Consider the following 72,089-nt stretch of genomic DNA (forward strand, 5'->3'; position numbering starts at 1 on the left):
TGAGTGGTCCGACAGGAGTCCTTAGGTTCTCCCGAACCTCCACATCATCAGGTTGCACCACGTGCGAAGGATCAGCTAAGTACTTCCGAAGCTGAGACACGTGAAACACGTCGTGGATGTTGGTCAAGTTCGAAGGCAAGGCAAGCCGGTAGGCAACAGGTCCTTCTCTATCAAGGATCTGGTATAGCCCAATATATCGCGGGCTCAGCTTCCTCACTCCGAGTGACCGTCCAACATCGGTGACAGGTGAAAGTCTCACAAACACGTGCTCACCCTCACTAAACTTCAGTGGACGATGCTTGACATCATAGTAGCTCTTCTGGTGATTCTGTGCCTGCTTCTACTTTTCTTTGATCATCTGGATCTGCTGGGTGGTATCTTGGACAAAGTCCAAGCCAAAAAATCTCCTTGTCTCCAGCCTCAGACCAACAGTTAGGAGTTCTACACCTCCTACCAAAAAGTGCCTCGCAGGGTTCCATGCCCAGGCTAGCAAGGAAAAACACAAAAGAACAAAAACTCAACCGATGCTAGGTACCCATCCCATGCTGAGCCCTGCCCCAAAGTGCAAACTCTCAGCTTGTCCTCCAAGATCTGGATGGTCCGCTCAGTCTGTCCAACATTCTGAGGGTGATAGGTTGTACTCAGTCTCAACTGAGTTCCAAAAGCTCTCCGCAGTGCCTCCCAGAACCGAGATGTGACTTTGGGTCCCTATCGCAGAAGATACCCTCAGGCACCCCGTAAAGCCTCACGATCTCGCGAACACACAGTTAGGCCAACTACTCTGAAGAAAAGCTCACCCTTACCAGAAGAAAGTGGGCAGACTTTGACAATCTGTCCACGATGACCCAAAAGAGTCACAGCCAGCCTGAGTCTTAGGCAAACCCACAACGATGTTCATGGAAATGCTCTCCCATTTCCATTTCGGTATCTAAAGAGGTTGAAGCTTACCAGACGACTTCTGGTGTTCTATCTTCACCTTCTGGCAAAGCAAACACTTGGACACATATACAGCTATGTCCTCTTTCATACCCGGCCACAAGAAATTACGCTTTAAGTCTTGATACATCTACGTCGCACCAGGGTGGACAGTAAACTGGCCCTTATGGGCCTCTGCCATAACCTCTTCGGTCAAAGGACCTCGAGGAACCACAATCCGCTTCTGAAACAATAGAAGTCCATCGTCATTCCAAGGCACACCATCTTGGTTCTTCACGTAGTCTAAGCACTCTCTCTGCACTTGTGCCTCTTGGATCTTCTCCATGAGCTCAATCTTGACTCTCACAGTCTCAATCTCGAGAAATGCATCCTCAAACAAGAAAGTCACCTTCGAATATCGAAAATTCTTATTGACAACAAAATGCCAAACGATTTCCTGGGATCACCAGTCACTTTCTCAATAGAAGTGACTTGACCCCACAAACTCAAAACTACACAACACTCGAGTGAGTTTGGTCCTATTCCATGACTCTAACACCGACTAGTCTTACAATTCGATAAATCATTATTTTCCAAATAATTTCATATTCATTTCACAATGAGAATTCATAATCAAGTTCATTTCAACCCATACATGTTAGTTAACATGCTAATTCACATAGTAACGTACCTTAGTTCACGTACACATGCAAAATTTTAATCTTAATAACATAATAGTTTGAATACTATAAACACAATATACCTCAATCTCCATGGCATCTGCAAAATCGAAACTCAATTACAGGTGAAATGACATTGATACATTACAACAATCTATCGTACCCATTTCATGCTTAACACTATCCATGATGTCAATATGCGAACTACTTAAGAAGCATATCAATAATCAACCTAAAATCCTAGAGTCATGGAGACCACTCAACTCGCAAGCGAATTGTACATGCACTGCCTCGCATATACAAAATTCACGCGTGGCCTTTGCCACAAATTCCAAGTGTTACACACTCAGTTTCTCTGAAAAGAATTTCACATTCTCAAACAGAGCACCATCGCGATTAAGTAATGGCATAAGACATCTTGCCTAAAAAACAACATGACCGGTGCTTCCCATGGAGACACGCTCGGTCGGATGAAGTCTTTCGCTGAAAGACCCTCAGAACGCTACTTCAACTTAGCCAACTCTGGTAGCGACATCCGGTATGGAGCTAATAACAAGCCCCAAACCAGGCAGCGATTCAATAGAGAACTCTATCTCTCTCTGAGGCGAAAACTCTGGAATCTCCTCCAGAAATACTCTGAGGAATTCCCTCACCACAGGAATACCAGTGATATCCTTCTGTGTGCCACTCACCAAACCTCCCAACATGACATAACCAATGTCCCTGCTCACAAGGCTCTCCTAGCCCATAGAAATAAAAGGCGAGGAACTGGATGTGGAATCACACGGAGGCATCACCACTCGCTAGGCACAACAATCAATCAATGCACAGTTTTTGGACAACCAATCCATGCCCAGAATAATCTCCAAGTTGGCCATCGGCAATCCTATCAGATCTACCAAGAACTCATGGACATCCCATTGAAACACGACATCTCAATGTACAGTGGTAGCATCACACTTTTCTCCAGTGGCGGTAGTCACCTGCAACGGTGGAGAAAGCACAGACAATGGGCAACTCAAGCCCCAATGCAATCGGAGTTGCAACAAAAGAATGCGTAGCCCCGGAATCAAAATAATACATCAACAGATGAATCACCAAAAGACACAGTACCTCTGACAAGGTTCGGAGCTCTATCCGACTTCTGGCGATCCAACGTGTACACACGTCCAGTAACATGTGGCACTGCAGGTGCCGAAGTAGATGCCATCGGAACCATATGAAGTGGAACTGCCTGAACTGCAGCAGCCCTCGCTGTTGACGACGGAGAGTCTCTTGAAAAGTGGCCCTCCTTGCCACACAGGAAGCATACCAACTGTCCCGAAGCACAACGTCCCACATGCTCCTTTTCGCACCCCGAACATCTCGGAATGGAAGGAGGCCTAGCAAAGCTTCCCTGCTGTGTAGAAGTCGTCCTCTTGAACTGACCAAGCGCCTGCCTAGTCGCAAACTGTTTTTCTTTTCCTTTCGGACCGAACTTCCTGTCTCGCCAGGAAGTGGAAGTGGAACTACCAGTCCCCTTCGTCTCCTCAATCTTGACCTTCTTAGCCTTACTTGAGTTGCAGAAATCCTCGATGTCCCGGCACTGCTGCACCAGTGTCTCGAAGTCTCTTGAAGCAGAACCAACGAGGTAACCAGCAATATCCTCATTAAGTCCCCTGCGGAACTTAGCAGCCAAGAAGATCGGAGTAGGTCTCTCCATCCGAAAGTGTGCAAACTTCACAAGCTCATTAAACTTGGCCAGGTACTCGTCAACCGACAACGAGCCCTGAACCAACCTGTCGAGCTCCCCCTACTTCCACTTCTCTCGAACTCCCCCTACTTCCTCTCCTGAGCATCATACGGGAAGTACCGACCCAGGAAACAGTCCTCAAAGAATGACCATGTCATCACATGGCCCTGCATCTCAAAAGCATGAGAGGTGTTCGTCCACCACTCATGGGCATCGCCCTCCAACATATAAGTAGCAAACATCAGCTTCTGCGGATCAGTACACTGCATGACCCAGAATATCTTGTCCGGCGCTTGAAGCCATCTCGTCGCAGCAATAGGATCATAAGACTGATCAAAAGAAGGCGGTTTATGCTTGCGAAAAGCATTCAGCCGACGGCCGATCACGTCACGGTCCTCAGCGGGCTCAAAGTAGGGTTCCAACACCCCAGTGACATAAGTAACACTACCAATGTGACTCAGGCTCTCAACCTGAACACTAGGTGGAGGCGGCGACGGCGGCGGCAGTGGAGGTGGTGGCGGAGGGAACTGGCCAACAGCAGGACCAGTCCTCATCTCCTCCAGCATGACTCACATCATGGCCATGCTCGCCAGCCGATTTGCCTCAAGAGCATCCTTCGTGGCCTTCTGGTTCTGTTGCGTATCTAGCAAGTGCACTAGTCGTACAAGTAATAAAATGATAAGTAAAGATCATTCCCACGAGGATTTGTGTCAAGCACTGACTAACCATATGTACTTGAGTTGAATCAAACAAAAGTCCATAAATTGCATAGATTTCTTGTCACCAGAAACTACACTGAATTGAATTAAAACTTGATAAATAAATAAAATGTAAATTATAATGTAAACAAGTAGTCAGATGTCATTTTCCCTCAAACATGAATTTATAGATGAACCAATTTCCATTATGAATTATCTACTATATGATGTTGATCAACCTTTTTCTTATCATCTCAAGATGTAATCCCTTACTACCCTGATAGACACATTAATCAGAAACCCCAATCCCTTGGTGATTCCTTTCTTAATACATGCATTAATTACTAAGGTCTTAAGATCACATCAGAATCCTAGCATCAATCCCTTGACTACTAGAACACTGATGATGAAGTTGTCAAAAATAGAGAAACAATGTAAACATGTCTGTTCTACACTATTCCTCAACATGAAGAATTAATCAAGACAACTTCATACAATCACATAATAGATAAACAAAACATCTAATTAACCATTCATAAATTCAAACTTGAGTTCCATTGAATCAGACTACAAAGGACTCTACTCAGACATAATACAAATAATAACAAGAGAAGAAGAAGAAAGATCAAACTCCATTGTCATGATAGTTGAGTCTTCAATCTTCAAGTACAATTACATGAAAGTATACTAACTATTACAATACTAAGTCCTAAAGAATTTGGAAATTCAGAGAAAATGAGGAGTCAGATCAGATCTATGAAAGACCTGATCTGATCTCCCTTCTCCTAGTGTGATGGGAAAAGTCAGAATGAGATATGATGGATTGGATCTGATGTGTGGAATCTTTCAGAATGTGAAGGCCCCTTGTCCTTTTATAATTTACAAATTACAACTGAAAACTGACATGGGCGCTAAAACTCTCATTTCTGGACGTTTTAGCGCTCAACCTTGACGGATGCCCAACTGCTTTTAACTGTCTTGGGCGCTAAAACGCTCAGTTTTGGGCGTTTTAATGTTCAGGCGCTAAAACGCTCAGTTTTGGGCGTTTTAATGTTCAGCACCAGCATCTTTTGTGCAACAGGGCGCTAAAACTCTCAGTTTTGGGCGTTTTAGCGCCCAACACTTAGAATTTTCCCATTCTTCCGAATCTTCTTCCTTCTCTTTTGCTTCTTGAGCTTCATTTCGCTACAAAAACAATGTAAATTTTCAACATAAGCTTCAGAACTTGTATTTGAGAGATTTCCAGGACATTAACCTCTTTTCCATCCATTTAATCACACAAATTAATATTAATTCATGCTTAAAAACCTGATGAACTAAGGGTTCATCAGGTTCGCTTCTCTGGCAGCGTCCATCATTGCTACGTTGGCCAATCTAGTGGCCTCCTGCATCTCAGCCAATGCAGTAAGGATTGGGTCGGGTTTACCCTCAACGGTCTCGCGGGTTCTCCTGGGTATTACCATGACTCTGTACAAGTTACACAAATCATGAGTTGATCAGGCCCATGCAATGGGATCACAAATGCATTATCATAATAAAACCCAACGGAGCAAACACACAAGACAGACACTACCAAACATCTTAGTTATTGCAATACATACAGGCTTTTCCCTCGAACCATTGCTCTGATACCATAAAATGTAACACCCCGTATATATCCGGTAATGTTATCATATCATCGTATTAAGCTGCGCTTAATTAAAAATGCAGAATATCTTTTCTTTTCATTTATGACGTCATTATCATTACCAACTTGCTTAATTAATCATTTAAATAAAACCATGCCTTTATCTAAATTGCAAAAGACAGCTAATTGAAATACCTCATTAATTAAAATAACAGATATATGTCCCTAGTCACGGAACTACATTACGTAGACCGGACCAACTAGCAGTTTATACAACTCAAGCTAAAAGTACTAACAATATAGTGGCATGGACAACTCCCATGCTCACCCAAATAAGGAAAGAAAGCCTAACATAAGTCTCAACTCAATAATCATAAATGACAGAAAACATAAATAGCATCCAATCCAGTCATGCTAGCATAAATATAACAGCAATAATCATCAACTAAGCTCTGGCATCGTGCCGCCAGAGGCATCAGTCCCCATACTACCTGAACCTGAAATAAGCATTCCCCAAACGTGGGGTGAGATATCTGAACAAGAAATCTCAGTAAGACAAGGGGTGCTCAAGGATCTTCCACCCCAAGCTCACTTACATGTGCAGCATACGTTCTAAAAGCAGTAATTCAATATCAGTTCCAAAATCAGTGCAATGCAACAGATATTCATGTCATGTGTGTTATAACAATTCTACTGATCAGAGAAATGCAGGAATACGTCTATTACCCACATAAATGCCAGCCCATGCTGTACCCGCCCACAGGAATACCTCATGGCATCCTGTTTAGACGAAACACAACATACATATCATATAGCATTTGCACTTAACAGTTCAATGGCATTTTAACAAAACAATACATGAAAACACATCGTGCATATAAATCATCCCCCCATGGAGTATGGTGGAACAGATAATGGCTAAACCGAGGACAAGAAAGCTTACCTTGCAAGCTAGCTATCCCAGCCAAGAGTCCACACCATCTCAAAGTCCAAACACATAAGTATCATAATCTGTTATGGACCAATAATATATCAATAATCATACTCTACAAGCATTCAACAAAAGACAATGCCTTTTCTTACGTTTTACGTCTTAAGGCTTCACACAAGCCACAAACCCTTAATCACTTGATTCTGACTTAGTTCAATTATTACAGAAGTTCAACTTCCACAAACTAGGGTCCACAAACCCCAAACATCAGTTCTGGATGAACAGTAAGCTATTGTTCCTCGCAAATCCAGAATATCCGGATATTTGTCGGGGACATATCCGGATATCAATATCTGGATATCATATCAGGATATCAATATCCGGATATCATATCCGGATATCCATATTCGGATACCAAAAGACCCCATATCCGGATATGGATATCCGGATATCATATCCGGATACCAATATCCGGATATTCATATCCGGATATTTCACGACAGAATGCAGTTCTGCATTTCGTGAAGATATCCTTCAAAGGTTCCATTTTTAACACTTCAAAACGTCAAAGCATGCATTTTAATTCTGTTTTAGGTCCACAAACCAGTGGCTTACTTGTTTAACTCAAGAAACATGCCAAGACATCAACTCTAACTCATTAAAACTCATGATCAAGGTTAGGCAACTTACCCCAAGGCTAAAACAGAGGAAATGAGTGCTCTTGGAGCTCACCAATGGCTCCTCACAGTTCTGACTTTGCCAAAAACGAAAAAGACAACCAAGTTATGCCTTTTCTTCACAAAGAAGGCTTCTTGAAGCTCCAAGAGCCAAGAAGACAACCCACACAACCCAACCCAAGAACTCAGCCCCTCAACACCTCACAAGGCAGCCCTCACAACTCAGAAAAGGCACCCTTAGCACTCTCCCATGCTCACACTCAAGTGTTTACTTGATCAAGAAGAGAAACAATGATCAAAGGTGGTGTCTTTGGTGAGAAAATGGAAAAGAAGAGGAGTAGAAAAGTGGTTGGTCACAAGGCTTCAACAAGGTTCACATAGAAGGCACAAATATGCCCTGGGATCATGTGCCACTAAGTATATATAGCCACTTAGGAAATAAAAACACAGTATTATCTTTAATTGCTATCTTAGCATATTAATCCCAAACTCAGGATTCTTAACCTACTCAATTTTACTAGAATTATCATATTTTTATTTTATTTTTCGCAGAACTTTTCCGGTACGCGCTTTTCATAGCCAGTATCAGTTTCTGGCATCAGTTCTCATTATTTTAACTCGAAACTCGTTTTACAAGTCCTATATATTATTCTAGGAATTATCATGCACTTATTATAATTTTTCGGGATGCTTTTTCGGTACGCATTTATACCATCTAATAGAACCGGTATCTGCACTTTTCGTTAGAAAAGCGACTTTCAGCATTATGAACCACTTTCTACATTTATTTAAGCCTCATGTTATTTATTAGGGTTAATTATGGAATTATTTCCTAAATTCACATAATTAATTAATTAATTTCCTAAATTCACATAATTAATTAATTAATTTCTTTAATTAACGGTGCGGGTTCTTACAACCACAGAATACCCAAAGCTTTCAGAGGAATCAGAATGGTGCCCAAGGAATTAATTTTGAAAGGAGAAATCAAGGGAGAGGCTTGGATTATAAATCCAACAATTACTTGCAACCTCCTCCTCTTCCACATAAAGAGCCATCAGAATTGGAGAAAGCAATGTTGCAGCTTTCCAAGACTACAAATCATCACATGCAAACTACTGATGCCTTCACGAATGAGACAAGAGCCTATCACAAGAACCAAGATACTTCCATCCGGAATTTGGAGACTCGGATAGGTCAGTTGTCTAGACAATTAGCTGAAAGGGCTCAAGGGCAGTTTCCTGGTGATACTATCGTGAATCCTAAGGCAGATTGCAAATCCATTGTAACTAGGAGTGGAATTGTGATTACTCCTCAAGACAAGCCAAAGGTGGCTAAGAAAAAGAAAGTTGATGAACCAGTTATTGAGCCGGAGCACGAAAAAGAGGTGGAAACGCCTGCAAAGCAAGAAAAAGAAGAGGCAAAGGAGAAATCTGTTGAAGCTCCAAAGAAACTAATGGATTATTCTCGTTTTGAGAAACCTCCTTATCCTATGAAGCTCAAGCAACAGGCACAGAAGCAACAATATGTCAGGTTTTTAGATATGTTTAAAAAGTTGCATATTAATATTCCTTTTGCTCAGGCTTTAGATAATATGCCTAACTATGCTAAATTCATGAAAGATTTGTTATCTAGAAAGCATAAGTTGCAGGATTGTGAGACAGTAGCACTTACTGAAGAGTACAGTGCCATTATATAGAAGAAGTTTCCACCAAAGCTTCGAGATCCTGGGAGTTTTAACATCCCAATTACGATAGGCAACACTAATGTTGGTCGGGCACTTTGTGATCTTGGAGCAAGCATCAACTTGATGCCATTGTCAATCTACAAATCACTAGGAATTTTCGAGCTGAAGCCAACCATGGTCTCTTTACAACTTGCTGACTGTTCATTAAGGAGACCTAATGGAGTCATAGAAGATGTCCTTGTCAAAGTTGACAAGTTCATCTTCCTAGCTGATTTCATTGTGTTGGATATGGAGAAGGAGAGTGAGATACCTCTTCTGTTGGGAAGGCCATTCTTGGCCATAGCTCGAGCAATGATTGATGTCGAACAAGGAAAGCTCAAATTAAGGATGAACGATGAGACAATTACTATCAATGTGTTTGATGCTTTGAAGAACTCATCTGATCAGAGTGATTGCTTCAGACTTGATATATTTGAAGAAGTAGTCAAAGAAGATAAGATTGATGATCAAGAGCTTGAAGAAGAGTTGAAGGCTCGAGATGAAGCTACTCCACAAGAAGAGCAAGAATTTATTTTTGAGGTGCTAGAAAAGAAAGAAGATGACTCAGTTACAGTGGCACCAAAGGTAGAATTGAAAGAGTTACCTGAAACTTTGAAATATGCCTTCTTAGGAGATTAAAGACAATATCCTATTATCATCAATAAGGAATTGTCTTCTGATGAAGAGAAAAAGCTGTTGGAAGTACTCAAGCAGCATAAGACAGCTATCGGGTGGTCTATTTCTGATTTGAAGGGCATCAACCTTTCTTTCTGTACTCACAAGATCCTGATGGAAGACAATGTCAAACCAGTGAGGCAGCCTCAAAGGAAACTAAACCCCACAATGAAGGAAGTAGTCCGCAAGGAAGTATTGAAGCTCATGGATGCTGGAATGATTTACCCAATTTCTGACACTGCATGGGTAAGTCCAGTACAGACAGTTCCAAAAAAAGGAGGAGTAACTGTTGTGAAAAATGAGCAGAATGAGTTGATTCCCACCAGAACTATTACTGGCTGGAGGATGTGTGTAGATTACAGAAGACTGAATGATGCCACAAGGAAGGATCATTTTCCCCTTCTATTTATTGATCAAATGTTGGAAAGGTTAGCCGGGCATGCTTTGTATTGCTTCTTGGATGGTTATTCTGGCTATAATCAAATTCCAGTGGCACCGGAAGATCAGGAGAATATGGCTTTCATATGCCCTTTTGGAGTTTTTTCCTACAGAAGAATGACATTCAGCCTCTGCAATGCCCCTGCGACATTTCAAAGGTGTATGCTTTCTATCTTCTCTGATATGGTAGAAAAATGTTTAGAGGTGTTTATGGATGATTTTTCTGTCTTTGGTTCCTGTTTTGATTCATGCTTAGTTAATTTAGCTAAAGTTTTGAAAATATGTTAGGAAACTAATCTAGTTCTAAACTGGGAAAAGTGTCATTTTATGGTACGAAAAGGCATAGTATTAGGCTATAAAATTTCTCAAAAAGGCATTGAAGTTGATAAGGCTAAGCTAATGTTAATTGAAAAACTTCCCCCTTCCGTTAATAATAATGATGTGCGAAGTTTCTTAGGCCATGCAGGTTTTTATCGAAGATTCATCAAGGATTTTTCGAAGATTGCAAAGCCTCTTAGCCAACTGTTGGTGAAGGAAAATGAATTCCTTTTTGATGAAGCTTGCCTCAATGCATTCAATGTGTTGAAGGAAAAGCTTACCACAACGCCTGTTCTGACAGCGCCAGACTGGAGTCTCCCGTTTGAACTCATGTGTGATGCGAGCGCATACGCCATAGGTGCAGTACTTGGTCAGCGTAAGAACAAGTTGTTACATGTTATTTACTACGCTAGTAAGGTTTTTAATGAGGCACAAGTTAATTATGCCACTACTGAAAAAGAAATGCTAGCAGTAGTTTACGCTTTACATAAATTTAGACCTTATCTGATAGGTTCTAAAGTGATTGTATTTACTGACCATTCTTCTCTTAAGTATTTAATGACCAAGCAGGATGCAAAGCCACGTTTGCTGCGTTGGATGCTCCTATTTCAGAAGTTTGATTTGGAAATCAAAGACAAAGCTGGAGTAGAAAACAAAGTGGCGGATCACTTGTCAAGGATTCAAGACAAGGACTTGCAAGAAGGATCTGAAATAGAAGTTAATGAATCCTTTCCTGATGAGCAAGTGATGGCGGTGATCATGCATCCATGGTTTGCAAACTTTGCAAATTAAAAGGTTGCTGGATTGATGCCTAATGATCTTACCTGGCAGCAGAAACAGAAGTTCCTTCATGATACAAGGAGGTACCATTGGGATAACCCTTTCCTTTATTTTCAATATGCTGATGGTGTTATTCGTAGGTGTGCTGCTGAAATTGAAGTACTGGATATTCTGTGGCACTGCCACGCATCTGATTATGGAGGCCATTTTGGAGCTAATCAGACTGCACAGAAGGTACTACAAAGTGGCTATTATTGGCCCACAATTTTCAAGGACGCGCGAGACTTTGTGGAAAAGTGTGACAAGTGCCAGAGGACGGGAAACATATCTCGTAAAGATGAGATGCCCCTCAACTGTATATTAGCGATGGAGTTGTTTGATGTTTGGGGAATTGACTTTATGGGACCATTCCCTAAGTCATATTCGAACCAATACATCTTGGTTGCTGTGGACTATGTGTCCAAGTGGGTAGAAGAGGTTGCTTTGCCTACGAATGATGCAAAGGTGGTAGTTTCTTTCTTTAGAAAGAATATTTTCACCCGCTTTGGAGTTTCTCGTGCTATTATAAGTGATGGTAGCACTCACTTCTGCAATAAGCAGTTTGAAAGCTTGCTTACAAAGTATGGCGTCACTCACAAGGTGGCTACCCCATACCATCCTCAGACCAGTGGACAAGTAGAGATTTCAAATACAGAGCTGAAGAGGATTCTGGAGAAGACTGTGGGCAACTCAAGGAAAGATTGGGCCAAGAAATTGGATGATGCTCTCTGGGCATACAGGTCCGCTTTCAAAACACCAATAGGTATGTCACCATTCCAACTGGTGTATGGTAAGTCTTGTCATCTCCCTGTAGAGTTAGAACATAGAGCTTTGTGGGCTATTAAATTTTTGAATTTTGAACCATCAAAGGCTAATGATAAAATATTACTGCAATTAAATGAGCTTGATGAGTTCAGGTTAACAGCATATGAAAATGCCAAGATTTACAAAGAGAAGACAAAGAAGTGGCATGACAAGAAGATCCAACCAAAAGAGTTTAAGCCAGGACGACGGGTATTACTATACAACTCTCGCCTGAGGTTGTTTCCAGGTAAGCTCAAATCTCGCTGGTCTGGTCCTTTTATTGTTAAGAGAGTATTTCCATATGGTACAGTTGAAATCTCCCCTCTCAATGCTGAAAGACCTATTAAGGTCAATGGGTGTAGATTGAAATTATATCATGGAGAGCAAGTAAATAGGGACACAGATTTTGTCCCTTTGGCCTCACCTGAGGCTTAAATTGTTCTCGTCAGGCTCGAGACGTTAAACAAGCGCTTCTTGGGAGGCAACCCAAGAGTATTTAGTCATTTATTTTTATTTTTATTTTAGATTCATGAGATAAATGATGAAAAGGCATTGTCAAGAGTCCACACTTATCACGCGGATTTGGCGCTAAAGGTGTCAGTATTAAGAGATTCATTCCAGTCATAACCGTAACCTCACGCCAATAGCGTGAAAATGTCTCTAACAGAGCCAAAAATCTATAGAATCTATTGTAAAACCACGCTAATCGCGTGAATTGGGCGCTAATAGTGCCAAATGGTTCCAGTCCACGCCAAAGGCGCGGAAATGACGCCAACAACGTCAAATATTTAGAACTTCCTGCCTTATCACGCCATTAGCGTGGTAATTCACGCGATTGGCGTCGGCGTAGCAGGGATTATTCACGCGAATAGCCTGGAATTGAGGCAATTTGCGTCGTTGCGTCCTTTTCTTTACTGTCATGCCGCACGATTCGCGTGGTATTGGCGCGAATCGCTTCAGCGATTTTGAAGGGTTAAAAAATATTGAATTTTAAAATAACCCTAACTCCCTCACTTTCTCTCACTCTCCTTCAAAACCCAACGCCAATCCTTCGAACCCAGCCATCACCTTCCTCAACCACTCTAAGCCACTGACCAACCTTCACCACATAGCCTTCCACAACTATTGGGCCAAACCATAGCTGATCCATACCTCATCCCCATAATCTCTCTCTCTCCCATCTCCCCTATCTTCCACCGGTAATCTACCACCCACCATAGAGCTCCAAGCTCGGTGCCAAGTACCACCGCGGGCATCACCTCCACAGCCTTCCCCCTGTCCCTTTTCACAAACCACCGCCTTCCTCCTCAACAACAAACAAAACCCAAATCACCGAACACCGCCCAACCCACAACTCACTATCCCCACAACCGACAGCCATAACCACGAGTTTAGCAATTCGTACCTTTCCCTCTCTTCAAAGTGGGTTGTTTTGAGTTTTGTATTTGCATCACAATGGCTGGCGACAAGGTAAGCTTTACTCTTGTTCATTACCACGGCTAATCTGCGTTGTTGGAAATCGTATCTGATGTGTTTAGTGATTCATCATTCTAGGATGCAACTTGTATGACCATGTTTTAACCATGCACATTACATGCTCGATATTTGGTCTATGAGAGTATGCTGATAGATTATCATGATAATTTCCAGATGCTAGTTTCAATGATTAATGAATAAATTGCTATGCTACTAGAATGTGTTGGCTGATTTCGGTTCTGATTTTCTGGTAGTAGAAGGATATATCATTGCATGCTTATGATTATTGAAGTTGATGGGAAAGTATGATGGGTCATATGTTATCTTGTGATACTCCCTGATATAAACAGATGTGTTCATTATTTCCATTGGGGTTAAAGAATTAAATCTGGGAATTATTGACAAGAGGTTTAAATTTCATGCATTATTGAATATTCTATGAGATAAATACATTGGTATGTTTCTGGTTTTCAGGGAAAGCAGACAAAGAAGGGCACAAAGGCCAGAACCAAGGGTGTTGCTACATCTGGTAGCAAGAGGCCCAGAGCCTCATCCAGTTATGATGAAGACTGATTCCTCTCTGCTGAGCACCAACAAAGGTATGAACAGTGGTTCATGCCTAAGAAGGTAATAGCAGAGAGGCAAATTACTTTGGAAACTTTTGAGGAAGATAGTCCTATAATGTTTAGGATCAAGAGGAAGAAGTGGGAAACATTGGCCACATTTTCCACTGCTAGCTCTAGCTCTATTCTGAAGGAATTCTGTGCCAATGTGGATAAGGAGAAAGTTAAAACCATCCGAGTAAGTTGGGTGAGAGGGAAAGAAGTTCCATTTGCAGCTGAAGACATAGAGGCTTTCTTGAAGACCTCTTATGATAGACTAGAAGGGTGCAAGTTCAGCACAACTTACAATCGACTTCAACCCACAACTACAAGGTGCTTGTACAGGGAAGACATGCCAGAGGTGGCGGAAAAAGTGAGAAGAGGGATTACTGGATTGTACACTGCATGGGACACAAAACCAAGATTAGGTCATGTGCCAGAAAAATTGGAAAAGCATGACTTGTCTGGTGAAGCTATGTTTTGGCATCAGTTCATTAACTCCACAATGATAGCATCTACTAATCTCACAGATGTGAATGTGGAGAGAGCCACATGACTGTATGTGCTGATGAGTGACCAGAACCTGGATATATCTCGGATCCTGTCTGATAGGATCCCACATGTCATTACAGATGGTAAAGGTAACCACAGGATCGCTCACTTATCTCTAATAATGCACTTGTGTATTCAAGCAGGAGTTGAGATACCACCAGAAGAGACTCTAGATGTAAAGGTGGCTACTCGCATGACACATGATACATACTCTGATATGCTTGTCGATGCACGCAACAAGGAAATGATTAGAGCTGCAGAGCTGTCACCTCTTTCCATCCTTAGGAAGAGCTCGCGTATGTGGCCTTGTGCACCGTATGGTCCCTGTCCTGAGCATATCCTTCCCTCCGCTTCTTCTTTTGCAGCACCACTGATTCCGCCATCAGCAGCAAATCAGGCCACCACATCCACAGCACCTCAGCGACCAGCACCACCTCAGCATCTTGATGCAGATTCCCCTGTTATTCTCACTATGAAAGGACAAATTCAGAATATACAGGGACAGCTTGACCATTTGAGCATACAGGGTGACTACTGGACACGCATGCTAGAAGGCATTTGTCAAGTCACTGGAGTGGATACATATGTTTTTCAGCCACATTTTCTACCACCACCAGCTCTTGAGGAGCCATTGAGACCACAGTCCCTACTGAGCCAGCAGCAGAGCCCACAGATACACCACAGGCTGCGGGAGGGGATGACATGGATGAGTCGTGGCTAGATGACTGATCATTCTGCTCATCATTTATCTTTAGTTATTTGTTATTTTGGTTATGTTTTTACATTTCTATTTTGTGTTGAGACAATGGAGATGTTATGATGTTTAGTTGTATTTTCAGTTATGTTGAATTGATGCTTTAACCAATGTGAGTGTGTTACCTGCGCATAAATACTTATTCTTCGACTAGTTTAGTTTTATTGCTGGGGACAACAATTTTCTAAATATGGGAATTGGGCGCACCACATGCGGTACAGAGGAACCAGACAGAAAAGACCTCTAACAGAAAAAAAAATTCTGACTCAGGGGAGATATCTGAACCTTTTGTCTCATTTTCTGTTGATATTTTTGTTTTAATAGAAGAAATTCTCTGAGCAACATACCCGGGTATGTGTTAGCTACTCATGCAATTAGATGATTAAATCTTAGAGAATATATAAGATACTGCGTGGGAAATCATAATGGATAAATGTTATGAGTAATGCATTGAAGTATAAGAGTTGTTATTGCTCGTTTGATTGAATTCTTTGTTGAGAGTTACAGTTGATATGTGATAATAAGTGGAATTTAGATTCTAGTTTGATTGCACAGCCGTGAGGTTTGAGCCTATACAGTAATTTTTCTTTTTTGAGTAACTTCACTGTGATAATACTCTAGAACTTGATCTATTTCTCTGTAATGCATGCATGATCCAAAATGATAAAGGCAATTTTTCTTGTTAACTACTTGGCCAAATAGCTGATCTTAAAATTTTTCCATTGTTAGCCACTTTGAGCTTTAGCCTTTCTCTTGTTGAATTTCACCATAAACACTGAACTTATCTCCCTGTCAGTATATCCTGAATGAGATTGAAACACTAATTATAGAAATTTAAGGAAAAAGTTCACAGAAGTTAAAGTGATGGTGAAAGCAAAAAGCTGAGACCAAAGAGAAAAAGAACAAAATGAAAAGTTGCATAGCAACGAAAAAGCATGAAAAGGGTCAAGAAGAAGAAAACGAAAAAGTATGAATAGAAAGGAAAAGACTAAGTGAAATTGTGTCTGAGTGTGAACAACTGAAAATAAATAGTTGTGTTTCAATCTCATATACATTAAAAATTAGCCACTTTCCCAGATATTCCTACCCTAGCCTAAGCCAAGTTACAACCTTGCAAAGACCTTTGGATCTAATTGTGCATGTTTTACATGTTCCTCGTCTTTAAGAACTTGAGAATAAGATCAAGCTTATGGTAGTCTTATTGCACTGATGGATTGAGAGTCTAAACCCAATACACAAGAGTGTTAAGTGTAGTGATTATCTTGGTAAGGGGTGATTGAGCTAGATTCTAATTTCTTATACAAAAAGTGATTCTTGAAATTCTCAACTTTGAATTCACTCATGAATAGCATTATAACTCTGAATCTCTTCCATGTAGAAAATTGCATTAGTGAGATAAATTCTTCTCACAAAGCTTATCATTGCAACCTAATGTTTGATCTTATTTATTGTTGGGGACAATAATATCTAAATCTGGGAATTGTTTGATGTGCCTTCGGCATATAGATATTTCAGAGTAAAAAGAATAAGGATTTGACAGTAATTTAGTAATAAAAGTTATTATTTTGAGGAATTATCGATAATCCATCTTCAGGCACACTTGCACTGTGATTCTATATTTATGTAGGGAGAAACAACATGATCACTGTCACTTCACGCTAGTAGAGTGGATCTCTCGCTAATAGCGTGAATTTCACGCTAACAACGTGATTCTCATGCTAATCGCGTCAAGTGGAAGGAAGAAAGCCAAACTATTGCAAGCTGAAGCTAATAGCGTGGTGTTCACGCTAGTCGCGCCAAGAATATGGTTCTCCACTGCTTGCCCGCGTGAATCGCGCGGATTTGGCGCTGATCGCGCAGGCGTTGTGATTTCAGTTTCTTGATTTACAGATTTGGATAGAAACAGAAAGAAAATCAGATCTTTTAAGAAGATTGTGACCTGATTGAGCAATGGGATATAAAAAAAGGGTCAAAAACCCTAAGAAGACGAACTTTTTGGCACAGAGAGAATTACGAAGGCAAAACTCGGAGTAAGCTTTTGGATTGGAGATTCAAGCTTTCTTCTTCCCCAAATTTTCTAGTTATTATTTTTATTCGTGAATTCTTTTTCATTCATAGAATTGTCAGACATGAATATGTGTGGCTAGTCTTTTATTATTGTGGTAAGGGTCACAACCCTTGATGTGAACCCCTTGTAGTTTGATTAATTTTATATTTAACTATTCCAATTGCATTTATTTTACCTTATTCTTCATCTTATAATTCTTCTAGAACCGATCACTCTATTGGGATTGCGAGGGTTAGGGTTTTCAATAGGGATATTGAGATTCTAGTTCCTGACAAATGATAAAATAACAATTCATGTATACACTAGGGATAGGCTACATGAATTGGAAACGTGAAAGATTCACTGATTTAAAAGGTTTAACTTGAAAAGAAATTTCTAAGGGATTAGGATTCTAATAGGGTTAATAAAGTTAAGGTCACTAAGGAATTAGGGCTTAACTAATCAATTGACATATGGTGAATTGTTTGATCAATTGCATAATTGAATGTAAATGTTAATTCAAGTTGCAAGGTAAGGATCATAAAGGTGTTGACGTCTTTTACCGCAATATTCTTTTAAATATTTTCTCAATCTTAATCTGTTGTTCTCAAGGTTTTAAAAACATCTTTGAATTTTTCACAAGTTCTTGAATTGTTTTCAAATTTCACAACCACAATTATTCTCAAACCAATTTCATTAATCCAATAAGAGAGGAATAGTTATAATAATTTTGGTGCCTCAATCCTCGTGGAGACGATACTCTACTCATCTTTTTATTACTTGGAACGATCGGTACACTTGCTGATTTTTCGCAACAAGATGTGACTAGGTTTTTATTTTGTTGATGAGATGTGACTAGGTTTTTTCTTGGGTTTAGTTGATAGGTTAATGGTATTGGGTTTAGAAATTTTTGGGCTATAATTGAGGAAAGACCTAAGTAAGTAGAGAGAAATTAATATCTTGGGTCTGTTTGGATTGGATCGGTTTTCATCAACCCATCCGAAAACTGATCCAATCTAATTAAAATTTGTGATTTTTTTCGGTTCTCGATTTTTTGATTTTCGGTTTATTCGTTATCGAATTTTCGGTTCGGTCACTGCAGTTTGAATCGGTTTGGATCAGTTAATGAACACCCCTAAGCATTGATAGAGTATTATTATAACATTGTTTCAGTATTGCTGTATCAGGAAAATTGAACCTGACCTATATCTCATCCATCACCTTAATACCTTTGAATTTAGCTTACTGTTTTCTTTGTTTTAATTGTCTTCTATTTTATAAATGCAATCATCAAAATCAATCTTTTTTCCTAATTTCTTTACTTGAATAGATCACACTTTATAAACTATCGTCGTGGGAATGATCATGGACTCACACATCCCTTTATTACTTGTGACATATGCACTTGCATATTTGTGTGATTGATTTAATTGATTGCAAATTACACAACAGGTGTGTTCCTCCTTTAATGCTTGGTGGCTAAGATGCACTTCATTTATGGTGCATGACTCGATGTCTGAACATAACCAACTCAATAAATTTTGCCCATCTTTTTATTGATGAAGACTCTAGAAGAAGGTGTAGAGTTTCTCCTCACCTACATAAACTCAAGAAAAACCTTTATAACAAGTTCGGAGAGAAATAATGAGAGAGCTAAGATAGCTTGAGTGGAAACCTCTGAAGAAAAGTTTAAGTGTGAAACCTCTTTAGAGAAGATCTTTGTAACCACTATTGTTGGAGAAGCTTAAGTGTACCTCTAATATGAGTAGGGAAGTTTGAATCCTTGTAATCTTACTATTTTATAGTGGAAGATTTTTCTGGATTACTATCCTGTGGTTTTCACTCCTCTCCCTTAGGGGAGATTTTTCACATTAAAATTTGTTGTGTCTTTCTCTCCATCTCTAGTCTTTTGCATTTACTTGTTTCTACTACATTTCAGACCAATTGGTGACTATTATTTGTTTTATGTTGGGCGGCCGATACACTTGAATTGTCAACTATTTTCTAGTGTTGCTGACCGATAATACTGGATTGCTGAGTGATAAACTTAAAGACATCAGATTGTATGTATGATAAGCTTGTTATACTGACCGAGTGGTTGTGCCGGGAAGTAAGCTAGTTGTATCCGGCGGGTAAACTGCTTCCGCGCGAATCATTTAAGGGACCCTATCTCAACATAAATTAATTAAATTATAAATAAAAAATCCCATTTAATTCCTAAAATAGTAGTTATTTTGTATAACACTTAAGTCAGCGGCGGACCTACTTAGGCACATATGACTGCAAGTGCGGACATAGAATTTTTTTTGTCAACTTCTCATATACATGGGTTACTATGGACTCTGAAGTCCCATAAGTAGATAACCCTTTCTTTGGTTCCTCCATGAAGATTGTGTCTAACAAAAATTAAAATCTCAAACATTAAAAAAAAAAACCCTTTTTTTAACCCAACAATTTGGCAAAAAGCAAAAGATCCAGATGAAAAAACTACATAGATTTATCAATGGCATTCACAGAGACAAAGAAAAAAGATTTAGCAAAAAACCCAGATGAGAGAACAACTTAAAGATTCAAACTTTGAAGAAAAAAGAGAAAAAGTGAGAAAGAGTGCAGTATTTGATCTTGTCGAAGTGAAAAGTAAGCATAGTGTATGGTTTAGGGGTGCAGTACTAGCAGGTCTCTGTTGTGCGGTGTCATGAGCTAAATGGTTTTCAAGCATCAAGATTCTCACTAAACAAAATTATGCGTTTTGATTCAATGTTACTAAAACCGGCCCGGTCATTGACCCGGTCGAGGTACCGGGTCACTGGTTCAACCGCATGACCCGGTAATTATATGTAATTTTATAATTTATATTAAAAAATTATAAACATACTCAAATATCTAAAAAAAATGATAAAAATTTCAAATATTTTAATACAAAAAATAATAAATCACATATTTTTATCAAATAAAAAATCAAACAAAAATATAATGATCATGATACGGGGCTTTAAGTTCAGAAAACGACATCTCTAACTATAAATTAATTCAAAATTTTATGCATAGTACATAATTATGATAATATTAGTGTTGTAGGTACATAACTTATGTAAGTCAACAAGCAAAAAAATATTCAAATATAGCTATTATGATTTTTTTTTAAAAATACAAAAGTTTGGATTTTTTTTGGGACCGGGTCGGGTCACCGGTTAACCGATCGGGTCATCGATTTTTATGAAAATCGGCCGGGTCGCACCGGGTCGCACCGGTTCTGATGCATGGCCGGTCCATTGCTTCAACCAGACCAGTTATATGACCGATTTACCAATTCCTGTGTCGACCCGGCCGGGTGAGTCCAGGTTTAATTATTATGTTTTGATTGTTGTAAAACTTAAAAAAGATAGCCAGCAAAGTGGGCCTACACGGTTTGGTAGTCATTGGCCCATAAAAACAACAATCAACAATATTACAACTAATAAACCATCAACCTATTTGCAATTATAATTTTATAAACTAAGTGCATATAATTCAGAAATAATTAGCAACATTTGGAGCTGATTTATAGCCAAAGCTCGTCAACCGGAGAAGTTTACTTATTTTCTTTTTTAATGTATTTAAAAAGTTCTTAAATTTTTTTTGTTAGGAGGCACTGCTTTCGAACCCTGCCACTATATATGAGGACATAAATAAATTTTTTTGGATTATTGACTTAAGTAGTTTATTTTTTATTTCCAAGGTTTAAAAATAAGTCAGCATAAAATATCACGTAAAAAGGGTAAGAAAAACATAAAATAAAATAAAAAGGGACAATTTCCAAAAAAAGAAAAAAGTCATAAGTCATAGTTTTGGCCAATCATTTTAATCTCTTTCCACTCTGCGCCGAAGATTTCATTTTTGCCTCTAGGCACTTCTTTTACAATTTAACAAGAAGCGCCAAAACAAAAGATGCAACTTCCTAAGTTGAAAACCAAAATTTTCATCTCCTCCCTCTTTCTCTTTCTTTCCATTCCAATTTCAAAGAATCTCAGCTTCCTAAGTTGAAAATCAAAATTTTCAACTCCTCCCTCTCCCTCTTTCTCTCTTTCTTTTCATTTCAATTTCAAACATTGTCCAAATAATTACAAGCCCATCAAGCAATGAATATATACCAGTACCACATCACCCCACAACCCATCTACTCTCTTCTATATCTCTATTTCTAAAGCAACATTTTTTTGTATCACCGAAATTTGTCAGCAATGGAGGCAAGTACCAGTAACAAGGAGAATGTCCCTCCACTTTGTAACAGCAACAATAAGGGAAAGAACCCAATTCCTCAAATGCCTCCATCTTTCAAGAAGAAGAAGAAGAATGACACTAAACGAAAGTTCAAGAGGGTTCCTCTTGATGATATCACCAATCTCTTCATCAATTCTTCTACGCCTACCTTCACTCTTCTTCCCCATCAACAACAAAATGGAGTTTCTACTCTTCCTAGGAGAACAGCTTCGACGATATTAAGGATGGGATTCAGATAGTTACTGTGTCATATGATATGTATCTATGCATAAATAATGCATATTCACATCATGATAAAATAACCTTCAGTTTTGTTTTGTCTTCCCCACCTAAATATCAAGAAGTTTGTAACAATTACAAATAGTCGAATTTGAGGAATGTGCGAATACAGCGTTCAGATTCAGATTATATATTTTGAAAATGGGGTTTTTAAGATTTGTGCTACTTTGTTTCACCAATGGTGCTCTTGAATCTGCAATTTTCCCTCCCAGCTGATGGTTTATTTTTTTAAATATTTTATTAATTAGGAATAAAGGCATGGCATGGCATTATGTAAATATGCTAGATCTAACATCTACATACTGACAATCTATAAAAATAAAAATAAAAAATTAAATTAAATATACAAACTGACATAATACATTGTATCTCTGTAGATCTATAACATTCATATACACCGACACAAGCAACAAAACTTTTAGAATATTATGTGAGTTTTTCTAAGTCCGCGGGCGCGGGATGACTGTGAATATATATACATAGGGCAGAATATTCTTACACCGGTGCAAGAGTTAGAAGTCTTACACTCAATCTTGACTATTGATTCACTTGTATCCAATGACTCACATTACTACAAAATTTGAGCCTTTAAATATAAGTGAGATTAACGGACAAGATTAGGAATGTAACTTACACTGATGTAAAATGATCTGACACACATATATATATATATGGGTTATATATATATATATATATATATATATATATATATATATATATATATATATATTCATTCTAACTATTTGCATAACATGTGAATCAATAGTTCCAATCTTCTCTTCAAATGCAATTTTTTTATGGAAATTTTTCTTTCAAATTTGATATTTTCAAGAACTTTAGGAGTTGTGGTGTGTCAAACAAATGAATGCAAAATAATTATGCAATTAATGATAAAAAGGATAGAATTAAAAGGGTATGGAATCAAATTAATTCAGATCACAGAATCAATTATCAATGTTGATCAAATAGAAATTGGAAATAATTAAGTATTATCATATTATAAATCGAATCTCAATCACTGGAATAGAACCAGACCAATTCAATATTAACAAAGTGAAAAATTCAAATGCCATGTTAACTGTTAAGGCATAAAATAAAATAAAAATAGAAAATAAGGAATATTTTAGGGATAAGTAAAAAAAAAAGATTTTTCATTTAACTAATATTTTTTTCATACTATAACAGCTTATTTCAAAATATAAAATATTCCTTATTGTTTTGAGTATTATTTATTTATTTATTTTTAATTTTATGCCTTAAAACATTTATGTTTTAACACTTTTACTAAATATCGAATTGGCACTAGGGGTGTTCAACAACCGATCCAAACCGATTCAAACCGCGGTGACCGAACCGAAAAACCGATAACCGAATAAATCGAAAATCGAAAAACAAAAAACCGAAAAAAATCGCAAATTTTAATTGGATTGGATTGGTTTTTGGATGGGTTGATAAAAACCGATCCAATCCAAACTGATCCAATATATTAATTTCTCTCTACCTACTTGGATCTTTCCGTAATCATAGTCTAAAAATTTTTAAACCCAAGACTCATTAACCCATCATCTAAACCCAAGAAAAAATCTAGTCACATCTCATCAACAAAATTTTATCTTTGTAGAGCTTCATATCTCATTGCAAAAAAAAAAAAAACTATATTTTAATTTACTAATGCTTTTTTATTTTAATTTTTTTTTACAAAGCCAATATATACAAAAGATGTTATTTGTACAATAATTATGAAATAAATTTTAGAATTTTCAAAAAACCGAAAACCAATCCAATCCAAACCGAAAAAAATTGGATTGGATCGGACCGGATTTGGAAAAAAATTCAAACCGAATGGATGATTATACGATCAAACCGAAAGAATTGGATCAGATGATTTTTACTTCCAAAATCGATCCAATCCAGACCGCAAAGACCCCTAATTGTTACGGTCCTAAATTCGATCATTAATTCAGTTGTGAAAAGATTGATTCTGGTCCAAAAAGTTAAGTTAGTAAAACTATCAGGTCAAATTTAAGATAACTTAAACTCGACTCAAGTCGGCTCATAAATCTCCTTTTTTAGTACATAAGGGAGCCGAAGCCCAACAAGAAAAATAAAATAGAAAACTAGGGACCTAGAATCATGGATCAACAAAGGACCCAAACCGAGGGAAACGTTATGATGAATAACTAGATTCTCCAGACACATTTGTTCTACCGTCACTTTAGTCTTTAGCATGAAGTCCAATCTAACACCACCACCACTCTAGGCAGTTGGTTTCTACCCTATACCAAGACCAAGAAGTAGTTCTCTTTTTTTGCCAAACCATCTTTGGTTTGCCTAGTTTTTCCTTTGTATTTTTCCCCCTGCAATAGTTTTCTAAATTAAATGGATTGAACAAAAGAACAATTGATTGATTTTCTAGTCGAATTGGGTCCCATTCGATTAAATCTTTTCATCGCAACTTAATTGAACTATTAATGTGGCGAAAATGGATATAGTTCCCTCTAAGCTTACAATATGTCGATCTAATTATATATTTAGTAAGGTCTACCTACAGATATAAGTTTAATAGGAGAGTCATCGTAAGTGGATCTCAGACTAAGTATCAAGGGGAATGTGTAGGGTACAGTGACTCTTATAGCTATGCTCCCAATTTTCTTACAAAGTAACAACAATGTGAATGATTGTGTAAAAAGGGTTTCATTAATAGCAATGTGAATAGTGAAGTATTTATAGGTGGAGAAAATTAACAAATTATAAGAGGGGGAGCCATATTCATTTTTACATTATAGGTCTCATTAGGTATGAAATTAGCATCCTCATCTAATGCATGAGGTGCAGTGTATATGGGAGTGATGAGGTGAAACAATATTTATTTCACTTCTAGGATATAAAGATGTAACTCCATTGTGGCTGTCCTATAGATTGATTCTGTGTGATCGATCCAGAACATTAATATAAGAGGGATTGGATCCATTAATTCATATAGCTACCCTATTATAGAAAAAATTAAATTAAAATAATGGAATAAAAATATGTGTTATAGTTATAAAAAAAAGAATTTATTTGAGTTGTTGGGTTGCAAATTAACTGCGCTTGTTAGTCTTAATTTCTACTTAATTTAGTGGTAATTCTCTTATGTTTTTTGGGCTAAATTGTGTTAAAGTGCAGGTAAAATTTAGGCCAAACTTAAAGAAGTAAGCCCAAGTTGGTAAAAAGAGGTAAAAAAAGAAATTTTAACTTTTTACTAATTATTTTTCATATTATATTGCAGAAAAGGACACATGGTAGATAAAAGAAAAAGAAGAAGATGAGATGGCAATTTGAGGACTATTGGATGCTTGTTTGATTTAAGGGACAGAATCAACTTGAAGCTTTAGTTTTAAAAATCAGATTCTTTGTTTTAAAAAAAAGAGTTGAACTCAGAATTTAGTTAAAGTCAGATTTTCGTTGAATAGAGAACTCAATTTTTTTGTTGTAATCAGTATTTACATTTTGAGTGCTTTAGTTTTCTTTGAAAGATTCTTGGAGATACATGCGTGAAGGACCTCTTTCTTGAAGGGATTCAAGAGGAAAGAAATTCTACATGCATGCTTTCTGGAACAGTAGCATCGTGTTTTAGTTTCTCTTTGTTGTAGCAATTTGAACTTGAAGAAGAGATTGGTCTGTTATCTTCAACTCTTACTGTTTCTGGTTTGTTAACATGTAAGACCCGTTTGTTATCTTCAAATTCTACTGAGGCTCTTCAACCCCGTGTATACCCGGTTTGTTAACATGTCATCGTATTAAGCCACGCATAATTAAAAATGCGGAATATCTTTTTCTTTTCAATTATGACGTCATTATCATTACCAAGTTGAATTACTTAATTCATTTCCAAAACATTGCCTGTATGTAAATTGCAAATAGACAGCTAACTGAATTATCTCAATACATAGATATCTGTGAATATCTAAGTCACGGAACTACAACACGTAAACCAGACATAATCCTGATACAATTATACAACTCGAATCTAAAAGCATAAAGTCAAGTTAATGCGGCATGGACAATCCCCATGCTCACCAAATAAGGCAACATAGCCAGCAGAGTCTCCACACAGTAATCCATAAGATGAAGCTAAACACATAATAGCAACAGACATAATCCAGCATCTAAGCATAATCAGCAAAAGCAGATAAACATCAATCAACTAAGCTCCGGCCTCCTGCCGCCCAAAGTTTCAACCCCCGAGTTACCTGAACCTGAAATGGTGCCCCAAACGTGGGGTGAGATCTCTAAACAGAAATCTCAGTAAGACAAAGGGTCCTCAAGGATCTTCCACCCCAAGCTCACTTACATGTGCAATATAAGTTCAAAAAGCAGTTTAACAGTATAAGTTCCAAAACCAGTGCAATGCAGCAGATAATCATGTCATGTGTGTTATAACTAATCTACTGGCCAGAGAAAAGGTAGAGCTTGAAAATTTGTTATAACTATTAAAATGGTAGAGCTTGAAAATTTGTGCTTGTTGTATGGTGAGCTGCTCTTGCTGTTTGTTAATCTGCTCCTGCGGTGTTTGGACCATTATTTTAAGTTCAGCAAGCTCTTCTTCAAATGATGATGAACTTCCAGTATGAGAGAAGGTGTGGAAATCCCTTTTGTTCAATCTTGGAACTTTTTTAGCTATCCGAGTAAGACACTTTTCATCAAAAGGAGTGGTAGGAAAAGGAACCAATAAAGTGTCTTCATCAGAAGTAGGTACACCAGCTTTGTCACATAGGAGTTTCACCAAGCAAGAAAACTGAAAAGTTCCTTTAATTGTTTGAGATTGAGCACATAAACTCTCATACAACAACTCTTCTATATGGAAAGGAAAGTCTGCCAGGATGCAGTATATGGCAACTGCCTGCTTCCAAGTCACTAACTGCACATGACAAACTGGAAGGAGACGTGCTCTAATAAAAGTACCCCAGATCTGTGCTTCCTTGCAGGTTTGCTTATGATTTATCTTGTCATCTGTCCATTTTTTCCCAATCTCATTGAATAGTGTTTCAGCAACTAAATTCCTTGTTCTCTCAATATGCTTATTAGCATATGTGAGATAGTGAAGATCCTCATCTCCCTCGTATGAGAAGTTGTAAACTTCTTTGATGCCTGAAGGTAAAATGGAGACTTCAACTCCTCTGACCTTAACTGAATTGGGTTTGTCAGAGTCAGGGAGGTTTGCCAAAAACTCTCTAACTAGAGCGATTGGTACTTTGATGTTATGCTGTTGAGCAAAGAATTTCCACTCTTGGAATAAGACGTACCTCTCCATATATAACTTGGTTAATGAATTGAGTTTTTCCAAGTTGAAGCCACGTTCATATGAAATCACCATATTTTGCTCAATCATCTACTTCTTTCTAGTTTCAGCCCTCATAGAATCAGGTGATAAAGAATGAGGTGGAAAGTTAGTTGAGCTTGCCACCCCGTTTCCTTTTTGTGCAGAAGAGTTGGCCTTTAGTCTTGTCTGTGGTGCCATTTTACCACTAAAACAGAACAGCCACATGAAAAGGCAAATCAAGTTAAATGTTAGAGAGACTAGAACTCAGAGATCCAAAAGTTTCAAACCCAAGTGTGGTACAGTGACAATAGTATAAACAGCAAAGGTTTTAAATTAGTTCAAAAAGTGCAATTTAATTGCTATAGCAACTAATTTTTAACCAAGCAAGACCATAGTTTATACCACTAAAAGCATATACCAATGAACATATATATATATATATATATATGTATGTATCTATCCAAAACCAGACAGCTTATGGTTTGATATGGAGGCTTATGGTAATATTACAATCATATACTACCATCCACGAAGCATACAACAATGAGAAATTTAACTATCCAGCAAAAGGAAGGGGGCTGCACATTCTCAAATAGCAACAATGACATTGAACAGGACAGAAACCATAAGATGTGCATATCTCAGTATATGAAAATAAACCACAAAGCTGGAAAAAATAAATAAATAAAAACAACGAGGTATATATAAATAATGAAGATCATAAGATGATCACGGTTAAGCAAAGAAACACAACCCAGGGCATGTTCACATTATTATTAAAATAGTCACTCCATATAATGGGTACCACAAAATCTAAACATTATGTCCCTCATCTACAACCAGCCAGCTGCATATGATCGGTTAAACCATGATATGAAGCAACAAGGTACAATCATGTGAATACAACCAGGTGTGTAAATTAAAAATAAATAAATAATTGAATAAAATAAAATAAAAGAACAGAAAAGAAAAGAACGATGTGGGTTAATTTTTTTTAACATATGGGTGTTGGGTTGTACTTACAAAAATCATGAGGTCTGGAGGGTGTTTCAGAAATAGAGAAAAATTAAGTGGGGATGAAGAATAATGGTTCGATTAATTAGAAGGGAAGATGCATACAATAGCGATGGAGGGTATACATCAAATACCTAAACTGATCGTTCTTACCTTAAAAATAAGGAATCAACAAAAACAAATGAATGGTATTGCTTTCTGTCCAGCTCTTGACTGCTCAAATTAAGCGAGTGAGAAGAACCTTAGATCAGTGTGATGAGAGAGAGAGAGAAGATTGAAACTGAGACAAAATCAGATAAACTCAGCAGTACAAGGTGACAGAATCTAGCAACACCGCCGATATGGGTAGATGCAGGTGTGCCCACGAGAATGGTTGCAGCTTCTTGGTCGAGAGGGAGCAGTTCGTCCGTCACCCTAGCTTGACGAGATTTTAGTGACGGTGCAATGAAGGAATGGGTCAGACTTGGTCGATGAAGGTATGAAATCTTTGAAGTTAAGGTTTCTTTGGCTATTATGATGAGAGATGTGGTAAGAGAGGATGTGATGAGTAAGAGAAAATGGGGTGTGTTATTTTGATAGTGTATGATAGAGATAAAGTATTGTTACATCATAGCCACTGAAAATATACTCTAAAGCTACTAGTAGTATCTGAGGTCCATTTAATGGCCCAAAATACTGTGGGAAATAGCTCTGCACTGGTGGAGATACCATTCAACACAGCAAAAAAAATATTTTTCTTTTCCATCAAAGTAGGCTGATGTGTTTGAGAAGGATTTGGGGAAAAAGAGAAGAGAAAGAGAAGAGTCTTACCGTTGTCATATTTGAAAAAATAGTTGGTATTTTGTATTGTTTATTTTTATTTATCTATTTTATTTTATTTTTATTTTGTAAATAAATAACATACCCATTTCGATATTGGGCTTAAAACTTCATTAAGTGGCCCAATCCTAATTCTAAGCAAAATAAAATATTTCAAGGGGCCGATTCAAGTCTAAATCTGCCAAGGACATACTCAATGATGAGCATAGAGATGTGAGTTATCAATTTCTTGTAAACTCACTTGCCTCATTTTGAAGATAATTTCCTTCACATTCTAGTTGCTATAGCACTTAAAATTGGTCCCTTTTGTTCTCAGTCAGCATTCACAAAAACTTTCTCAAATACCCCAAACTTAAGAGATTTACTACACCTCTTGTTCTCAGTCCACATTCTTAAGGTACAATATTCAATCACCAACATATTGATCACTTCACATTTTTTTTATACAACAAAGGAAAATATACTAGCAAACTAAAAAAAAAATTGTAAGACAAGACAAAAATCAAACTAAACAGAAAAAGAAAATTAAAACAATAAAAGACACAAAAGTTACTCAGACAAAACATCCTATACTCTGATCATACGAATACTCTAACTACCAAAACTAATTACTAACCCAAGGATGCTATGATACATAAGGTTTAGCCAAGGGAACAATGGCTTTGTCCCTGACAAAAGGTCTACTATGGTATATTTTTAATCTCTGCCCATTTACTTTAAATTTCCTCCCATCCTTTTCAGACATAATCTCAACCGCTCCATGTGGGAAGACTTCAATGATTTGGAATGAGCCTGACCAACGTGACTTCAATTTACTAGGGAAAAGTTTAAGTCTAGAATTAAAAAGTAGGACTTGTTGACCTGGTTCTAAACTTCTCTCCTGAATTTGTTTGTCATGCCATCTTTTCATTTTCTCTTTATATAGCTTAGTGTAACATCCCCGTCTCGAGCCGGTTCAATTAACATACATATGATATAAACCGATACAGCGGAAGACTTAACTTACGGAAATACGGGCTAACTTTTTATTTTTCTTCTTAGCTTCATATAAAGCATAACCAAAAATCGGACAGAGTAACCTCTGTAAATCGGACAACTGGGGATTTTCCAATCCCACTCCCAAGAGTTCCTGATAGACAGTTTCAATAATATCCATATTCAGAAGTACCAGTCATGCAATATAATCAGATACCCATCCATGGGCGCATGCAGAATTTGGCTCCGTGCCACTAATCTAACAGCATGCAGTCCAATACAGAAACATAACTGAATACTACATAGTCATATCAACATGCCTGAATACAAAAGGTACATGCATCAAACTGAATGACATGTACAAGACATATACAGGCCATATACAAAATACAGGATCTAACATAATGATCCATCACTACGGAAATACGAAATACATAGGTACACTCCAAAAAGATTAGTAGCCTACAGCTACTCAAAATACTGATCCGTCAAACGTCTCAGCCCCGTGTCGTGTCCCTGCCTAACGAAGGCTCACCGGAAGTCTGTGCACCTGAAAATGTTGCCCCAACGAGGGGTAAGATTTCAAATCTCAATAAGCTCCAGGTTTATAGAGAATTCTCCATACCCCTGGCTCGCTCCTGCATGAAAGTCAGATACAGAGTATACCAGTACAACATATAACACATATCATAACAGAACAGAACATATAACCATATCATAACAGAGGTGTGCGCTGTAATTTCCAAGGGATGACCCCAAGCGGAATTCAACGCACGTGTTCCCAAGGGATGACCCCAAGCAGAACCAGAGTATCTCAGAGGTGTACATAGTCAATCTCAGGAAAGTCCTAAGAAGACATCAGCGTACCAGAAGTCAATACAGAATTTATATCAGAACCAGTCATATCATATCATGTCATATCAGATCATTTCATATCATATCATATCATCAGATAACTCTATATGAATGCACCTATACAGAGTATCACATACAGTCATATAGTCCAACCATAGTCCACTAACTATGGTGGAGCACTCAAGCAGGAAAAGACTCCTTAAACATAGAGCTTACCTCTTGAAGCTTTACCAATACGCTTACTTGTGGAACAAGTTACTTTTATCGCTTCAAGATATTTCCGATCCCTCTCAATCCCTAGGCACACCTAGAGAATAATTTACAATGCATCAATAAAATGATGCTATACCATGATTATTTCATAAGCATACATTTTATCGCTTATTTTCCTTTCTTTATATTTTTGTCAATTCTATGCCAATACACAAGTCTAGATCTCTATACACCTGTTGGCATTCTTTAATTTAATCAAGCATTTACTTAAGAATTTTCCACATAAATCATGTTATTTTTCTTTAAAAGTCGCGGGCATACCCTTAGGGACTCAAGGTATTTTTCAACCATTTATCAAAGCATTTCACTTCTTAGCTCATCCATTGGTATATTAAAATGCAACACATTTTATTAAAATAAAATGTAACAAATATATACCCCTAAACATCCTATAGTTCGAAGCATAGAGCAAGTATTTGTAGGATTTTTTTCCAACTTACATCTTTGCTAATTCATCATTTTTTCTACTCTTTACAACACCTCACCTTCCAAATACATAACTAACAATTTTGCACATCATCCTCTATAAACCCTCTCATGGCCGAACAACAAGGGACCAAACACAAGGGGATTTTTTTTTTCTTTTATTTACACATGCAACATGCTTGCTTTTTTTTTTCACTACACTTCCTATACACAACCAAGCCATCATCACCTTCAAGTTTATACTACTTTATTTTCTACCCAACCATACCCATGCTTTTTAACACCATTTTCACAATAAAATAATCATAGGATTAGAGTTTAATCACCTCTAATCACTTATTCAAGACCTAGAAGACTTCCATCAAGAGAATCTCCTTCAAAAGCTTCCTTTTGCCTCCTTGATGAATAGTGTACGAATTAGGGAAAGGAGAATAACTCTTCACACACTCAACAATAGCTCACATTGATGGTTGGAATAGCTTCATTGGGTAGTTTACCATAGATTTCATGTAGTGGGTTATGAGATTTGGTTGGATATTGCAAGAGAAATCAAAGAAAACCAAAGCAAAACCCTAAGCCCCTTTCCAAGTGAGAGCAGCCACTGGACGACGGAAAAGAACGAAGGAAAACGCGTAGGAAAGAGAAATTTAAAGGGGTTACAGTTTTTTTTAAAGTTAACTTATTTTAACTGGGTAAAGATTTATCTATCTACACACCTCCATTCATTACCAAACTTTACCTAATGGACTAGAATATTTTTATGCTCATATTTATAATTTTACTTTTACTTTCGGGTAACTTTATTTACCCGCATTTTTACTCTTTAACTGAAATTTTAACTCATTTTTCACCAAAGGTGATTTTATTTCTTTTACTTCTAATTATTCTTCGATATTAAATCCACTATTACTAGTATGGGTTATTATACTTAGCATTTTCATAAGAGTTCTGCTTAAATTCATCCAAGTTATTTAGCTGCAGAAGCCTATTTTCAGCAGAAAGCTTGTAATCCATGTTGAGTTTAGCAAGAGCCCAATAGGCTTTGTACTCCAACTCCAATGGCAAGTGGCATGCTTTACCAAGAATCAATTTATATGGTGAGCATCCTATAGGTGTCTTATAAGCAGTCCTATATGCCCAAAGGGAGTCTTCTAATTTTAAGGACCAGGTTTTTCTTGAAGACCTACTTCTTTCTCCAGAATTTTCTTTATTTCCCTGTTAGTCACCTCTACTTGGCCACTAGTTTGAGGGTGGTAGGGTGTGGCCATCCTATGCTTAACACCATATTTGGCAAGGAGATTCTCAAATAGTTTGCTAATGAAATGTCCCCCTCCATCACTGATCACACATCTAGGTGTGCCGAACCTTGTAAAATTGTAACTCTTGAAGAACCTACATGCAGTCTTAGTTTCATTAGTGAGAGATGCCACTGCCTCTATCCATTTGGACATATAATCAATAGCTACCAATATATACCTGTTGCCATTAGAAGGGGGAAGGGCCCATGAAGTATATCCCCCACACATCAAACACCTCAACTTCAAGAATTGGGTTGAGTGGCATTTCATTTCTATGTGTAATGTTGCCAGTTCTCTAGCATCTATCACACTTCTTAGCTAATGTATAAGCATCCTTAAATAGGCTTGGCCAATAAAAGCCAGCCTCCAAGACTTTAGCAGATGTCCTCACTCCTCCATAATGTCCTCCATAAGGGGAGCTATTGTAGCTACTTAAAATTCCCTCTTGTTCAACTTCAAGAACACATTTTCTAAGGATTTGGTCAGCACATCTCTTGAAAAGATAGGGGTCATCCCAAAAGTAAAATTTAGAATCATGGAGAAATTTCTTTTTCTGATGGGAATTTAATTCCTAAGGTATCAATCCAGCAGCCAAGTAATTGGCCAAATCAGTATACCAAGGGGTATTTAAAGACTTTATAGCTAACAAAACTTCATCAGGGAACATGTCCCTGACTAGTTCTAGGTCTTGTTCATTCTCTTCTGACTTAAGCCTAGATAAATGGTCAGCTATCTGACTTTGGGTGCCACTCATATCTATAATTTGAACTTGGAATTCTTGAAGGAGTAACATCCATCTAATAAGCCTTGGTTTGCTATCTTTCTTCTCCATTAAATACTTAATTGCAGAATGATCAGTATGCACAATTACTTTTGCTCCAAACAAATAACTCCTAAATTTTTCAAATGCAAAAATTATAGTAAAGAGTTTTTTTTTTCAGTTACAGTGTAGTTCAATTGAGCACCTTGCAAGACTTTACTTGCATAATAAATAGAGTGAAAAATTTTATTTTGGCGCTGTCATAAAACAGAACCTAATGCCCACTCACTTGCATCAATCATTACCTCAAATGGTAATGACCAATCTGGTGCTATAATTATAGGAGTAGTGATTAGTTTATTTTTTAGCTCTTCAAAGGCTTTTAGGCACTGGTCATCTAACAAGAATGGCCTATTGATCTCAACCAGATTGCTTAGTTGCTTGGCCACCTCAGAGAAGTCTTTTATAAATCTCCTATAAAAGCCAGCATGGCCCAGGAAACTCCTAATACCCTTGACATCTCTAGGAGGAGGTAATTTTTCTGTGACAGAGACCTTTTCCTTGTCCACTTCTAAACCAAATTTAGACACCTTGTGGTCTAACATTATCCCCTCCTTCACCATAAAATGACACTTCTCCTAATTTGAAACTAAATTAGTTTCCTCACACCTCTGTAACACCTTAGACAGATTTAACAAACATGCCTCATGGGAGCTTCCAAATACAGAGAAGTCGTCCATAAAAACTTCTACAAATTCCACAATCATGTCATTGAAGATGGCTGTCATGCACCTTTGAAAGGTTGCAGGGGCATTACAAAGGCCAAAAGGCATCCTCCTAAAAGCAAAAGTGTCATAGGGCATGTAAGGTTATTTTATGTTGATCTTCTGGGGCTAATGGGATCTGGTTGTAACAAGAATACCCATCTAAAAAGCAATAGTATTCCTGGCCAGCAAGTTTATCAAGCATTTGATTAATAAATGGTAAGGGAAAATAGTCCTTCTTAGTTGCTGAATTTAATTTTCTATAGTCTTGGCAAATTCTCCACCCCGTGACAGTTCTAGTAGGAATGAGTTCATTATCATCATTTAATATTATTGTGATCCCTCCGTTTTAGGGAGACAATGCAAGGGACTCACCAATGACTATCACAAATTGGGTAGATGAACCTGCATCTAACCATTTTATTAGCTCCTTTTTAACAACATTTTTCATGGCTGGATTCAGCCTTCTTTGAGGTTCAATAGAACTGTTATTTTCATCAATCAACCTTATCTTATGCATACAAAATGAGGGGCTAATTCCTCTAATTTCAATCATGGTCCAACCAATGGCTTTCTTATGCATTCTAAGGATTCTTAATAGCTGGTCTTCCTCTGTAATGTTCAATTCAGAGGATACAATGACTGGGAGAGTTTTCTCCTCTCCTAAAAAGGCATACCTAAGGTGATTTGGCAGCTCCTTTAACTCTAACTCAGGTGGTTCATCAATGGATGGTTTTAGAGTTTAGAAGATCTTTCATGTAGTCCTAAAGATTCAAATTGTTTGTCCCCAAAAAACTTTGTTGGTTTAGGTTCTAAAGCTAAGACAAGCTCTCTTTCATTTGGATTTTTAGCAATCTGTTCAATGTTGCCCAATTCTAAATTGTTAAATTCATTATTCATAACAGAATGGTCAGCAACAACATGGTCTATAACAGATATGGCAGAACCGTCATCAACAACTTCATCAATAAAATTCATTGCTTTTAACACATTAAATTTGATCTTTTCCTCATTGACCTTCATGGTTAGTTCTTCCTTTTTAACATCAATTATAGCACCCATGTGGCTAAGAATGGCATACCCACTATAATAGACACATTCTCATCAACTTCACAATCTAAGATTATAAAATCGGCTGAAAAAAATAAATCTATCAACTTTAACTAAGATGTTCTCTATTTTTCCATCAGGGTATGCAAGAGTTCTATCAGCTAATTGGAGAGTAACTGTGGTTGGAGAGGCTTTCACTCCAAGTGTTTTAAGGATAGAAGTTGGCATTAAGTTTATGCTAGAGCCTAAATCACATAAGGCTCTACCAATATATCTATCTCCTATTGTACATGGAATTGTAAAAGAACCTGGATCTTCCAATTTCTGAGGCAATTTGTTGGAGACATAGCTGCTGCATTCCTTTGTTAATGCCACTGTTTCGTACTCTTCAAGCCTCTTTTTCTTTGTGAGAATATCCCTCATGAACTTCACATAGCTAGGCATGTTATGAAGTGCTTCCATGAAGGGTATATTAATTTGTAATTGCTCCAGAATATCCAGAAATCGCTTGAAGTTTTGCTCTTGGTGCTGTTTTTGGAGTCTTTGAGGAAAAGGAACCTGTTTTGCCTTAGAGAGTGGTTGAGAATCTTCTTTTTTCTGCACAAGCTTATCTGACTCCTTTGATTTTTGCTCTGCCTTTACTGGTTCAGAAGTATTTTCCTCTTCATTATCTTTTTCTTGAGGTATAGATTGACTGATTGTCGGTTTAGCTATAGCAGAGTTGTCCACTTGCTGCTCTTCTTTCTCCATCAGCTTCCTTAATGTGGAGAGCCTTACAACCGGTTCTGGTTGATGAACTTCTCTGCCAGTTGGAGGGCTTTACATGTTTCTTTACCATCTCTCCTTGGTAATTATGTATCACTAGGGAGTGCTCCCAAAGGTCTACCACTGAGTGCTGTAGCAAGCTGACCTATTTGTGTCTCAATGCTTTTCAACATGGCACTATGACTTTGGAGTAGAGCCGCCTGATTCTGAAGCATTTGCCCATGATTTTGCACAGCTTGATCATTCTTTGCAGCATAGTCTTTCATCCACTGCTCAAGAGGTGGATGAGCTTCTGCATTCCCTTGTTTATTCTGGTCTGCAGGAAAAGGTTGATTGAAACCAGGTGGGAATGACATCTTTGATTGAAATTGTTGTTGTCCTCCTTGGAGGGTCTGGCTAGGTGCTTTATTTCCAGCATTGTAATGGTATCCATGGCCTTGATTCTGGCTAAAATGGCCACCTTGATTCTGCCATCTGGGTTGGTTGAATTGGTTGCAGTTGTTGTAGCCACTATTGAACTCTCCCACATAAAGAACTGATGTAAGGTTGTTGGGGCATTCCTCAAATACACGTGGCCCATAACATAGGGAGCAGATAATTGTTGTAGCAGCTACTTGAGCATGTGCTGCATGCTTAGAGTCCACCACCACCTTGGTAAGATTCTTCACTGTGTTGTTTAAGACAGCAAGTTCAGCTGCCATGAAAGTAATTTTTGTCACTTCATGAAGGCCAGCAGCCCTTTTTGGTTGGCCAGAAGAATTTATTTGAGTTGCTGGGTTGCAAGTTAACTGGGCTCAGCATTTAGGCTACAAAAATGTACAAGTAGCCCATGGTGGAGTCCCAATGAAGAGGATTTGGGCCTCAATAATAAGTGGACCATTTAACAAAAGCAAAAATAAAATAAATAAAGCAAGAACAAATAAGCATTTCTAAAAGTATAAAATCAAATTAACGTTCTAGTGCTTTAGTTTAGCTGCATGAATTGCCATGGACAGGTTCTCCGACATGGCCAACTCCTCCTTAATTTACTCGAAGCGTGCTCCACCATTCGGTCCTTCGACTCAACCAAATGTCTCCATGCACTCTCCGTCACAATGGGTCCCATTCCAAAGCAATCCATCTTCATCCACAACAACATCATCTCTTCTTACATTTCTCTCGGCGAAGTGTTTCATGCACGCAAGGTGTTCGACGCATTGCCCCACAGAACAGTTGTCTCTTACAACACGCTTATCAATTCGTACAGTCGAAATGGGGATGTAGATGATGCTTGGAACTTGCTTTTCCATATGAGGATGAGTGGTTTTGTGCCTACCCAGTACACTCTCAGCGGGTTGTTATCGTGTGAATCGTTGAATCTTTCTCACGGTGTTCAGTTGCAGGCTTTGAGCATGAAGAGTGGACTCTTTGATGCTGATGCTTTCGTGGGTACTGCTTTGTTGGGCTTGTTTGGGAGGCATGGATGTTTGGATGAGGCGTTTTTGGCATTTGAAGATATGCCCCAGAAGAGCTTGGTGACCTGGAACTCGATGTTGTCCTTGCTGGCACGTAATGGTTTTGTTGAAGACTGTAAGATTTTTTTTCGTGATCTTGTGGGGATGGGGATTTCTTTGTCGGAAGGCTCTTTTGTGGCCCTTTTGTCTGGACTTGTTGATCCTGAAGAGGATTTGGAATATGGTGAACAGATACATAGTTTAATGACTAAATGTGGGTTTGATGGTGAAATTAATGCGGTTAATTCTCTCATCAGTGTGTATGTCAAATGCAAAGCCATGTCCTCGGTGGAAAGATTGTTTGAGCAGGTTCCTATTCAAAATGTTGTGTCCTGGAATACAGTCATTGATGCATTGGCTAAAAGTGAGAGACCTCAAATGGCGTTGGAGCTGTTTTTGAATATGTCCAGAAGAGGATTGATGCCAAGTCAGGCCACATTTGTAGCTGTTATTGACTCATGTACTAGTTTGAGAAATTTAGTGTGTGGAGAATCTCTCCATGCTAAGGTAATCAGGAGTGGTTTTGAATCCGATGCTATTGTGGGTACTGCATTGGTAGACTTCTATGCCAAATGTGATCAATTGATTTCCGCCCATAACTGTTTTAATCAGATAGAAGAGAAAAATGTGGTTTCTTGGAATGCTTTGATATTGGGTTACTCAAATATTTGCTCTTCCACGTCTATTCTATTGTTACAAGAAATGCTTCAAGTGGGTTATTTCCTTAATGAGTTCTCCTTTTCTGCTGTTCTTAAGTCATCATCATTATCAGACCTACATCAACTCCATGGTTTGGTTATAAGAATGGGGTATCAGAATTATGAATACGTATTGAGCTCTCTTGTTATGGCTTACGCCAGAAATGGTCTCATAAATGAAGCACTTTCGTTTGTCAAAGAATTTAATAATCCACTTCCTCTAATCCCATCCAACATCATTGCTGGAATCTATAACAGAACTAGTCAGTACTATGAAACAATAAAGTTTCTTTCTTTGCTCGAAAAACCTGATGTTGTATCTTGGAACATTGTCATTTCAGCTTGCGCTCGGAGCAATAATTATAATGAGGTTTTTGAGCTTTTCAAGCATATGCATTCTGCACGCATCCGTCCAGATAATTACACATTTATGAGTGTATTATGTGTATGCACCAAACTTTGCAGTTTGGATTTGGGCAGTTCTCTTCATGGACTTATTATGAAGACTAATCTTAACCGTGACACATTTTTGTGCAATGTACTAATTGACATGTATGGGAAGTGTGGAAGCATTGATAGTTCAGTGAAAGTTTTTGAAGAAATTACGGACAGAAATATTATTACATGGACAGCTTTAATTACTGCCCTTGGGCTGAATGGTTATGCTCACGAGGCAGTAAAGAGATTCAAAAACATGGAATTGACGGGGTTGAAGCCTGATGCATTGGCTCTCAGAGCAGTGCTTTCTTCTTGCAGATATGGTGGATTAGAGAGCGAAGGGATGGAAATTTTCAGGCAGATGGGAACCATTTATGGGATTCAACCAGAACTTGATCATTACCATTGCATAGTAGACCTCCTGGCTAAAAATGGACAGATTAAGGAAGCTGAGAAAATCATTGCAAGCATGCCTTTCCCACCAAATACCAACATATGGCGTAGCTTCCTTGAAGGCTGCAAGCGGCAAGAAATTGCAAATTGACTTGTGCAGCTAAACTTAACAATCATTTGGCAACAATGCACTAAACATGTTGTATATATTGGTTTTCCAGCCTTCTTCAACTCTGGACTCTAGCCTGAAGTGCGTATTTGCCAAGCTACACCACATGAAATATAGCCTGACAGACTAATACCTAACTGTTAACAAAGGGATAAGGGTTAACCTAAATGCAAGGTAGGTGTTGAAAGTATACAAACCAAAAAGAATTCAAGTATCGTTCTCTCTGGGAACAGGAAATTTAATTTCTTTCGGTTATTCCTTTTTTCTTTTTTTTCTTGAAAGTGAATTTGATGGTTTTTCCAATGGAAATTATAATTTTAAAAAATGCAAACTATACTGAGAATAGTAAGAACACGAATAGTAAGAACACGTTTAAATGAGTAAAACTGAATATTAAAAATCTAGAATTCTGACTTTTGTGACTTTTCCCTGAAAATTGCATGTCTGCGTTTTAACTGCTGTAGTACCTATAATTGATGAAATCTGACTTTTTGTAGAATCTCACTAAACTTTTCCAAATTCAATTCTAAAATGATTCAAATTAATCCCTTAATCTTGAATCATTTTATTGATGACTTGTAATCAAATTCTTTCCTAGATTATTCATAATCTTGAAAACTTGAATTAATGAAATCATGAACTCAATTTCCCAATACAAGTTCATGCAATAATCTTTAAGCTCATTCCCATGGAACTTAAACCAAGTAATTTTCACTAATCAAACATCAAGAACATGCACAACAATTTGAATCAGTTAATGGGTACTTGTCATTTTCATCAGAATTCTAGATAAAGAATTTAGCCATGCATGTTGAAAGATAAAACAAAAATGAATTCTGAAATAACAGTAAACATAGTTTTCATTCAAAAATATCAGAAACAGCAAAAGTAGAATGTAACAGACCGATATGTTCTTCAAGTTGAAATTGCTACAATTAAAGAGAAACTAAAGAACGAAGTTACTGTTCCAAGAAGTTGCACGCAGAAATCTCCTCTTGAATCCCTTCAAGAATGAGATTCTCCAAGAAAGTTTCAAAGAAAATTAAGCGCTCAAAAACGTAAAACTGATTATATCGAAACTGAGTTTTTTTTCTTCAACGAAAATCTAACTTTCTAAAATCTGAGTTCAACTCCCTTTATTACAAAACAGAGACTTGTATTTAAGCCACAGCATCAAATGCTTGAAGTCCGTCAGATCAAAAGACCATCCAACGGGTTCTCAAATTGCCATCTCATCTCCTCTTTCATCTTTTATCACCCATGTGTACTTATGCATTATAATGTGAAAAATATTAGTGAAAAGTTAAAATTCTTTTTTTACTTCTTTTCACCATCTTGGGCTTACACCTTTAAGTTTAGCCCACTTTCACCTGCACATTAACACCATTCAGCCCAAAAATTATAGGAGAAATATCATTAATTTGAGTAGAATTTAAGACTAACAGTAGGGACCATGTTTAGGGGAACGATTATAAGGTTCTCTTGTGTTATCTTTTCTGTCCTTGATGGCCACGTAAATTCCTCCATTCAACCCCTTGTCGTGCATGATGTGTAGCCAAGCCTGAGCCTTCCTCCTCTCAACTTTAAATTGTAACCATCATAATAGGATCTTAGTATTCCCTTCCCCAGACACTCACGAAGTGGGTATTTGAACTGGGTCGGCCCTTTATAATAGGATCTTAGTAATGAGATCCATACTTGGGGGTCAGCATTATATTCTCTGGGTGGCCATTTTCTATCAAAACTCCCCCAGCCATCACATGTAAATTTCTTCATTCAATTTTTTTTTCAAGCTTTTCTGGGCATAGAATGCTGAGTCACACGTGAGGAAATCTTGGATGCATTTAGTGATTGATTTTACAGATGTTACTATAAAACGCTTTCGGTTACTTACTGTTTCTGTATCAAATGTCCAAGTCTGCATGCTTGTTAAGTTAATCCATAACTTACTGTTTTCTCAGATGTTACTATAAAACGCTTTCTGTTACTTACTGTTTCTGTATCAAATGTCCAAGTCTCCATGCTTGTTAAGTTAATCCATACCTTACTGTTTTCTCAGATGTTAATATAAAACGCATTCTGTTACTTACTGTTTCTGTATCAAATGTCCAAGTCTCCATGCTTGTTAAGTTAATCTGTACCTTACACGTGGTAAGTGCATTTGAGGGAATCAACTAGGCACTAAACCATCATAACATGCTTCTTGTATTACTGGGTTGCTGCTAAACCGGTTCAATATTATTAAAAATCTAATGTGTTTGATAAAGATCCTGCATGTCTTGAAAATGTGCTCACTTTTTCTGTAGAGAGTATTTTTCTTACATTGCATATGAAAATCTAGTGTTTGTGGAAGCAGAGTGTTGAGAAAACTTTTAGTATTACCGTCGCCCTAAGAGTCATTGCAACGGTAATTTATTTATACTAAGATACATAGGATCTTAAGATTCTATAAATTTGCACAGGATCCGCTTACGTATCCTAAAATAAATAAAGTGTATCAGTAGCATCGAAGATTTTTGGAAAAGTGCCTAAGGTCAAACTAAATCTTTTTTCTCTTTAATCCAATTTTAATACTAGTAATCATTGATCTTTCTACTGCTCTCATTTTGACTATTCGATTTTCTGACATAATTATATTTTATAGTCAGCATTTGTTGAAGTCTTAAGCAGGAGATATATGATCCTCATCGGATAAGCATATTTTTAGAATCAGAGTAGATTATGTGGCCAGTAAAACTGTCCAATTTTCATCAGATGTCGCTTTCTCCATGTCCTGGCACAGCTATGGTCATTGTTATTAAAAATTAATGTAAAAATTTTAACGTTTTAACTAGAGTGACGAGTGTTAAAACGTAAGTAAAAACTCTCCTCAGTAAAAATTGATAAAAATTACGCATAAAAATGATTGAAACACAAGTTTTTACGTTTTCACTTAAATCAAAAAGTTGAAGTGGATCAACTTTTAATTCATGACTTGGTTTTATTTTTATTTTTTTAATTAAATAAATTTAAGAAAATTCTATTTACATTTTTCCCAAATCAAATGCCCAGTAACTTCTGTTAGCTATATGGAAAAAAAAAAAACCCTTGCACGAAGCATCTGTAGTTATATTTAAGAGTTGCTAAACTTTATTATTTTGATGTCGTGGAACTTTATTATAAGAGTTGTTAAACTTTTTGTATTTTTGGACTTATGTCTTATATAATTATATGATTTATATCTTTTAAATATAAAGTTGTTCATTGTATTTTGATTGGTGACTGATGTGATTTTTTTTTACACACACACATATATATATAGGGAGAGGATCCGTTTATAAACTTTTTTTACAAATTACACTAAGTACGATCGGTCATACACTCTTGATTAAAGTATGATCGGTCATACTTAGTGTAGTTTGTAAACAAAAAATTTGTAAATATAACTTTCCCTATACATATATAATTTCGTATATTGATATTGGGTAATAAAAACTTTACGTTTCGTATCGTTTCTACAATTTACGTTTCTACTATTCCCTTCCATTTCTTCGTGGAAACTTGATTTTAACAATATTGACTATGATAAGAAGTCAATGATCTCCATAGAATCTTGTGCCCACAATTTATTTTTGTGATCCCGTAGTCAGGGTTTAAAGTGAAGTGATTTTATAGTTAATCCTTATAATTTAATTATCTAATTCTTTTTGGCAGAGAGGTGTTGTTTGTATCATCATATCTTCAATCATGCACCGATGATTTGCTTATAAACAAATGTTGTACTTCATAGGATTAAAATTGGATGGACTAGTGGAGGAAAATGGAAGGAAACCTTGTACTTCATAATAACAAGCATATCAATTTTGGAGGCTTCCCCCTCTCTCCTTTATTTTAACTGAATTCAAACCAAGCAAACCGTAAATTCTAACCCAGATTGTAATCGCTGAAATTTAGGGATTATATGAAAAGGAGAAAAGATATAGTAGATTTAACTACTGGGGTTTGATGTTATGATTGTAAAAACTAACCAAAATGTTCTTAATTACCCAAATATTTTATAGATAAGGTAAAAGTGTAGTACAACTAGTACAAGTTTAAAGTGTATAATTACTTACTAGGAATAAGGCAACCATAGCTAGTTTGTGCCCTTCTCTAGAGAGTCACAGGGTTTGAATCATTTAAACCACAAAAGAAGAGAAAAATAGTTATTCTGGCATAAAAATAAAGGGTTTTATATATGTCATGTTGTAGAAATTTGTAGTGTATGTTACTCTAATATATTTGATATGGGTCTCTCTCTAAAAAAAAAAAAAGGAAGGTGGGGCCATCACTTTTTGTGAGAGTAACATTACACTATAAGCTTCCTAGAACATAATATCTATAAAACCCAAAAATGAAAGTTGATGATTCGTACCCACCAAGAAAAATGCAAAAGGCACTGATTAAAATAATCTGAGATAACCCTTCAATTTTTTTAGGGTTTAATGTGTGTCATTTAAAAAGGACACAAGTTGTGTCCTTTTAGTGACTTACAGAAAGTATGACCAGTCATACTCTGTGCAATTATGAAAAGTTGCTTTTTTTTTTCACTTTACACATAAGCGATATTACTGAGAAGAGAAAAAAAAAGTAACTTTTCATATTTACACATAGTAAGACCGGTCATACTTGTGTAAATAATCTAAAAGAACATATCCTTTTAAATAATACTTCATTTTCCCATTTTTTTATTGGGAAATAATTGTCTCATTTTACATGAGATAACTATCTCATGTTTCTCTCACATAAAAAGTTATGACATCATTTTTTCTTTTTTCTTTTTTTAATGGATGGTGGGCTCTACCATATTATGTATCTATAGTAGGAGATACTTATCTCCTACAACATGAGAAAAATAGAACCCTTTTTTATTACCTTGATGTTTTTGCTTCTTTATCAACTTGAAGTAAAGGCTGGTAAGTCAAGTGGAAAAAGAGCTAAAAAGTTTTAAAAACATGTGATAAGGTCGGTTCTTCTGCCAGTAGTGGAAGTTTGTGGGTTATTGGTACTATTTCCTTTCATCTTTACTTTTCCTATTTCTGGTGCAAATTGATTTTCAAAGTGTTACAATATCTTGATAAAGAAAGGAATGTATTAAAAATCGAACTGCTTTAGATGAAAACTCTGGCTTGCACATAAAAGAAAGAAGCCACACTATTCTTAATTGCCCTCAACAAATAACCATGGCAGAACATTCCCATAATCTGCTTTAGCCTTTAGGGTTAATCTTTTGACGTAGATAAGATCATTCTCTGCAACTGTTTCCAGTTTTAAAATTGAATAGTAATGTTTAGTGAACCTTTGACCTCTTTTCTGTAATTTTTAAATTTGTTGTGAAACACAGTTCATGGTGCTTAAATTTAAATTTTTTAAATGGCTTTTCTTATTTCTTGAACTTTGATTATTAATGGTAGGTATGAAAATTAAATGAAACTGGATAAATAAATAAATCACAAATTACAAAAGGCAGGAGTCTTTTTGGGCACTTTGGATTGGATCAATTTGGTACGTTAATGAGTTATAGGGGCCTAGGGCTCGTATAGAATTGAAAACAAATAATTGAATTTAACTATCACAATGAATTAAATAACTATTTGGTCTTCACTAATAAACTATTATAAATGCTTAACAAGCATATTTTCAAAAGCTACGCTCGAATTAGCATTGATTATTATTATTTATTTGCGCACAGTTGTTGTTCGGGTTAGATTTTGCATACCTCGGCTATTCCCCTTTCTTGGTCTTTGACATATCATTCACATTAGAGTCTGGTAATTAAACAAAAAATAAAAATAAAAAATTCATTTACCATGAATTTATCTTAAAGTGAGTAAGTAAGGATAAATTTATTCTTAAATTTTAATGATTATGGTAATGATGTATTTAAATTAAATCAAGAGTAAATATAACCTTATTTGCTCACTCCTTAAATAAAATCATTTTGGACAAGTATTATTTTCACAAAAATATGCATTGCAGGTTAGTGTAAAATAATTGGCATACCTTATTTTTATTTAAATAATTACGGTAAAAATTACTAAAAAACATTATTATCTAGTTAAAACTCGTACTAGATGCATTAAAAAGAAAATAAAAATTGTTATCAAAAAAAGAAAAAAAAGAAAAAGAAAATAAAATTGAACACCAAACTCCAGAGAGTGACAGCACTTTGCTAGGTCATCAACACGTGCACTTGCTTCCCGATAAACATGACACCACATGCGAGTTATGAATAGCGCAAAGCCTCAAACATTCTCACACTCTTAAAGGTTAAAATGTTTATTATAACGGTAAGGGTGTGACACTTGGTAGCGAAGTGTCTTGGATTCGGTTATTGGCAAAACTATTTGGGGTTAGAGGCGAAACCTTGCCTTCTAAGCATCAAGGGACAATCTGTTGGGAATGGTATGGGGAGCCCAAAATTCATTGCAAGGAATATATTCATGGGTCAAGCGATAAGTCACTATAAGTGGATCGACACCACATTTTAACCCAAAACCTTAAGGCTGTAGGTTTATGGGTCTTTTGCATTTTATATGGTCATCACTTGGTCTATGTCTAGCCGGTGTGGTACTTCTTTATAACTCATACTTGAATACTTCCAACATCTTCCCCTCAAGTATAAGACCCAACATCATCCTCCCCCTTAAGGGTAACTTCTGCGGAAGTCTCTTTTTTTTTCTTTTAACTATTGGAGTCGCACTAACTTTCTACGGAGGCCTTGAAACATCACCATCTCTAAATACCCGGCCCAGCCAAACCTTTAGCTCTAATTCAACATTTTGTTCGTTTGGGTTTGATTGTGTCATAGCTCTATAATTTTTATTAGGTTTATCGTTGGATGAACTGCATTGCTGATATTGATCCCAAAAAAGAAACGGTGGGTACCGCTAGTCCGTGAACAGCCAACCATCGTACTGTAAAAATGGGATAGGTCCTATCTATGGTCATTGGCGCCTCCTAAAAAGATCTACTAGAATGGTATGAGGGAGCCCCCATACCATTGCCAACACAATCATGTAATGTACCATTTACTTTAATGAAGAGCTCGCTTTAGGGTTGTTTGATGACAAGGTGACCGGAAGAGATTGAATAAAGATATCTTCTAGTTATACCAAAAAAAAGTGTTTATTATGTCAGATTGACTTCATGAACTTGATAATCTAACCAAACTAATTTAACCTACTAATCTAAATTGAATTAATTAAATCAGGTCATGTAATTTAGGATAATTGGTTCATTTTGTGTCAAGTTTAAACCAAATCAATTATCTTCGACATGGTCTTCACCTAAGAGTTGGTAGAAAATTAAATATTGTAAATAAAGAAAAATGTATGGCCTATGAGTAAGGATACAAAATTAGACAAATGTAAAAAATTCTGTTTTTTTTACCTGATGTCCCAAACTAAACCAACCTAATAGGGTTGGATTGCCTGGATTTGACTTAACTGATGTTTTTTTTAAAACCAAACTAAACAAACTTAATTAAATTTGATCCTTTTAATTTTACTTTATTTTTTAATCCCGAATCAACCTTGAAACCCTATTCACCCTGATGATGCCACCATGTACCCGCACTGAGCTTATCGTGCATCAAAGACAAATATTTATAATGGATAGGGAGGGTTTAGAGGTTTAAAACCCAGAAAGGGTCCAGGCGCAATCATCTCATTGTGCGGAATACATATATCAAGCATTGTGCGAATTATACTCTTAGAGGGCGTTTGGTAGAGGAGAAATTTTTTTTAATCAGGTAAATATAAATAGTGGGGAAATGGTTGTAAACTCAAATTAGTGGGGAAATTTTAAAAAAGTTATTTGGTAGACCAAAATATTACCAGGAAAATTGATTTAAATTTTCGAATTCCATATTTGGTTGAAGGTAAAATATAGATGAGAAAATGAGTTGAAATTACAAAATTAACCCTTTTTATTTTTTGAATCTGATCAACCCTTGTCTAAAATGACAGTTTATAAAAGCCAGCTTAATTGGTGTCATTGTTTCAACAATTTTTACTTTGTTGAAATTCAAAATACATACTCAATTTTTACTTTCCCCATCAAACCCCCAAAATACAACCCTCAACATGGGTTTTTGAAACAGTGCAAACCAAAAAAATTTGCAAAGAAATCAAGTTAGATGGGAAAAGGATTTTGCTATCCAAATTTTTGTAACTCTTGTACCAAACTTAGGCAAATTAAAAACCCACTTCAAGTTGCCTAGGTATCCTTGCCAAAACCTCCTACCAAACACCCCCTTAAGGCACCTTATATTATTTAAAGTCTAAGGAAAATCTTATTGATAAGCTGAGTTCCACCGCGCGTCAGAGCCAACACAAGAAAGACAGCTCAAGCTTGCCACCACTCTAATAAGACAAGCTATTATATAGACTTGTTCACCAAGGAAATAAGCCAGAAAGGCATCAACTGAGACAGAAAGGCAGCAACTCATGATTACTAATAAGAAGGTATGCCGCCTACAAAAGGCGGCACAAAGCTTGCTATAAATATGAAGAGTACAAACCCGGGTATGATCATCTGATTCCAATTTAATACAACATAAACCTAGTATTGATACTGACTTGAGCGTCAGAGTGTCTTTGCAAGTACCCCCAGACTCTTCCATTACGTCAGAATCATTCAACAGCCCTTACACATACAGAAATCATCTCAAGCCCATTTTTAACAACACATAGTCCAAAGTCTTCAGTCTTCAACCATGTATGATTTGGCCCAACCCATCTTGAACAGGTTAGATCAATTGTCGTTGTATAGATTAATTCCACTAATTGGTGATTATATATATATATATATATAGGGAAAAATTATATTTACAAACCTTTTGTTTACAAACTCTTACAAACTACACTAAGTATGACCAGTCATACTTCAATCAAGAGTGTATGACCGGACATATTTAGTGTAATTTGTAAACGGATTCTTCCCCTATATATATATGCAAACATTTTGATTTCTGCTATCCCTTTTTTTGTTATTATCAAAATGGGATCCGCCTTCTATTTACGGGAATGTCATCACTTCTCCTGCAACAAGAGAAGTGTAAAGGCCATATTACCTTCTACCTACGGGAATATCATCACTTCTCTTGCAACAAGAGAATTGTAAAGGATATATATATATATATATATATATATATATATATATATATATATATATATATATATATATATAAGCTTATCGTTTCTCAAGTTATTTGAGATAATTTCATTTATAACTACTAAATTATAATCGTGCAAAGATGGATCAATAGTGATAAAGGAAGAGAGAGATAAAGGGGATCATAACCATTCAAAGATGAATAAAATAATAAAAAAATAAATAAACAAAACAACATATTTTTGGGGTGACCGAAGATACCGTACAAATAAGGGTGATAAACGAGCAAGGGGCCTTTGGCTCGGCTCGTGAAGGCCTGAGCTTACATGCCTAATATTGGTTGTTGGAACCAGGCTTGGACTTGTATAAAAGCTCGTTTAATAAAAAAGCCTCATGCTCCAATTCAAAAGCTCGGCCTTGGATCCTCTCAGGCTGGCCTAGTATATTAATTTTTATTTTTATTTATATTATTTGTAATAGCCCTCTCTCTCCTCAATCCATTTCACCCCTATTTTATTAGTTAAACAGACTTTTTGAATGATTTTGTTCTATATTATGCTGTTTGGATATACATTGAATTTATGAATATTTATGGAATTACTAGTGTTGTTGATTGTATATTCTGTTTGGATAAATTTTTGTTGTCTTATTTTTTTTAAACAGGCTAAATCAGGCTTTTATTTTTTGTAAATAAGACAGGTCACATGCCGATAATTATATTCATAACAGGTAACATGCTTGGTAAGACCGACACATTTAAACACAGGCTTAGTCTTTTAAGACTAAAGCTCGACTCGGCTCGGCCCGTTAACACCCCTACGTACAATGATGCGTCAATGGTGATAAAGGAAGTGAGAGATAAAGGGAATCATAACCATTCAAAGGTGAATAAATTAATATAAGAAAATAAATAAACAAAATAACATAGTTTTGGGGGGACCGGAGATAAATATATCTCAAGTGACTTGAGAAATATACATATATATATATATATATATATATATATAGAGAGAGAGATGAAGGTTATACTTATGACTTATTTTTATTTTTAACCTCTTACAATCATATCTTAATCAACGGTTATTGATTTCTCAAATCAAACTCATTAATTAATTATTAATTCATAATAAATGATAACCGATGATTGGCGAAAATCAACGGTTAAGATATGATTGTAAGAGATTGTATATGAAAATAGGTTGTAAGTATAACTAGGGGTGTGCATGGGTCAGGTTGGGTCAGGTTTTTCTGCCGACTCGATCCAACTTGGTTTTCATAGGTCAGGTATTTTGACCTGACCCGCTTTAATTTGATCCAAGTCAGGTCTGACTTGGTTTGGATTTTTTTGAATTAGTTCAGAACTGGATCGTATCTGACCTGACTTGGTTTCTGAAGTGGGTCTGACTTGGTTTCTGAAGTGGGTCAAATCCGACCAGGCCCGTTTTTGAGTTGATTTCAAAATATGTTTTTAATTTGATTTTTTTTATAGTTATTGATTTATTTTTTAAACTCATGTAATTTTATTATATTTTTTTTTTAAAATATATAAATTTTATAATAAATTTGATGTTGAATAAATAAAGGAATGTAATTTTAAGCCCCTGCACATGTGAAGCAAAATTAGTGAAAATTAATGAAAAGTAAAGGATGAGAGAACGCTCTTTCCATCTTAAGATGACAAATCACTAATTTTAACAATACTAAAACAGATCATATTTTCGATGAAATTTCTATGTTGCAAATGACTAAAATTTTGTCCAAAATTATTTTTTCGTCAGAATACTTTTTGTCAAAAAGCGACGGAATTTTTTTTCTAAAGAAAATTTTTACAAAATAAATTTTCTATCGCAATTTTTGACAAAATTTAGTTTCCGTCAAAAGTTTTGACGAAAATGATTCCTCCATCAAATGTTTTAAACGAAAAAAGAATTCCGTCAAAAATTTTGATGGAATGTTTTTCGTTCAAAATTTCTATGGGAATGTGTTCTGACAAAAATTTTGACGGAAATTGTTTTGAGGGAAATGTTTCATTCGAAACTTTCTATGAAATTTAGATTCTCTAAACAATTTTGACATAATATTTTTTCCGTCAAAATTTTTTATCGAAATATTTTTTGTCAAAAAATTTTACGAAATTTTTTGATAGAAATGTGTTCCGTTGAAAATTTTGATGGCAATATTTTTTATCAAAAAACTTGACGATAATATTTAGTCAAAAATTTATTTTTTTTTGTCAAAAAGTTTAACGAAAATGTTTCCGTCAAAAACTTTCGCCGAAATTTGAATTCTGTAAAGAATTTTGATGAAATTTTTTTCCGTCAAAAAATTTCGATGGAAATGTGTTTCGTCGAAATTTTTGATGAATATGTTTTTTTGTGAAATATTTTGACGAAATTTAGATTCTGTAAAAAATATGACAAAAAAAATTTTCCGTCAAATTTTTTAACAGAAATCTTTTTAGTCACAAATTTTGTTGAAAATATTTTTCATCAAAAAGTTTTGTGAAAATTTTTAATGGAAATATTTTTTGTAAAATTTTTTTTACGTAATTGTTTTACGTTAAAACTTTTCTTTTAATGTAATTGTGATTTTTTTTTCACATAATGGGTATGGGTCAAGTTTTGAGTTAATTGGTCATTATTAAAATAAGTCAGGTTGAAAACTGACCCAAATAAAAGTGGGTCAGTATTTAAAACTACTTCAAAAAATAGATATTTATGGGTCAGGTCAAGGTCAGATCAAGTGCAGGGTAAGTGAACCAATTTTTTTACACACCCCTAAGTATAACCTTTATATATATATATATATATATATATATATATATATATATATGGTCAAGATCATTTGACATTAGTGTAAGTTACACTCTTATAATCATATTTATATCTAGTGATTCTGATTCATTAAATATGATAGTTGTTAGATACAAGAAAATTAAGGATTAAGATTTGATGTAAAACTTCTCACTACAAGAAAAAAGTTTATTTGTGACGAAAAATTTCGTCATAAATTTTGTCACAAATGACAATTTTCGACACAACTAATCAAATTTCATCATAAATAAACTTGCGACGCAGGAATTTGTGACGAAATTTACTTGCGACACAAGAATTTGTGACGAAATTTACTTGCAACGCAGGAATTTGTGACGAAATTTCATAAAATTTTGTCATTAATAAGACTTTTTCTTGTAGTGTCTTATTCTTATTAAAAATAACCTACCACACACACTTTTTTGGTATAGGGATTAAATTGGAAATGAGTGTAACGTACAAGGATTATAAGTTTAATTTAACATTCTAAACCAAATATAAATTGGCGCTACGTCATGATCCATTAGCCATGTAAAAGGGGAAGATGATAATATTGCACTACCTCATAACCCTTGTTCACATATGCAACCATGGTGTAACAATATATATGAATTTTTTTTAGTCTCTTCAATCGATTCATCCTCCGAACTAGTCTGATTTGAGCATTGTCGGACGTTATAAAGGGAACTCTCCCAATATCATTTTTTCCATTCCCAGAGAAAAAAAATTATATGAAATTTTACAATATGAGTAAATTGAAAAATGATAGTTTTACATATTTACACACACAATCTCAAGTATTTCTATAAATTGTGTATATATCCCGCAAAATTTGTAAGTATTTTTTTTTCTCATTAAAAATAAACAGACATCCCCCGCTTGACTAAACCAAAAGGTAATGGCCAGCTAAGTTCAATTATGCAACAAAAATAAATTTTTCTATTGATATATTATTTAAAAATATCATTATGATATCTTAACTTGATAAGGAAATATGTTCAATTATGTGGCTCAGCTGCGTTAGAGGGAAGCCTATGCATTGAGCCCTTCAAAATGAAACACGAATATTTTGTGTTTTCAGTGGTTGCCATTCATGTTTTTAAAGGTTGCACCTGTTCTTTTCCATCGATATCACTTTCAATGTACAGGTTCATATATATTCTTTTTTCAAGTTCAGTACGGTAAAGATTAATTATTCAAATAACTATGAATAAGGTGAAAATAGGTGTAACGGTCTGTTAGGAGTCTATATATAGGTTAGTCTACTTCAAATCAGGACCAACCTTGTCTAAATACTAAAACAGAGGAGTCTCGAGGGAAAAGAAAAAAAGAAAAAAAACTAAATAACAGTTACGCCACATGCCTATTTTATAAAATCTAGTCTTAAAGATTACGTTCCGGTATATTTAATGTCACTTGTAACTGTAGATTTTGTCATGTTCAATTCGCAATGAATATGCCGACCTAAGTGCTATGTTGAATAATCAAATTTGCAAAGATAAATTTATCTTTCCTTAACTTCTCATTGAAAACTGATTTGAAGAGGTGTTGTTTTTATTTTTATTTTTTTGGTAATCTTGTATTCTAATTTTTATGCGATCTATGTTTGATTTATTATTATTGAAATTATAGTAGGCCAAACCAGGCCTTTTATTTTGAAAAAAATATATCAAATTAGGGTTATAATTAAGCATTCATCAAGCTAACATGTCAATGAATACTTCAAATATTTTATATAAGTCTGATCTATTAAATAAAATGCAACTCAGCTCAATCTAACCTATTAACTATCCTAACTACGAGGTTTTTTTTTTTTTTTTTACAATCTACGAGGTCTTTTTAATCATGAATAAGATGCTGAGCATCAGAATAAAATGATGCTAATGGTTTATAACTAACCACTAGTCTGGATGAGCTTTTTTTCCCCTCCAAAATTTGTTTTTTTTTTCTCAAAATTTTCAGCTTCTAAAAAATGCAGAAATCAAAAGTCAATTTTTTTTTTCTAAATCTAAATTTGCCCCAACCTCAACCAATCTCACCTCCTCCGCCACCACCACCATCGCAGCCGTAACTGTCACCACCACCACTATCACCATAACTCTAACCCAACCAATCTCACTTCCATCGTCACCAGTGTTGCTACGACTGCTGTCGCCACAATTACCCCACTAGAAGAAAACTGGTATTTGGAGGTAGTTATACTAGTATATTGAGGTGGTTCAAGTAGCCTCTAATTGCTTCAGCAAAGGGTTAATGAACTGCCGATGTTACCACTGTCACGAGGCATCTAGGGCGGTTTTCATGAACCGCTGGAATAATCGCCTCCAAAAGATATTTTGAGGCGTTATTATAACCGCCTCCAAATAACATGCAACTTAACGTGTAACCGTGATGCCTCAATAATGTGTTCAAGTTTTCCAAATACAGTTAAATCGCCTCCCAAATGGTTTTGTATAGTGCGATTTTTTACTATAACAAAAGCTTTATATTATTATGTTCAATTGTCTTTGATGGACTCTTCAATAACTATCTTGGTGTGTACTTGTATTCAAGTGTAGGAGTGTGCTAGTGTGGGTTCTTATATAGAAGGAAATGGAGAAGGAAGAGCAAAGGTCCTCCAATGTAGGACTTCGAAGTGAAGGAGGGATATTTTTTTTCAATGTACAACAACCATCTTCCAAAATTTATATATAACACAAGAGAATTTAACAAAAAATCTAAACGGTCAAATTAAAGTACTACAAGAGAAGAACACATTAACCAAATTTGAGGACGATCCAACAGCTGAACAAAGAGATCTCCCTCTTTGAATATCACTGCTCGAAACTGTGTGAGCAAGCCTCTGTCTGCCTCTAAATGTTCAACGGAGGCGATTATTTTAACCCCCTCCAAATATATATTAGAGGCGGTTAAGATAATCGCCCTCATTGATCATTTTGAGGCAGTTACAGTAAAATCGCCTCTAATTCATACATTTGGAGGATGTTATACCTCAACCGCCTCTAATATATATTTAGAGACGATTATACCATAACATCCTTGAATCAATATAAGCATCGGAGGAATCGCCTTTAAGTATAAATTAGAGGCGATTTGAGTGAAGCTGCCTCAGATAAAAGGTTGGCATTTACTCATTTTCTTGTAGTGCCCCCACCATACCCCATCATCATTTTCACCATATTGTAGTCACTACCACCCTATCCCCACCTATACCACCACTGTTGTCGTCGCCACCTTTGTTATAGTTAGCACTTAGCAATAATAACACAATTTACAATATATATATATATATATATATATATATATATATATATATATATATATATATATATATAGGGTTTGATGAGTGTCAAGTCATTAGATATAAAATTTGTCCAATCACTAAATTATAATCGTACAAAGGTGAATCAATGGTGATAAAGGAAGAGAGAGAGAAAAAGGAATCATAATCATACAAAGGTGAATTGATTAATATAAGAAAATAAATAAATAAAATGACATAGTTTAATACTGACAGGACAATCCAGTGACTGGACAAACAATAAACCCATATGTGTGTGTGTGTGTGTGTGTGTGTGTGTGTGTGTGTGTGTGTGTGTGTGTGTGTGTGTAAGGTTTATCAAATTTATAACACAAAATGCTTGTAGAAATAATGGAGGAACTCTAGAACCTAAAAAACTTCAAAGTACATAATAACAGTTTATAATTTAAATTTTTTCCCACACAAACAAAATGTCAAGCTCACAACTAGGAAGCGATAAGACTTGTTCAATCAAATCGGAAGAGTGGACTCAGAGGCTATTTTCTTGCATTTATCTGAAAATATATAACCACGATTTGGGTGAGTTGCAGTGCAACCCAGTAAACAAAAACAAGAACTATAACAAACGGAACTTGACAATATATAAAAAGTATAATTAATCAAAAGTGTAAAGATAAATATTAAACTTTCAAATTCAAATCAGTTTATATGAACACATCAAAAATCAATACTTTATTAAAATTACATCCATATTCAAGTAGGGGTATACTCAGATAGAACGATAATATATCAATCATGGGCTCATCCTCTGCAAATATAATGTGATCATAATAGCAGGCTCCTTGCCTGCAATAAATGAATAATAGCCACCCTAACCAAAGTTATGGTGCACCAAGGTTAACACTTGTTGTTGTTACCTTACCGTGTTCTATATAAGTCATCCCCTAAAACAAATTTCATAATGCAAAATCATTCATAGACATAACTTTTGTAAATCAATTTACCAATATTGCAATGCTATCTCAAATATTCAAATATAAAATTATAAAGAATTAACAAAATCCATAATATTCTTCCATAACATTTCTCAATACCGTCTAAACCAATATATTTATCAAATATCATCATAATCAACATAAACATTACAAATAAAACCATTAAAGAAAGCAAATTATCCAACTTTGTTTTATGTTACCTCATCCTTTAAAAATGGTTAAGCAAATAATATTGTACTTTTGTAATCATAACTTTTGTAATCATCCAACTTTTTTTGTTCATAAAACTATTGTATAACAAAATAAAAACTAAAATAGAAATATTCATGATAAAATTTAAAATAAAGTTTGAACTTGACATAATTCCACTATTCACTTACCTAAGTGTTAATGAGAAAAGGTATAATCAAGACTGCCAATGGGTGTGGAGATCTTGAATAAATGCTTACTTGCTATGAACTTCTTTCTGATCTTCTAGTGTTTTATTCTTTCTCTACTTTTTTATTTCTTTCCACTTTCACCATTTGGTTCTTTCTCTCTAATTTTTTTTTCTGTTCCAACTTCTACTAAAATCTCACATATTTATAGGTATTCTTGTTTTAGACAAGGAGATAATGATATTAACATCAATTTTGGATAATTATTCCTTATTATTGCTTTTACAACTAATTCTTTTGGTATTTTTCAAAGATATTGCTTCATTATTACTTTCACCAACTAATCACATTGTCACCATCATTTGGTATTTTTCAATGATGTTGTTTCATTATTATTTTCACAACTAATCACCTTGTGATTATCATTTGGTGTTTTCCAATGATATTTGTTGTAGATTTGACAAGTGCACCAGTTGTACAAATAATAAAATTAATGAGTAAGTGTATCATTTCCACGAGTATTAGATTTCAAGCATTAATTCACTATTTCGCTTAAGTTGGAGAATTCAAGAGAATTGAATAAAAAATGAATTGAAAGCAAAGCAAGAAAGCAATAATAATGGTTCTTAACAATCAAGAAAAGTGCAATTAGGAATTTGATTTCTCCCAATATTTTCTTTATGTTTTGAATTAAAAATCTTAATTAATTAATTAAGCGTCCTTTTTATATCGTCAATCAATTTCCTAAGTTACTTAAGACTCAATTCCTTGATATCTTAATTTTTTACTCTCTTTAAAGAATCCTAGTTCCCTAGTGTTCTTCAAAGAAAATAAGCATTAAACCCAAGAATAATAAAGATTGCATAATTCCTATTTCTAAACCTAGATTAATATAAATTAATGATGAATTACCAACCCAATTTATGTATCAACATCCCCATTATCATACACAAATCCTAATTTATTCTATAAGATAAAGAACTCATACAAAGCATAAAGAACATGTGAATTCATTCAATACTAAAAGAAATATTAAATTAAAGATTATTCAAAAACATAAAGATTTGATTGGATTCTATCTAGCTAGAACTACAAAGAAAATTAGCCTTACAACATAATAAAAACAATAATGCAAGTAAGGGTAACGAATTCCCCAAACTCTATTGATGTGATGTGTAACACCCCGTATATATCCAGTAATGTTATCATACTATCGTGTTAAGTTGTGCTTAATAAAAAATACAGAATATCTTTTTATTTTCAATTATGAAGTCATTATCAGTACCAACTTGCTTATTAATCAATTAATAAAACATCGCCTGTATGCAATTGCAATAAAACAGCTAACTGAAATACCTCATTAATTAAAATGACATAAGTATGTCTCTAGTCACGGAGCTACAACACGTAGACCGGACCAACTAGCAGTTTAAACAACTCAGACTAAAGGTACTAACAACATAGTGGCATGGACAACTCCCATGCTCACCCAAATAAGGCAACAAAACCCAATAGAAAGTCTCAACTCAAATCATAAAAAGCAGAAAACATAAACAACATCCAATCCAGTCATGTCAGCAATACAACATAAATATCATAATCAGCTAAGCTCTGGCCTCCTGCCGCCAGAGGCATCAGTCACCATACTACCTGAACCTGAAATAAGCATTCCCCAAAAGTGGGGTGAGATCTCTAAACCAGAAATCTCAGTAAGACAAGGGGTCCTCAAGGATCTTCCACCCCAAGCTCATTTACATGTGCAATACAAGTTTAAAAGCAGCTCATCAATATCATTTCTAAAACAGTGCAATGCAGCAGATAATCATGTCATGTATGTCAATACTATTCTACTGGCCAGAGAAATGCAGGATTTATATACGTCTAATACCCACACATAGTGCAAGACGCCACTTGCATCCACCCCGGATCACTGTCTTGTATGACGCCACATACTCAGGCTTACCGTCAAGATGGAACAACACATGCATATTAAAAGCCATTACACATAAAGCTCAACAGCATTTCAAACATTCAAAGCATGTAACACAGCATGCATATAACCATACCCCCATGGGACATGGTGGAACCACAACATGGCTAAACCGAGGACACGAAAGCTTACCTTGCAAGCTAACACCCAAAGCCAAGAGTCCACATCTCAAAGTCCAAACACAGCAGATTCACAATCTGTTATGGACCAACAATACATCAACAATCATACTTTACAAGTATACAACATAAAGACAACGCTTTTTCATTACGTTTTACGTCTTAAGGCTTCTCACCAAGCCATAAGCCCTTAATCACATGATTCTAACTTACATTAATTAATTACAGAAGTTCAACTTCCTCAAACTAGGGTCCATAAACCCATAGATCAGTTCTGGATGAACAGTAAGCTACTGTTCCTCGCAAAACCAGAATATCTGGATATTCCTCGAGGGCATATCCGGATATGCAATATCCGGATATCACTCTGGCAATATCCGCATATCAATATCCGGATATCCAGATCCCCATATCCGGATATCCCTATCCGGATATCAATATCCGGATATTCCACGGGCAATATCCGGATATTTCATGACATAATGCAGTTTCTGCATTTCACGAAGATATCCTTCCAAGGTTCCATTTTTAACATTTCCAGAAGCTTAAACATGCATCTTAAGGTTCATTGAGGTTCATATGACAGTTGGTTACTTGTTTAATCCATTAAACATACCAAGACATCAACTTTAACCCATTAAACTCAAGATCAAAGGTAGAACCACTTACTCAAGGTTCAAAACAGAAAAGCAAAGGCTTATGGAGCTCTCCAAATAGCTCCAACAATGCAGACCAAGAAGGTGCACGAAAATGCCACACCAAAGGTTGATTCTTGCACCAAAAGATCACACCATGAAGCTCAGAAGGCCAACTCCAAGGTTCCCACAACCAAAACCACCAACTCAGCCCCTCACACCTCACAAGGCAGTGACAAAACTCAGAACAAAAGCACTCTCCCCACTCACACTACACTCCACTAAGTGTTTGATGAAGAAACCAAGAAGAAAGATGACTTCTTAGCTCTCAAGGTGAAGAGGAAGGGATGAACAGCAAAGGAAGAGGCACTCAACAGCTGAGCATTCACGTAGGAAGCCAATATGGCCTAGGGTTTTGTGCATAAGTTGCTTTTATAGTCACTTAAGCCTTTAACACACAATATTAACTTTAATTGCTACGCTTAGCATTTTAATCCCAAACTTAGGATTCTTAACCTACTCAATTTTACAAGAATTATCATATTTTTCTTATAATTTTCGGAGCACCTTTCTGGTACGCGCTTTTCATAGCCAGTACCAGTTTCTGGCACCAGTTCTTATTATTTTGACTTGAAACTCATTTTACAAGTCCTACATATTATTCTAGTAATTATCATGTACTTATAATAATTTTCCGGGATACTTTTTTGGTACGCATTTATACCGACTAGCAGAACCGGTATCTGCACTTTTCTTCCGAAAAGCGACTTTCAGCATTCTTAATCACTTACTATAATTATTAGAGCCTCATAATAATTATTAAGGTCAATTATGTAATTATTTCCTAATTTCACATAATTAATCAATTAACTTCCTTAATTAACGATGCGGGTTCTTACATTCACCCACCTTTTTAGAATTTTGTCCTCAAAATTAGAATGTACCTATCTCGAAAATCGGGATACTGCCGGAGAAGCTCGTCCTCTCGCTCCCAGGTACACTCCTCAGGAGTTCTTCCTGACCATTGCACTTTGACCATCAGAATGATCTTGCTCCGCAGCTGCTTCTCGCCACGATCGAGAATCTTGAGTGGTCCCACAAGAGTTTTCAAGTTTTCCCGAACCTCCACATCATCCGGTTGCACCACGCTCGAAGGATCCGCTACATATTTGCGAAGTTGAGACACGTGAAACACGTCGTGGATGTTGGCTAGGTTCGGAGGCAAGGCAGGCCGGTAGGCAACAGGTCCTACTCTACCAAGAATCTGGTAGGGCCCAATAAACTGTGGGCTTAGCTTCCTCACTCCGAGTGCCCGTCCAACACCAGTGACAGGTGAAAGTCTCACAAACACGTGCTCACCCTCACTGAACTCCAGTGGACGATGCTTGACATCGTAGTAACTCATCTGGCGATTCTGCGTCTGCTTCAGCTTTTCCCTGATCATCTGGATCTGCAAGGTGGTATCTTGGACAAAGTCCAAGCCAAAAAACTCACGATCCTCAACCTCAGTCCAACAGGTAGGTGTACGACACCTCCTACCTTAGAGCACCTCGTAGGGTGTCATGCCCAGGCTAGCATGGAAACTGTTGTTATACGAAAACTCCACCAATGGAAGGTACTTATCCCATGCCGAGCCCTGCTCCAACGTGCAAGCCCGCAACATGTCCTCCAAGGTCTGGATAGTTCGCTCAGTCTATCCATCATTCTGAGGGTGATAGGTTGTACTCAGTCTCAACTGAGTCCCAAAAGCTCCCTGCAGCGCCTCCCAGAACCGAGATGTGAACTTCGGGTCCCTATCACTGATGATACTCTCGGGCACCCCGTGAAGCCTCACGATCTCGCGAACATGCAGTTTGTCCAACTGCTCAGTAGTGAAGCTCACCTTCACTGGAATAAAATGGGCAGACTTCGTCAGTTTGTCCACAATGACCCATATCGAGTCACAGCCAACCTAAGTCTTCGGCAAACCCACAACGAAGTCCATGAAAATGCTCTCTCATTTCCATTCCGGAATCTCAAGAGGTTGAAGTTTACCAGACGGTTTCTGGTGTTCAATCTTCACCTTCTGGCTGATCAAACACTTGGACACATATACAGCTATGTCCTTCTTCATTCCTGGCCACCAGAAATTCCTCTTCAGGTCTTGGTACATCTTTGCAGCACCAGGGTGAACAGTAAACTGTCCCTTATGGGCCTCTGCCATAACCTCTTCGGTCAAAGGACCTCGAGGAATCACCACACGCTTCTGAAATAACAGAAGTCCATCCTCATTCCAAGACACACCGTCTTGATTCTTCACGTAGTCGAGACACTCTCTCTGCACTTGCGCCTCGTGGATCTTCTCCATAAGCTCATTCCTGACTCTCACAGTCTCGATCTCGAGAAGTGCACCCCCAAACTAGGTTGTCACCTTTAGATCTTGAAACTTCTCTATGAGATCGAAGTCACCCATCGTCAAACTGGATAGACTCATGGATTTCCGACTCAAAGCATCAGGTACCACATTGGCCTTTCCTGCATGGTACTTCAACTCAAAGTCGTAGTCCTTCAGAAACTCCATCCATCACCTCTTCCTCATGTTCAGCTCCTTCTGATCAAACAGACACTCCAAGCTCTTGTGGTCACTGAACACCGCAAACTGCATACCGAACAGGTAGTGCCTCCAAATATTGAAAGCAAACACAATCGCAGCCAACTCCAAATCATGAGTCGGGTAGTTCTCCTCATGAGACTTCAACTGCCTCGAAGAAAAAGCAACAACTCTACCAGACTGCATCAACACACAGCCCAACCTCTTTCCTGAAGCATCACAGTAAAGCTCAAACTGCTCCTCAGGATCAAGAAGGACCAACACAGGTGAAGTAGTCAATCTCTCCTTTAACTCCTGAAAGCACGCCTCACACTCGTGAGTCCACACAAATGGAGTCTCCTTTCGGGTAAGGCGAGTCAAAGGGAGAACCATCGTGGAGAAACCCTTTATGAACCTCCAATAGTAACCTGCCTAACCTAAGAAGCTCCTCACCTCCGTAACTGTCTTGGGCCTCTCCCAATCCAGCACGGCCTCAATCTTGTTGGGATCCACTGCAACTCCATCCGCTGAAATCACATGCCCAAGGAACTTGACTGATTTGAACCAAAACTCACACTTGGAAGGCTTAGCATAAGGCTTTTTCTCCTTCAACACTTGCAGAACAATCCTCAGATGCTCCGCATGCTCCTCCTCAGTCTTGGAGTAAATCAGAATGTCGTCAATAAAGACGATCACAAACTGATCCAGATACGGCTGGAAAATCATGTTCATGTAATCCATGAACACTTCCGGCGCATTGGTGAGTCCAAACGGGATCACCAAATACTCAAAGTGACCGTATCTCGAACGAAACGCGGTCTTAGGGACATCTTTCGGCTTCACCCGAATCGGATGGTATCCGCACCGGAGATCAATCTTTGAATACACGCAAGCACCCCTGAGCTGATCCAACAGATCATCAATCCGAGGAAGGGGATACTTGCTCTTGATCGTCACCTTGTTCAAATTCCGGTAGTCGGTGCACAATCGCATTGTCTTGTCCTTCTTCTTCACAAAGATGACCGGTGCTCCCCAAGGAGAAACACTCGGCCGGATGAAATCTTTCGCTGAAAGATCTTCAATATGCTTCTTCAGCTCAGCCAACTCCGGTGGCGACATCCGATATGGAGCTAAAGAAATCGGCCCCACACCAGGCAACAAATCAATGGAGAACTCTATCTCCCGCTGTGGCGGAAACTCAGGAAACACCTCAAGGAACTCCCCCACCACAGAAATGCCAAGAATATCCTCCTATGTCCCACTCACCAAACCTCCCAACATGACATAACCAAATGCCCCTGCTCTCAAGGCCTTCCTAGCCTACATCAATGAATTATATGGCGAGGAACTAGCTGTGGAATCACACTGAGACATCACCACGCGCTTTGCACAACAATCAATCAGTGCACAGTTTCTAGACAACCAATCCATGCCCAGAATAATCTCCAAGTTGGTCATCGGCAATCCTATCAGATCCACTGAGAACTCACGGCCATCCCACTGAAACGCTACATCACGATGTACAGTGGTAGAATCACAAATTTCTCCGGTGGTGGTAATCACCCGCAACGGTGGAGAAAGCACAGACATGAGCAACTCAAGCCCCAAAGCAATCGGGGTAGCAACAAACAAATGCGTAGCCCCGGAATCAAACAATGCATCAAAAACAATACCACCAATAGACACAGTACCTCTAACAAGGTTCGGAGCGCGGTCCGACTGCTGCTTATCCAAGGTGTATACACGCCCAACAGAAGGTGGCACCGCAGGTGCCGAAGTAGAAGCTATCGGAACTATCTGCAAAGGAACTGCCTGAACAACTGCAGCTCTCGCCGTCGACGACGGACAGTCTCTAGAGAAGTGGCCCTCCTTGCCACACTGGAAACAGATCAGCTGACCTGAAGCACAACGACCAGCATGCTCCTTTCCGCAACCCGCACAACTCGGAGTGGAAGGAGGCCTAGCAAAGCTCCCCTGCTGTGAAGCAGTCCTCTTGAACTGACCAGGCGCCTGTCTAGTCGCCAACTGTTTACCTTTGCCCTTCCCAGCAAACTTCATGTCCTTCCAAGAAGTAAGAGCAAGAGTGGAACTAACAGTCCCCTTGGTCTCGTCGACCTTGGCCCTCTTGGCCTTGCTCGCTATGCAGACATCCTCAATGTCCTTACACTGCTGAACCAGTGTACCAAAATCCCTCGAAGCAGCTCCAGCAATATGCTCAGCAATCACCTCACTAAGTCCTCTGCGGAACTTAGCAGCCAGAAACATCAGAGTAGGAGGAACCATCCGGAAGTGCGCAAACTTCACAAGCTCATTAAACTTGGTCAGGTACTTGTCAACAAACAACGAGCCCTGAACTAATCTATCAAATTCCCCCTGCTTCCTCTCCTGCGCATCGTAGGGAAAGTATCTGCCCAATAAGCATTCCTCGAAGAATGGCCACGTCAAAACACGACCCTACATCTCAAAAGCACGAGAGGTGTTCATCCACCACTCATGGGCATTGCCCTCTAGCATGTAAGTCGAGAACATCAGCTTCTGCGGGTTTGTACACTGCATCACCCAGAATATCTTGTCCAGCGATTCCAGCCATCTCGCCGCAGCAATAGGATCCAAAGACCCTTCAAACACAGGTGGCTTATGCTTCCTGAAAACATTCAGTCGGCGATCTAACACATCACGATCCTCAGCAGGCTAAGAGTATCTCTCGTCTCAGCGACATGAGCAGCACTGCCAATGTGACTCAGGCTCTCATCCTGAATACTAGGTGGAGGCAGCGGCGGCGGTGGTGGTGGAAACTGACCTACAGCAGGACCAACCTTCATCTCTTCCAACATGAATCTCATCATCGTCATGTTCGCCATCCTGTTCGCCTCGAGGACATCCTCAATGGTCCTCCGGTTCGCTTCACGAACCTCTTCTGCGACTATCCGGTTCGCCTCGCAAACAGCGTCCTTCATTGCCGCGTTGGCCAATCTAGTGGCCTCCTGATCGGCTAATCTAGCCGCCTGCATCTCAGCCAATGCAGTCAGGAAATGATCAGATTGATCCTTAGAAGTCTCTCGTGTTCTCCCGGACCTTACCATGACTCTGCACAAGTTACACAAATTATGAGTTGATCAGGCCCACGCAATGTGATTACATATGCATTATAAAAATAAAATTCGACGGAGTAAACACACAAGACAGACGCAACCAAACATCCTAGCTATTGCAATACATATAGGCTTTTCCCTCGAACTATTGCTCTGATACCATAAATGTAACACCCCGTATATATCCGGTAATGTTATCATACTATCGTATTAAGCTGCGCTTAATTAAAAATGCGGAATATCTTTTTCTTTTCAATTATGAAGTCATTATCATTACCAACTTGCTTATTAATCAATTAATAAAACATCGCCTGTATGCAATTGCAATAAAAAAGCTAACTGAAATACCTCATTAATTAAAATGACATAAGTATGTCTCTAGTCACGGAGCTACAACACGTAGACCGGACCAACTAGCAGTTTATACAACTCAGACTAAAGGTACTAACAACACAGTGGCATGGACAACTCACATGCTCACCCAAATAAGGCAACAAAGCCCAATAGAAAGTCTCAACTCAAATCATAAAGAGAGAAAACATAAACAGCATTCAATCCAGTCATGTCAGCAATACACCATAAATATCATAATCAGCTAAGCTCTGACCTCCTGCCGCCAGAGGCATCAGTCACCATACTACCTGAACCTGAAATAAGCATTCCCCAAATGTGGGGTGAGATCTCTAAACCAGAAATCTCAGTACGACAAGGGGTCCTCAAGGATCTTCCACCCCAAGCTCACTTACATGTGCAATATAAGTTTAAAAGCAGTTCATCAATATCATTTCTAAAACAACGCAATGTAGCAGATAATCATGTCATGTGTGTCAATACTATTCTACTGGCCAGAGAAATGCAAGATATATATACATCTAATACCCACACATAGTGCAAGACGCCACTTGCATCCACCCCGGATCACCATCTTGTATGACGCCATATACTCAGGCTTACCGTCAAGATGGAACAACACATGCATATTATAAGCCATTACACATAAAGCTCAACAGCATTTCAAATATTCAAAGTATGTAACACAACATGCATATAACCATACCCCCATGGGACATGTTGGAACCACAACATGGCTAAACCGAGGACACGAAAGCTTACCTTGCAAGCTAACACCCAAAGCCAAGAGTCCACAGCTCAAAGTCCAAACACAGCAGATTCACAATCTGTTATGGACCAACAATACATCAACAATCATACTCTACAAGTATACAACATAAAGACAACGCCTTTTCATTACGTTTTACGTCTTAAGGCTTCTCACCAAGCCATAAGCCCTTAATCACATGATTCTGACTTACATTAATTAATTACAAAAGTTCAACTTCCTCAAACTAGGGTCCACAAACCCATAAATCAGTTCTGGATGAACAATAAGCTACTGTTCCTCGCAAACCCTGAATATCCGGATATTCCTCGGGGCATATCCGGATATGCAATATCCGGATATCTCACAAGCAATATTCGGATATCCAATATCCGAATATCACTCTGGCAATATCCGGATATCAATATTCGGATATCCGGATATCAATATTCGGATATCCGGATATCAATATCCGGATATCCATTTCCGGATATCCATATCCGGATATCCATATCCGGATATTCCACGGGCAATATCTGGATATTTCGCGATAGAATGCAGTTTTTACATTTCGTGAAGATATCCTTCCAAGGTTCCATTTTTAACATTTCTAGAAGCTTAAACATGCATCTTAAGGTTCATTGAGGTTCATATGACAGTTGGTTACTTGTTTAATCCATTAAACATACCAAGACATCAACTTTAACCCATTAAACTCAAGATCAAAGGTAGAACCACTTAGTCAAGGTCAAAACAGAAAAGCAAAGGCTCATGGAGCTCTCCAAATAGCTTCAACAATGCAGACCAAGAAGGTGCACGAAAATGCCACACCAAAGGTTGATTCTTGCACCAAAAGATCAGACCTTGAAGCTCAAAAAGCCAACTCCAAGGTTCCCACAACCAAAACCACCACCTCAGCCCCTCACACCTCACAAGGCAGTGATAAAACTCAGAACAAAAGCACTATCCCCACTCACACTCCACTCCACTAAGTGTTTGATGAAGAAACCAAGAAGAAAGATGACTTCTTGACTCTCAAGGTGAAGACGAAGGGATGAACAGCAAAGGAAGAGGAACTCAGCAGCTGAGCATTCATGTAGGAAGCCAATATGGCATAGGGTTTTGTGCATAAGTTGCATTTATAGTCACTTAAGCCTTTAACACTCAATATTAATTTTAATTGTTACGCTTAGAATTTTAATCCCAAACTCAGGATTCTTAACCTACTCAATTTTACAAGAATTATCATATTTTTCTTATAATTTTCGGAGCACCTTTCCGGTATGCGCTTTTCATAGCCAGTACCAGTTTCTGGCACTAGTTCTTATTATTTTGACTTGAAACTCGTTTTACAAGTCTTACATATTATTCTAGTAATTATCATGCACTTATAATAATTTTTCAGGATACTTTTTCGGTACGCATTTATATCGACTAGCAGAACCGGTATCTGCACTTTTCTTCCGAAAAGCGACTTTCAGCATTCTTAATCACTTACTATAATTATTAGAGCCTCATAATAATTATTAGGGTCAATTATGGAATTATTTCCTAATTTCACATAATTAATTAATTAACTTCCTTAATTAACGGTGCGGGTTCTGACATGATGGAGCGGTGAATCTTCATGGGTTCTAGCGTAATCTTGCCTCTAACTCGTCTCTGACTCTCAAAAACACAAAGAAAGCGTTTCTCTGATGTCCAAGGTGCCTCCAATATCAATATATCAAGAACTATGTAAATCCTTTGAAAAATAGTTTAAATAGATAGAGGAATCCATAATTTGGGTGATGACCATATGTAATGTGCCTTAATTGGGTCGCAAGCGAGAGTTGTTCGTAGTATGCAAAAATAGGTGTCATATTAAATGGGTAGCTTGCTATAGCACCCTTGGAGATCGATATAGCGCGCTCTGGAAGAGATATTTTCACATAATAGTGTGCTAAAGTGTTCTTGGAGCGTGCTATAGCATAGGAATTTTGCTTGTTTACGTGTCTAGCGCATTCTTCCCTAAGATTTTTGCTTTCTTTACGCATTCGGTGCATTCTTTGGTCATCTTTTGCATGTTTCAAGTCCTTTAAGTTCATCCTTACCCCAATTCAACTAAATTTTACATGTAAAACAAGCAAGGATCATTCACAGGAGTTAACAAATCAAAGATATGCTTTTTAGTCAAATAACTCTTAATTTTCCTACCTTTGACTAGATTTAAGAGTTATTTTAGTCTTTTAAATATGATAAACTATGAGTTTATCAATATTTCTTCAATTTGGACTCTTTCTTATATAATATTTTTACAATTCATCACTTTTTCACCACCATTTGGTGTTTTTTTAATAATATCCTATTATATATTTGTATAATTAAAAGAAGATAATCAATCATTTGATGATATTATCGGGCTTTTTGACCCTTTCTCCCTTCATTAATTAAATAATAACCATTCTGCCCCTTACTCAAAACTATCCACCAACCTGCCCCTTTTTAATCGATTAACTTCGAAATTTAATCGATTAGACAGTCAAAAACACATAATTTTCCTTTACCCGTGATTTAATCGATTAAATTTCTGTCTTACAGAGGGGTTATCCTCAAACAGATACCCAAATGGGAGGTCGACAGACTCAGCCTCAGGCTCTTATGGCCTTGAAGAAGAAGGTCGGTCTTGTCGTTGTTTCATCAATCTTTCACTGTCGATGTTGTTTGATCATCTGTAGCCAACCATTACAACAGAATTCTACAATAACACATCATAATGTATCAACAACCAATAAAATATAATGATAATAATAAAGAAAAAACAAAATCAGAACCCACAATTTCGTCCAAAAAAATAAATAAATTGAAAACTATGAAAAAAAACCCTAAATCCATCAACATTCATCAAAATCCTAAACTAAACAACCATCAAAACATAAAATGAAATCAGATATCATGCCAATCGAACGAAACCCCTACCCATTCGGTCTACACTTCTTAAATTCGAAATATAACAATAACAAAATAATGCAAATCGAAGCAAACTCACTGTGGAGGATGAAGAAACTAGTCGAAGACCTTGTCTTCTGAATCCACACAATTGGACGAAGATTTATGGAGTAAATCTTGAGTTGGGGCTTTTCTTTGGAGGGTTAATCGATTAGGGTTGCAATATAACCCCATCTGCCAAATGGTTTTATTTTTAAAAAACCCATCTGCCGAGATTTAATCGATTAAATGATGGTTTTAATTGATTAAATAACGGGATTTTTAAACTTCATTCTGGCGTGATTTAATCGAATAAATCACGGGTAAAGGAAAATTATGCGTTTTTGACTGTTTAATCAATTAAATTTCAAAGTTAATCAATTAAAAAGGGGCAGGTTGGTGGATAGTTTTGGGTAAGAGGTAAAATGGTTATTATTTAATTAATAAAGGGCAAAAGGGTCAAAAAGCCGATATTATCGACTTGATTTGTAATTACAATAAATATTTTTCCATCTTTCTTTATTTTATTTTATTATTATTTGGGGATGTTGAAATTATATCACGATTTAATAGATGGTAGAGAATATGAAGATTTGGAGATTTGTCGAATATTTATGGATGATGGAATTCAATGTGAATATTGTTCTGTTTGACCTAAATTCATAATTTAAATATTTTTTTTACAATTTATTAGTAAATAAAAATATTTTAGTTAATATCAACATATGTAATAGACGTGTGAGAGATATGCAAGATATTAGATAGAAGACTAGAAAAGTAATAAGATTGTTCAATGGTAGTTTCTTGTTAAGCTAGCTCTTGTGGGTTATAAAAGCTTATATTAGGGGAATTATTTGAGATATGGAAATAAGGAAAGGAAACTATGGGTATTAATTGTTGTATGCAGGGGAGCTTTGTGACTTTGTCCTAACAAATTTTATTGCTAGATAGTTTGCAACTTTATCTGTAAAAATTGTAGTAGTAATGGGAGGAGGTTTATCACTTTATTTGTTCAAAAGTTATTGAAGTACATAAGAAGGTTTACAATTTTTGTTCAAAAGTTATATTATAATATTGGTCATAATAAATTTGACCTCTCTTTATTTGTGAATATAGACATGTCAGGTCAAATTACATTAAATAATTGTGTGATGTGTTTATTATGATTATTTTCCTAATTAATGAATATTACTATTTATTAAGAACAAGTGGTATTTTTTAATATGTACCAATTAATTATAATTATGTAAAGAAAATAATAGCAAATCAAAGTATATTTTTATATGTTAGATTAGGGGTGGCAATTTTCAACACGTCCTGCTGACACGACACAAACACGACATAAAAAATTCATATTCAGGTCGACCTGTTATCAAATTGGTGTCGTGTTAGCAATAATTGGCTCGAAAAAATCTATGTTGTGTTGCGTGAATTCGAGATTTACCCACCCATTAATCTTTTTATAGGTTGTTTGAGTCGTGTTATAAACATATTATTCATGTCTTATTGTATCATATTGACCTGCATAAAGTAAAACAGTTTGAGGTTGGCAGGTTATTCGTGTCATGTCTGTCGTGTCAACTTGCATAATAAACGACATACTATGAGTTTGCGGGTTATTCGTATTTTGTCGTGTCAACCTGTAAAATAAGTTGTTCGTATTTGTGTTGAAAGTTTTAACCCAGTTTTTGTTTTTTATCATGTTCGTATTGAGTGTATCCGTGTTCGTGTCATATCGTGTCGACTCGAATTATCACCTTAATGTTGATGGTGCTAATCTATTGTACAGAATATGTGAGAGAGAGGAGAGAGGATATCCCACCTTGACACATGGTAGTTTGTGGCTCTATGTGCTATTAAACTGAATAAAGGTTTGAAGACACTATTAGTTCACTGGTTGAATATGAAGGCAAAATTTCAAGGAATTCCATATGAAGTAGCAAAAAGACATGCTGGACATGAATCTGGCTTCTCATAGGCCCTGATTGTAACACCTCGTGTATATCCGGTTTGTTATCATATCATCGTATTAAGCGCTGCTTAATAAAAATGCGGAACTAACTTTTTCTTTCCAATTATGACGTCATCATTATTAACCAAGTTGATTACTTAATCCTTTTTCAAAACATTGCCTGTATGTAAATTGCAATTAACAAGTAACTGAAATACCTCATTATATAAATAACTGTGTCTCTAGTCACGAAATTACAACACGTAGACCGGACAAATCCTGATAGTTTATACAACTCAAAGCTACAAGCATAACTAACATCAATGTGGCATGGACAACCCCCATGCTCACCAAATAAGGCAACCAAGCCCAACAGAGTCTCAAGTCATATAACAATATACTGATGGTAAACATAATCAGTATCCAGACATATCAACTGGCAGCATGCATATCAACTCAACTCCGGCCTCCTGTCGCTAGAGGTATCAACCCCCGAGGTACCTGAACCTGAAAATGTGCCCCAAACGTGGGGAGAGATCTCTAAAAAGAAATCTCAGTAAGACAACGGGTCCTCAAGTGTAAGAACCTGCACCGTTAAATAAGGAATTTAACCGATTAATTATGTTAAATTAGGAAATAATTCCATAATTGACCCTAATAATTATTAAGAGGCTTTAATAATTAAGATAAGTGATTAAGAATGATGAAAGTCGTTTTTCGGAAGAAAAATGCAGATACCGGTTTTGCTAGTCGGTATAAATGCGTACCGAAAAAGTATCCCGGAAAATTATAATAAGTGCATGATAATTACTAGAATAATATGTAGGACTTGTAAAACGTGTTTCAAGTCCAAATAATGAGAACTAGTGCCAGAAATTGATACTGGCTATGAAAAGCGCGTACCGGAAAGGTGCTCCGAAAAATATTATAAAAATATGATAATTCTTGTAAAATTTAGTAGGTTAAGAATCCAAAGTTTGGGATTAAAATGCTAAGCGTAGCAATTAACGTTAATACTGTGTGTTTAATTCTGAAGTGCCTATATATACCTTTATTAAAGGCACAAAGCCCTAGAAAACTGACTCTATACGTGGGTTCTTGTGGTGGTTGATCAGTTTTGCTCTGTATTGGTGCTTTCTTCCCTTTGTGTGAGCCTTGTGACCTTCTACCTCCATGATACCTCTTCCTAAACACTTGGTCTTCAGGTTGTAAGTCTTGTGAGCATAAAAGAGTCACCTTTATGAGTGTATAAGCTACTGTTTGGGAGGTTCTTGTTCTGAGTTTGAGAGTTTGGAGGAGAGTCATCTTGTTCTTGGTGGTTTAAAGCTCGAAGTAGCTTCCTTGGTGAGGAAAGAACTCATCTTGTTAGTCCATTTTCGTGTACCTGTAGAAACAGTACTTGGAAGGGTTGTTGGTGAGCTCCTTGAGTCATTCTTGCTGAGTTTAAGCTTGTGGTATGATCATCAACCTTGAACTTGAGTTTAAGTGTGTAAAAATAGAACCTTGATGCATATAATGGTTAAAAGATGATAACCTAATGTTGGGTAATGCTTAACACACCTAGAAATGCATGTGTTAGTGTC

At 36.8% G+C, this 72,089-nt stretch overlaps 2 protein-coding genes across 2 annotated transcripts; one reads left to right on the forward strand and one right to left on the reverse strand.

Annotated features, from left to right (window-relative positions):
• Positions 1-35,606: 35,606 nt before the first annotated feature.
• On the reverse strand, positions 35,607-36,296 carry LOC133310404 (uncharacterized). Its single transcript, XM_061511336.1, has one exon. It carries the CDS (start codon positions 36,294-36,296, stop codon positions 35,607-35,609), a length of 690 nt encoding a protein of 229 aa, XP_061367320.1.
• Positions 36,297-37,288: 992 nt separating this feature from the next.
• LOC133310405 (pentatricopeptide repeat-containing protein At3g58590) lies at positions 37,289-39,484 on the forward strand. Its single transcript, XM_061511337.1, has one exon. The coding sequence runs from the start codon at positions 37,289-37,291 to the stop codon at positions 39,482-39,484; it is 2,196 nt and encodes a 731-aa protein (XP_061367321.1).
• The last annotated feature ends 32,605 nt before the right edge of the window (positions 39,485-72,089 follow it).

This window comes from Gastrolobium bilobum, unplaced genomic scaffold (genome assembly GCF_033153095.1).
Source record: "Gastrolobium bilobum isolate Gb01-03AN ecotype WA unplaced genomic scaffold, APGP_CSIRO_Gbil_v1 utg20292, whole genome shotgun sequence".
Classification (NCBI taxonomy): Eukaryota; Viridiplantae; Streptophyta; class Magnoliopsida; order Fabales; family Fabaceae; genus Gastrolobium; species Gastrolobium bilobum.

Excerpts from the sequence above, each read along its gene's own strand:
- LOC133310404 (XM_061511336.1), bottom strand. The coding sequence starts at position 36,296 with ATGGAGAAAGAAGAGCAGCAAGTGGACAACTCTGCTATAGCTAAACCG.
- LOC133310405 (XM_061511337.1), top strand. The coding sequence starts at position 37,289 with ATGAATTGCCATGGACAGGTTCTCCGACATGGCCAACTCCTCCTTAAT.